This window comes from Denticeps clupeoides, chromosome 14 (assembly GCF_900700375.1).
Source record: "Denticeps clupeoides chromosome 14, fDenClu1.1, whole genome shotgun sequence".
Classification (NCBI taxonomy): domain Eukaryota; kingdom Metazoa; phylum Chordata; class Actinopteri; order Clupeiformes; family Denticipitidae; genus Denticeps; species Denticeps clupeoides.
In genome coordinates this window covers 8,429,554-8,481,059 of record NC_041720.1, presented here as the reverse complement: position 1 = coordinate 8,481,059, position 51,506 = coordinate 8,429,554, and the positions used below count along the sequence as shown (strand labels likewise).

General features: G+C 44.4%; 2 protein-coding genes across 2 annotated transcripts; one reads left to right on the top strand and one right to left on the bottom strand.

The window, feature by feature from the left end:
* Window positions 1-4,904: 4,904 nt before the first annotated feature.
* mei4 (meiosis-specific, MEI4 homolog (S. cerevisiae)) lies at window positions 4,905-45,821 on the bottom strand. Its single transcript, XM_028953430.1, has 5 exons — window positions 45,788-45,821; window positions 44,895-45,122; window positions 43,792-44,327; window positions 31,900-32,031; window positions 4,905-5,227 (listed from the first exon to the last, which is right to left on the bottom strand). Exons 1-5 carry the CDS (start codon window positions 45,819-45,821, stop codon window positions 4,991-4,993), a joined length of 1,167 nt encoding a protein of 388 aa, XP_028809263.1. The 3' UTR covers window positions 4,905-4,990.
* A 2,050-nt stretch (window positions 45,822-47,871) lies between these two features.
* LOC114803346 (5-hydroxytryptamine receptor 1B-like) lies at window positions 47,872-50,875 on the top strand. The gene has a single exon (XM_029002859.1). It carries the CDS (start codon window positions 48,313-48,315, stop codon window positions 49,432-49,434), a length of 1,122 nt encoding a protein of 373 aa, XP_028858692.1. The 5' UTR covers window positions 47,872-48,312; the 3' UTR covers window positions 49,435-50,875.
* The last annotated feature ends 631 nt before the right edge of the window (window positions 50,876-51,506 follow it).

Here is a 51,506-nt window from a genome sequence, read left to right as displayed (position 1 = left end):
CCCCGGACTCCCGTACCTGCACACAATAATCAGGGGCCGATCCATCTGGGTACATGTGGGCCCTGTCTCCACATGTCCCCTCTGACACGTCTTGTGTCACCCCCTGCACCGCGCAGGGAGATTGTCCCAGAGCCTCCGGCGACTGTTCCAGGCACCCCAGGCTGGTGCCTTCTGGGACTATGCAGCCCCTCTCGCTGCACGGCCCTGGTGCCAAGGGGGGGGCATTGCCAGACCATCCGGCTAGCCCCTTCTGCGTCCGTTGGGACAAGCAGGCCCTCTTCCTGTCTGTCCCAGCTGGGTCCTCATGCCTACCCGGGGGCTCTATGGCGCTCCACCCCTCTGGAGGCAGACGCAGGCTCATGCCTGGCCCGCCCTCCTCACTGGCTACCGGAGGACCCAGCTCCATCGCTTCCCCACCTCCCCTCCCCTCAGGAGGAGTCCCCAACCCGAACTGCACCCCCCCAAAAAATTCTTTGGGGGAGCACCCCCCCCGGCTGGACTTAGGGGTACCTTGGGGCTCGTCCACCTCGCCTTGGACCGGTGCAGTCAGGTTGGGAACTCCCTCCCTGGGGTTCGGCTCTGCTGCTGGGTCACCATCTGGTGGACACAAAGAGGGGAAGTGGGGGCGACATACGGACACATATGCCACGCACACACACACAGACAGAGACAGACAGAAGAGAGGGTCGTCTAGTTCCCTCTCTGAGCACTCCGGGACCTCCTCAGGGGGCACAGCCAGGATCTCGGGAGGCGCGACCTTCTCGTCGCCCGCCAGTGCTTGGTCTTCTTGCCCCGGATCCTGACTGGCGCTGGATGTGGTGGAGGGGCAGAGTTCGATCCCTGGCTCAGGCTCTGGCCGATCAAACTCCGCCCTCAGTCTCTGCTGGAAGTCCCGAAAACTCCTGTCGGTCTCTCCCTGCTGCCAGGCAGCGTCGCTGGAGATGGTGGTGGGCGTGTGGCGTGGGGGGTGGTGGACGTCTTCTCCAGCATGCGGGGGCGCTGGTGATGCGCTGCCGTTCAGCTGGGGAACGTCCGAGCAGAGGGAAGGCGGGTCGGCGACTGGAACTGGGAGGGCATCTTCCCTGTGAGGCAGTTCCGACAGTGCAGTTGCTGGTTGGCGACCTCCTGTCGCCCTGTTCCACCAGCTTACGCCCGCATCGCTGTCCTCCTCCTCACTGTTGTCGCACCTCTGGGACTGACGTGGGTTTCCACGGACCTCGCAACGGACGGGCACGATGGGCGGAGCCATCCCGGCACCGACTGCCCAATCGGCGTCATCCTCGTGTTGGTCCGTGTCGACTTCATACCCTCGGAAGTCACGTGGATCTTCACGGATGTCGCGACAATCTCGGACGCGCGCGCTGGGTGGAGCCATCCCGGCCCCGACTGCCCAACGAAAATCCACGTCATTGTCGCTTTCGTCATCCGTGTCCTCCCACCTGTGACTCCGAGGGTCGTCCACCCTGCGGACATCCTGGACCCAGGGTGCGATCAACTCCCAGGGACAGTACTCTGGCCATTCGGGCTGGAGGCTGCCCATCCCCTCGCTGGAGGGACGCCGCCGTTGTTGTCGCTTCTCACCCCCCTGGAAGTGACGTGGGTCCCCACGGACCTTGCGACGATCGCAGACTGGTGCGATGGGCGGAGCCCAACTCTCGTCTCCCGTGCTCTCGTCGTCGTCCGTGTCGTCCCAGTCCACGGGGAGCCTTGCCAGCAGAGCGCAGAGTTCTTGGCTCGACATGGCGAAGATCGTGGGGGTCGCATCTTCTGCGCTCGCTGCCCACGTCACTTCCTCGCTGCTGCCGACGCCAACGTCCTCGCTCCGCCCACTCACCCGCCGACGTTGTCGCTTCCGGGTTTCGCGGAGTTTCCCGGGGATGACGTCATCACGCGGCGCCGCGTACCACGGCTTCTCGGGGAGAAAACGCTCCACCAGAACGGGCGGCGCGTCTCTCCCCTGGTGTCCGCGTTCGCCGCGCCGCGCTGCGTCCTTCGCGGCGTTTCTTCTCCTCTGTTTTTTACCTCTGTGCTTTTGGGGAGGTCGCTGGCATTCTGTCACGTCTACGGACTTACGAGGGAAGGAAGCGCAGAGGTCTGACATTCTGGGAAGGGTTTTTATTATTAAATAAACAATAAACACAAATAAAGATGGGCGCGGTGGCCGAAAACAGTTTAACATAAATCACGAACTGAAACAAACCCGTAGGCGTGTGGCGATTGCCAGAACTCAAAACACATAAAACAAAACTAGGTCAAGTTCGTGCAGCGAGTTCACGAAAATGCCAGCGACCCCGAACGGGCGGAAACTTCCGGCATTTATGGGGCGTCAGGATTGGGTTCCGGTGTGGAGCCCAGCTGCAGGCAATCCTGACAGTATATATATGTTTAAAGCTGTTAAGAGTCTGTTCTCTGTCGGGTCTTTGGTGTTTTGTGATGTTCTACCCCGTCTTGTGGTTTTTGTATTAAATCCCATCTCGTGTCCTGTTCTCCTCGCCTTGTCCTGCTACCCTGTCAGTTATATTATGATTAAATGTCATGACAGCAACTTCTAAATAAGGAACCAATGAATGCTTCAAACTAGAGTGACATTTCACAAGGCCTGGAAGTGTTTTGTGACTCTCCAGGGAATGGCTTCAGATCCAAATTTTTTCTAAGCAACAAAGCGAGGATGGGTGTGACTTTTCCCTGAGTCATATCGATCTCTTAAACTCGCTAGCTACTTCGGTCAGTGTACATCATTCCACTAGCTAGCTTTCCACTTAGCAGTTAAAAAGTAGAAATGAGAAGTAGTTTGATGTTAATGGGGTAGGCTAGAAACAAAAGTGAGAGCTCTGGTCAAGCTCTGCACCATACTTTATGTCTAATGAGTGAAGCTAATTTGTACTGAGAGAAAAATCCCAAGAAATCTGACTGACAGATCCAGGTTGACTGGCGGCAGTACAGCAACAGAAAAACGATTTCATTCAGTTTCCCCAAAACCTTACATCGTGCAGTTTAAATGTGACCTTATAAAGTGCAATGCCGGTGTTCAACAGAACTGAACCATACTGATTGGTGATTCAAAGGCAGTGTTCTAAAGCATCAATTAAAGTAACTTTGCTAATTAGGGCAAACTCTGCAGGTGGCCTGGAGGGAATATGACATTGACTTGTGCCGTAGGATGAATGGGGACTCATTTCTTTGTTCTTCAGCCAAGCAGTAGTCTAGTTGCCTAGTAAGGGTGTCTGGTAAATTCAATAAATATCTGATAAATGCAAAAGTAACAATGGGTAACTAAAGAAAAAAAAGTAACAAAGGTCCAATGGGCTGCAAAAAAAACTGACAAGAGGCATCATGGATGAATTTGTTTCACAATAAAATCAGGCCTACCTAACTTATTTTAATGACTATCTATTTTGAGTAATTTAGTGCAGCAAAATGTCTGCTGACTAAAAAAAAAAAAAAAAAGTAAACTGCTACTGATGTAAACTGATAATAGTTCAGTTTAAACTTTTGCTTACAAATGAATTTGATTTCATTTCTAAAGATTTGGTTCAAATGTAATTAATGCAGGTAACGAAAATCTTATTTGTAAGCTTATCCCAAACGAAAGAAATTAACCTAAAACACATATTTGCAAGGCCGAACGGCACAACGGTTAGTCACATGCATCCCAGCTAGGTGGATTGGTGACTTAAATAGTCTGTAGCTGTGGGTGAATGGGGTGTGTATAAGCAGTTACGAAAAGTGAGTGTGATTTAGGACCAACACAACAAGCGCACACATGATACAGGAAATACATGGAATTTATTCATAAATCATGCAAAACTATATTTCTTTTGAGCAAAAAATAAACAGACCATCGATGTGCATTTCGCACATCGATGTGCATTTCATGGGGTTCCCCCATTCAGTGCTTCACATAGGCAGGATTTATAGCCCAACAAAATCAGATTTTTTTCTGAATTTAAACCTGTAGCGTGAATAGAATTTCCATCGCCTTTATTACCAGCACCTTCCATATATACAGTAGCATGAGGAACCCTAGCAACAGCATGCATGCTGGTCTGTTCCTGCCCCTCTGTTTCCACGCAAGATGAGATCTGCAGCACATTACACTTCTGAGCACGTCAACACTGTCACCCTCTTTTTTTCATTTAGATTTTTTTGTCCTTCACTGGCTTCTCCCTAGCCCTACCAACAACAGGATATGAAAGATGAAAAGATGGAGAAGCAGCGTGGTCGCAGTCCAGAAACAATGCGAGTGATGGCTATCGGCCCCCGCCACCGGGTGGGTGCTGCTGGCCGTGCCGGAGAGGGTGCTATGAGTTGAGGAAGAGGGGGTGGAATGCGTACGTGCTACACGGGGCTCTCTGAGCTGTTTATAGAGCATGACAGTGGCATGATAGCACCAGGCTGCGAAGTATCACTACGCCGTGGCGAACACGTCACTATGCCGTCATTCGTCACTCACTCCTCCATTTACCAGGAAACCCCGGTGGTTCTAACGATATTGTGCAGAAGATATGTGGCCAAAAAAAATTGTGTTTGTGTGTTTAGAAGTAAGTGAGTGTGAAGAAAGAAGCAAAAGTAATAAGCATTCACCTTACTTTTAATATTGCTTTTTTTCAGCTGGCTAGGTAGAGAGTATTTGTACATTTAAAGGAAAGCGGCGCCTGACAACAGTTAAAATGGTGACATCTTAGATCTGCTTCTTCATGTGAAACTCAACAAAAACAACTTTTCCCTTCCCAAACAATGTAAAATTTGCTACATTGCATAAAAAAAATAAATCAGTTTATCCAGGTTATTACTGATGTTAAATGAAGAAAATAATACCTGCATTTCAGAAGTGATAGATATGAAGATAAGTGTGTGTTTGCTTTACAACGTGACTATTTTAAACTATTTGATGTCCACACACTATTGTTGTCTTGTGAAACCTGAACCACCTGGTTCTGTGCTATAGAAAGCATGACTGTGAATGCATGAGTCTGATCAGGTCGTGATGTCAGGTCGCTGGGTCCAACGTCTCTGTAAGCACTGTAGGGTTCAGGAGGCCTCCTATCCTCCACATGTAAAGTGCAAATAGTGGAAACTCATCTGACAAACGAATAACCTGTCTCTCCAGTTGACCCTGTGCCTCCCTGTGTTCGTAGCGGGGCCCGTCCTTCAGTAGCTGCTCCAGGACCCAGTAAACGTAGAAGGAGTTCTCGTAGCGCTCCACCTCAAACGTTCCTGTTCCCTCCTAAAAACAGAAACAGCAGAGTCACACATACGGGGGAACAAGGCTGCAGTAATGACACGCTTAAGGACACCTTTGCATTTTGCTCATCAATATTTCATCACGCTACCTGCACCGAAGGGTAAGAGTGAAACCGAGGCACCTTAATGTGGCACTGATCCATTAAATGAGCATCTTCTGAGGTAACGGATGAGCCGGTGAGGGACATGTTTATGACCATATACTTTTTCTTAATGGCCTGCACATATCAGCAGCTTAAGCCTTCGTACATCATTCGGTAATAATGCACGGCGTGTAAAGCACTGCCCTCACGTCGAACCTTTAGCCATCATGGTGACAGAGACTGTGTGTAAGTGACTGTTCTTGGAGTGGCCGTTTTTTTTTTTTTGCCGTATGTCTCATCAACCTGGCCTGTTTAACGCTGAGGAAGAACTTACCAGACTCCAGAGTGAGATTTTTAAAAGAAGCACAGCAACAAACCACAACAGCCACACTCACTGCAGTACCATAAAGACACACCCGGGCCATGTACGTAGGTTGGACAACAATCATTCTGGCACAGGGTCCTCCAGGAGCAGGTTTGGGAAATGCTAGCACAAAAAAAGAGATCATGGTTGAGTTCACCAGTCCGGTACGGAGAGGAAACCCCAAGCTACATCCCGAAAGGTATGTAGCTTGATCCCGAAAGGTACTGAAGTTGCAAGTTTTGCCTTTTGCCACAGGCTATGTTCATGAGGTCCATGTGAACAAGGAAATTGTGGCTTTCTGCTAATTCCAGTAAAGAGATACCAAAAGATACAATAGATGTTATTTTTTACCTTTTTTGTTGTACTTGTGTGAGTGTACTTGTGATTAAAAACCAAGGTGCTCTATTAATGGCAAAATAAAAAAAGTGGCTTTTATAACAACACTATAACGACCCATCATCTGCAGCCTTGCACAGTTGACTGAGAAAAAAGGTCAAGACTGCAGTTTCACAATAAGATTTGAAGCTTTGTCTGCTGCACTGAACATAAAAATTAGATTTCGTTTTTTTATCATAAATACGCCTTTGAGTCAGTAAGAAAAATATAGAAACAGCTTTCCCTGCACTGTTCTGTGATGTTGGTTTCAAATCAGAGTAATTTTTGCAGATTATAGATTTAGTAAGAGGTACAACAAGGTCATCACGTCTCTTGCGCCAGGCTATAATGACGGTGATCATTGAGGGTCAATCAAATAGTTGCAAAACTAAGTTCTGCCACCCACCGGTGGAGCATGACCTCGTTTCTTTTTTGTCTGCCGAATGTAATTTTAAGCCATGTTTGTTGTGTACTCCCTGTATACAGATCATCAAACTAACACTGAAGGCACAAATACAGTTTATTATTTATGCAACAAATTGGCAGAAATATTACAGAATAAGGCAGCATACTGGTACAACATGATTGTGAATCGTGTTCCGCAGAGCTTCCTTCCAGGGGCTCCAAACACAGAAAAGGTTATGCGACCTGGTGATAAATTGGTCTTGGCGTGTGAGATGGAGTAGTTGGACTCCTGGAATACACTCCAGGAGTCCACCCTTTCCTGACCTGGATAAGTGACACACACTTGGGCAAAGTAAATATCAATACTTTCTTGGTTGCAGTGGCACATTTCAAGAGGTGGCATGTGACCAGTCAGTTCTCGAAGCTGGAAAATTGACAAGTGTAAGGAAATAAAGGATGTTTGGAGCAAGTGGGAGCAAGTTTGATGCGTTTTGTACTTGGTGGTCTATGGGAATGGTTGTACTACCACAACAAGCAAATGATCGTTATGAACTGAATGAGACTCTAATGAACCCTGCCCTGATTTATGGGGAAGTCAATGTTGACATTTTTTCCTATATGAGTTTTGGTTCTGATGTGTCTTTTATTCTCTCTCGCTCTCAAAAAAAGCTTGGCTATGTGACAGGTCTAGCAGTTCCCAGAATTAATAAATCCACCGCAGGAAATAAAGCATCTCTTCAAAGCTCCCCAGCTACGTGTGCAATTCAGACACTCTCTGAATGTTCAAATGGAGGATAAAATCTTTTTATATTCATTCTGGCCAACCGATGAGCGTGTAATGTCTCTGTCTCCACTGTCATCTTTCCCATTATTAATTTCGCTCCCTATCTATCCACCCACTCTGGCGATTTGAGGCCCAGGTGTTGAATGTTAATGTTTTCGCTCTGGTTTGGTTCCAACCCGAGCCGGACAGGTAGCTGTTTCGATTTCTATCTTCCTGGGGCTTTTTAGGGGTCTCAGACCCAAGAGAAACAATTCTCACCTGATAGGACCATTACTTTTCCCATCTGTGGCTGATTTTATTACAATAGTTTAATATTATTTTTAATAATAGTTTAATACAATAATATTTTTTACAATAGTTCCTACAATTTGAGGCAATAAGAAAGTTGAGTCTCTTAATAACTGAAACGGATAAGGGAAATTTTCATTGGCAGGGATGTCTGTAAAAGGATCGAACTGAGGTAGAATTTGAGATCAAATGACATTTTTACAATTTTTGTCAAGACAGACAGTAGTGTAGACTCACAGCAGCGCTTAATGTCTTGCAAAAGCAGCTCTTTTGTCTCCAGTTAAACCAGGGGAAAGAAGAGCAAGCCTAAATCACCCACTCCTCAATCCAGGCACTGGCCACTGCCATCATAAAGCACCGATAATGAAGTGGACCCTGAATGAAATGTAATCGCTGGTTAGATTAGGCCTGGGGCTTCCTATTGTCAGGAGATTTCAGGGACGGGGGGACAAGAAAGGGGGAGCATCATGAATGTAAATCTGTCCATTACAATATCAATGTGCTCCTCAGGGGATGAGAATTGAATTTTTTTTTAAAAATTAGAAATTCTAAGTTGCAGCTGCTTGAATCACTCAGGTGCATGGACCTGTGCCCCTCATCTGATGCATATTTTTTGCATATTTTGAGCAGCAAATGTAGTCAGACCCTGAACTACAATGGGAAGATTGAGTGAGCATGATTCAAGCTCATGTACCCAGGTTATTAAAGGACATTATGGATTCCTCAATGCCCCAATGTCAAAAAGTAATAATGCCCAGAGTCTGCAAACAGCTTCTGCGGTTATTGATCAGTCTCTCACAGTCACTAACAGGGGTGTACAGCACTCTGCAACAAAGAATATATATATATAAAAAAAAAAATACTGAGTCTACACCTGGAGTGCAGACTGTACACGCTTTTGAGACTTGTCAATCTACAGCACCAGTGTTCCTGCGGGTAGCTCGGTGTTTGTAGTAAGGAAGGACGCAAGGGGGGGCAGGCCATTACCATGCTTATCAACCGGTTCGGTCATAAGTGCCCCAACTTTATGAATCCTGCTAAAATCCCGGGTCAAGACCAGAGAGCTGCCTAAGGACACCAGGGACAAAATTGTACAACTGCACAAGACTGGGATGAGCTGACGTAGTTGAAAACATAATGTAAAGTGATGTAGAAAAGTACATGGGATGGGATGCTTCGTGATGCTTCGATAATCAAGGCATTGATAATCATAATCGAATTGAATTGTGTAACACACATGTTCTTCTGAAATGGTGGTATGGATGGACACCTACATGCTGACAGCTTTTCCATTCCAAAAATATTCATCTACAAGTTGTGAGGTGACAATACACTTGTAGCATGACGGTGTTATTAAAGCATGAACACTGGCCACACTCCATCACTCCAGAGTTCCATTGATTTATAAAATAATGTGTAATGTGACAATGAGTAGGACACTCATGGACAAATGACAACTGACCACGAAAGCCTTCTTGCCAATTCTTGTCAGAGTAGCTCCTTTGCTTCTGGTGCACTTAGTCACTAGGCTGAACGGTCAGTGACCGAGCCCAACCTCATGGGCGAGTTCCAACAGCGATCAATGCCACTCAACATGCTGAATCAGCACGAAGGAGCACAACACTCCCTCAACACAATGGTGTGATACACCAGGACGACAGGTCGCCCAATACATCCAAGCAGTCCTGACATCTTCCACTGCTGGCTGGGTTTACTGTGTAATGGGTTTAAGACTCAGAACTGGTGATTGGCATTCTGCTGAATGGACAAAGCCATTTGTTTAAAATTACAGTACAGTTAAAATAAGAGGATGTTCCACATCTTCTCTCCTTGACCTTCAGTCAATAATTCCATTGACTGATGGCAAGTACCATTTAATTAGTAGCACTAATGAAGCAGCTTTGACATTAAGTACAGATAATTAGGGAGGTGTTGTCGAAAAAAACAAAACACACTTGTTGTGGAGCATGAATGTCCAGCCTACATTCGATCGTGTTTCATCATAGTATCCTCTGGTAGAGCTAATCCTGCCATACAACAACCCATATGTCCCAATTTATGGATGGGACATGTGGATATGTGATCATGACTGATCACCCCATGTAACCCAATACATTTGTATAAACCTGAGACCTGCTGATGTATTATTACCACACTGCAGCGATCATGCGCAGCACAGATCCGGCAAAGTCTCTGCAATCTCTACAGTCCCAGCACTAATCCAGATTCAGGGTCAGTCTTCCTGACTCGCCGACACACAGGAGAATGATGACTAACCCCCGGGAAGCACCCACTGTTTGCCCAGGAGCTGCTCAATGAATGTTACTGTGCGTTGGAAACAGTACAAAACACATTATTATGCACTGAGGCCCGCAACTGTTGTGTACCATATCTGTGATGTTGCAGAGATTCATTTCTCCAGCTACAATGTCTGCTCAGAACAGAGATGGATACGGAATATCTAATGTTAGCTCTACATGTCTAGACAGTTTTAGCCAATAAAATGAAGTTGCTAGGTTATCATGTAGTAATATTAAATCGTTGCTTCCTGTGAAAAACACTTTATCATCAAAGTGTTTACACCTTAGTCAGATAGGAAATGTTCTGAGGAGGAACCATTGCAGCGTCTGTACACATTTTGCCACATTAAAAGTAAACACCGTTGTTTCAGAAAAAACCCAAGTGGTTGCATCAGGCTGTCAGGTGCTGATGCTGAATTCCACTCAGGGTGGGTTTTGTTCAAATGCAACAGCATTAAAAAGGCAACATCTTGGATGGAGGTGTCTCTCTGGAAATATGCTGCATTTATGCAGACAAAGCCATGCATTAATAATAAAAAAAGTCCTTCTGTCTTTCAGATGTAAAATAGTGGAGAGTGAAGGGAGCTCATCTGATGAAACATCCCTGAATATCCAATGCTGTATTAATTGGTAATAACTACATATCATCACTGCCTCATCTTTCCAAACAGGCTCAAAGTCCGGGGGAAAAAAAGATAGATGAACAATCCTATCCATGTTGCCCAGACAAAGTAGTAATATATTGAAACAAAACTCTAGGTCAACACGTTCCTGTTTCACAGAATGTATGATAATTAGAAGAGGGAATCACAGAATGCCCCACAAGACTTCATATTCACAATTTCCAACACTCTATTCATGCTGTTCAATGGGCATCCTCTGCAGACCTGTGCAGCCTTGTTCACATTGTGTTCGCATTCACGCTGGTGGAAGTTTCTGTCTAATTGTATTACTTCATGTTTGCTGATCAGTGAGGTCTGATACAGTTTCATTTCATAAGTAAAATCATACTTACAATAGCAGCAGTGCATTCTTTGACGAATGTGACCCCACTTTTTCTTTGCAGGATGTCAGAATTGCCTCCCAGAGCTGCTGCTTGGATGTGAACCCCCTACCACCCTCATAAATCTTTTGCTTGAGGATGCTCCAATGGTCCTCAATAGGATTGAGGTCAGGGGAGGATAGCGGTCACACCATGAGCTTCTCTCCTTTTATGCCCGTTGCAGCCAAGGATGCAAAGGTATTCCTTGCAACATGAGATGGTGAATTGTCATGCATAAAGATGAATTTGTTAGGGAAAGAATGGTTCTTTGTATACCATGGAAGAAAGAAACCAGCTCTCTCCCCAACTCTGGCCCAAAACATGCCTCTGAGATCGTGAAGGGCAGAGCCCGCCTCTGATTGGCCGTGGTCCAGATGTTCCTGTACCTTTGCTGGTGTGTGTGCTGCAGTCAGAGAGACTCGCGTTACAAGGCTTTTATAATATTTTAAGTAATTTTTTCATGGTCAACGTTTTTTCCACACACCTCAAACTTTGCCAGAACCTACTGTCTGTTTCACCGCCTCAGCTTCCATTCCAATGCTAATCGCAATGAATAACATGACGCGCAAGTAAAATGACAAAAAACACATGACATGCAGTGATAAATGTACTGTTCCAGTGTCCCCTGTGCATGCTTCCTTTCAGCAACAGGCAGCATTCATTTCAACAAACAGATCATCAGGCCGAGATGATAATCAAGTTCAAGCCCTTAAATCTGAAGTCAAACTCTTGCAAGTGAAACTGAAGAAAAACTCTCGCACTTTTAGAATTTTTTTAATTGTATTTATCTACCAACACATTTTCACTAAGTTACTTTTCTTGTAGATGTGACGCCCATTGGGCGATCACAGCGGGTGCTCCTGCACCTGATTCTGGATTCTGTGCCTTGTTTATTTGTGCTTATAATAAATCCTTGTCATTTGAAATTGCACGCATCTGCACCCACAGATGTGACAGAATGTGGCAGCCCACAGATGGAGAGGAGAAACCAGAGGAGAAAGATGGTGAAGATCCCCCCAGGTCGCGGTGAGTACAGGCGCTGACGAGGAGCGTGATGAGCCAGGGCGAGGGCACGACCCCCGCAACCAGTAGAAGGGGTGCTATCCTTGAGCAGGTTTGCGCCCTGGATTCTGACCGGTCCCGTGCCGATCCTTGACACCTGGAAGTAGGAACTACTATGGACGAGCGGTTGGGAGGACGTGCAGGAGGACGAGAACAGCAGCGAGGAGGCTTTGTGAGAGCATGGCGAGGAATATGCGCCCCACTCTGTGCACGTGCTTAGCCGTGAACACTGCGCCATCATCTCCAATGCCCGAGTTGACTTGAGAGACCCAGGACACGTCAGTGAAGACGAGGCTGACTGGTGGGTGGCCCTGCGTCTTCCCTCATCATTCCCTTGTGTGTGTGTATTTGTATCTGTTGTGTGTCCGAGTGTCACATCTGATTCCCCCCTTCTCTTCCAACAGATGGGGCTGCCACAGTAGAAATTTTTGTGGGGTTTGGGGCGCAGTGTGGGTTGGGGGTGTGGTAGCAGTTGCACATTCCCAGACAGCACCACCCTTTGGTATGGGGCCGCTTCCCAGCCACCCTTTGGTATGGGAGCCTGCATGTGTGCAGGTTGCCAGAGGGGCCGGAGCCACCATGTTGTATAACGTCTGGGGTCAAACCACAGAGTATGGATCCTCCTTTACAGGAGAGGACACCCAGTGACAGCAGGGCCGGAGCCCTGTGGTTGCCACTGCCATGGTTTCTGCCTGGGCTCCGCAGAATGAGCTTTTGGAGGTCAATCTGTAACGGTATATAGTCAGCCTGACAATAGAGCCCTAATCACGGAGAGCTGACACTGCTTAAGCATCCATGATAAGAGCCCTGTAAAACGAAGGAGAAGGCAGGAGGACAGGGCTGCTGCATTAATGTGGACTACTGTTAATGCCTTGTTTTATGTTTGTGGTTATCAGTTTCCTGTCGAAATTGGACCCATGCCTTCAGGTTTGGTTTCGATCATTTCAGTTCTTTTTGGCCCTAGTGCCAGTTTCATTTTGTGTTAATAAAATCCTTTACCTTTACCATGATAGTAGAATTGTGCTTCAAATAAAGAACTTTATGTTAACCAGATTTAATCATTTACAAGTCAATATTGCCTATATAGACACCAATTTAAAAAGAATATAAAAAAAGTGAACCTGTAAAACTGTGGCGTTAAACGCGATGGTGTCAAACATTTTTGCACCAGTGCAAAAAGTTTGTCTAGAGCCCTGCAAAAGGCACGATACCATCCATGAGTTTAATTGTAAAATGCAAAATCCTTCATCTTTGACAGTTTGCACAATAATTTTGTAATGTGTTGTAAACCTGTTCACCATGCTGTGTGCCTGTGCTCCTTTCCTGGCATGACAATAACTTCATTAATCTAAGGTTTTGAAATTATACAAAATGTGCTTTATAATTCTTTTTAATGTTTGCTGCTATCTGGAAAAAAATAGCCCTCCTGGGTGTAAACCATATAAAAACATTATTTGAACTAGAACATCCAATACCGGATACCATTACATCAATAGTGTAATCAATGCAAGCATCACAATATACTGCTATATTGATTTTGTCCCAACCGCTAATCAGCACTCCTGCCCCAAACCTTTAAATATAACCTTGATTTTCTGACATTGCTATACTCCTTACATTACCAAGTAAAAAAGTAAACTTCTTTAGTGGGGAATTGCTATACAGATATTTGTACCATTGTGCTAAACCCAATAGTAGTTTTCAGTCAACAAAAAAGGTGATATGTCCACAGGAAGTGGAATTACTGTTGTGTTTTGATAATATCCAACCGATCCAATAATGATTAAGAGAAAGAGCCAATAGTTACGTAAGAATCAATACCTATCTCTGCACGTAAAAAAAGCACAGAGAAGGACATAAGAACATAATAAATGTATGACAAACAGGTACAGGATATAATACTATTTTCTAATGTATTCTGCAAAACTCTCTACACAAAACTGGTTTTCACATGATGCTTCCGTCTATGCTTTTCAGGGCTCGAGGTTATGAAAGATCCCAGGCAGATGCTGCCACCCCCAAGTTATCAAGGAATGCATCAGACAGACAGCATTAGATTATATCACTTGGAATAAAAAAAAACAAAAAAACATCACAACACAGGCAGACAGCCCCAATTTCACAGGCCCGGATTAACCCCTAACTCCCGGCCTAAAAATTCCATCAGTCACGAGACCAGATGTTCATTTCCATATGCCCAGTATGACATTTGATAGCAATGCCACCTGATTGAATTCCTTAATCTGTGTCTGGACGGTTCAAGTGGTTTCTCAGGGAGAACAGTGTGCACTGCCTGTGGCTGGAGATGTCTACTGTAGGCGAGGCTTTGCGGTGCTGGGCTGATAATGAAATGATTTAAGCCGATAAGAATCAGATGACCGGCCGCGAGTTTCTATATTTCCAAAAGCCGCTATGCAATCAAGATGACAGAAGTAAAAAAAAGGAATTGATTTTTGTTCCAGAGAGGGAGCGAAAGGCACTTGTTCCGACAAGTTTTTATTTATTTATTTATATTTCTAACGTATTTCTCAAGGTGATATGCAGACAAAGCGGAGACAGAAAAAGACAGAAAATCGATTTAGGTTCTTCCAAGACCACATTTTCTGGGATTTATCTTGGCTGTCTAACGACGTCTTTATTTACCCGCTTACGCCTGTGGAGAACATTCCTCTGGCAGATTTCATGATGGCTGCCTTCTGCAAAGATGCACACTCACACACACAAACGTCCACCGAACACTGCGCGAACCGCAGACGAGCACACATACACACCCAGCAAACAAAGCTGATGGAATGCACCGCCGTCTTGTTGGAAAACTAACACCTGGTAGACAGAAAGAGTGTGGCGCTTTTGAAATGGAAATAAGATGGTGCTGCTGTGTGTCATTATATTGCTTAGGTCCTTAGCCCTAAAAAAAAAAAAAAAACAGAAGAAATGAGAACTTGTGCTTTTGCCCAAAACATCACAGCCCCTGCCATGACTCTCACTTGTTCGAGTGAGTGAAGCTAATAAATGCGAGGAGATCACAATCTAACGCGCCGCACTGGGGAATGCAGATGTGTGAGAAAAGGCCAGCACTGTTTGTGCGTTATTGATGTCGCAGATGCGGAATCCGCCCCCCCCAAAAAAAGGCAAGAACATCCACTAACATTTACCCAAAGCCCAGGGGGAAATGTGGAGTGCTAACACCACTGTTCGTTCCCATTATTGCTGAGTCTCTTTGGAGTGTGGGAGACAAGAGAATAAAGTATGCCTTTATAGTCTTTTTTTTTTTTTTTTTATATCTCGAATTCATGATGACACTCTGGAAGTCTAAATTAAGTTTCCAATTCGCTTTGAGGATACTTCTGAGAGTCATAGTCTCTCTAGGAGTATGTCAAGGGTGTTCAACGTTAAATGTAAAGCAAAGTAGGCCATGGATAGCTCTCTCCCCTTACAATCAGTGTAGGTGCTGCTGCAAATCTGTCAGGAACATGGCGAAGAAGCACAATGCATGAAACACAGTTAAAATGACGAATGACTGGACGAGGATACCTTTATACTGATAATCACAGATTATCAATTGAAACAATCTAGGTAATCAAGTAGTACAAGACAAGGCAAACATGAAACTCTGGTTAAGAGCACACAGGACCGGAATGCCGGGAAATGTCAGGGTCCTGACAAAATCACGTGTTGTATTCTCAAGCAATGAAATTATTAAATTCTCCCTGTACCGCCACAAAAAAACGTAGCTTAGGCCTATTTACTTCGTTTACACAGGAGGCAATTTTATATCTAATATGAATAAAACCTGTCAATACTGCACTCAGCACACGGCAAGAGAGGATATTAACTGCTCTGCGTCGAGGAAATGAAGAATATTAACTACGCTGCAAACACACAGCACCTGCGACAATCTCAGAGTACCGCCGTTTCAGAGCCACGCATTAGTATTATATTACAGACTGAAAAGCATTTTCTGTCAGCTCCTCCATATGCATGTGGGCTGGGGTTTGAAAGACATTTACAAGGGCAAAGAAAATTAAATAAACGCTAAATAAAAGCTACTGCCTGAAAACAACGTTGCTTAGATTGAAGATGAAAGACACACTCTCTGTAACGTCATTACTAAATATGAAAACTAATCTTTAAGATTGGAATATAGGTTGTATCTGGTTGTATAATTTTAGTAAATGACAGATTAATTACAAATTACCACATTACAGCACCCCAGTGTTCCACAAACCACAAAGCCATGGTCTGTTGTGATCTGTTCAATAAAAAAAAACACCACCACCTCACCGCATGTAGGTCCATCATAAATTTAAATGAAATATGAGTGAGATTATTGAGAGAACTATTATTAAGTCTAGCCATACAGGTATGAAGATCAGATTTCAACTACGTGGCACTGATATAGCACGTTGCTTTGGACTGTGAGGCTGAGGCGAAAGGCGTTAAGAGTTTTAATCGGGTCCAAATCACTCTCAGCAGCTTCAGAGCTGGAAGCAGAGTGATTGGGGCTCTTTAAGAGCAGGGGAGTACCCACAATCCCGTCAAGCTTCATTCTAGATGTCTACCTAGATGTTATTCTGCTTGTTTTCCTTTGCTGTATGTTCTGCTCAGGCCATCCAGTGATATTTGATTTTTCTTACTAAAAGCCCCATACTAGTTAAATTTATATCGTGCGCCTGTGTCTACCCCCTCACTGAGATGGCATAACAGAATGCTTGACCAGACGACACTACGGAGACTTCTGCTACCTCGCTCACCTGCCAGCTCCTACATGCACTTGCCCGGAGTGGTCAGACTCCGACCTGACAGACAGAGTTGTCGTGGGACGGCGAAGAGGAGGGTGCTGACCTCCCCACACCGCTCTCGATCACCTCCTCATTCTGCTCCGTCTACACCCGTGGGGTGAGCACAGGAAGAAGAAAAGGAGGACTGGTAGAGCCGGGAAAACGAGCAGGGCCTTGGCTACCTCCCAACCACTCTGACAGCGTTAAGGCTGGAGGCTCAACACCGGCACCTGTGTCGAGCTCATAGCCGACGACTTACCCTCCTTCTTCCTCAGCGTAAAAACCCACAGCTCCGCCCCCTGCAAGACCCTCGCCGCTCCCGACGCAGTGTCTGGAGTCCCGGCCGTGCCAGCTGCAGCTCTCCAGCCTCGGTCCACAGCGCGCCGCCCCCCCCCCCCCGGCAGAATATAGCGGACTTCGTGGAGGTCGAGATCAAGAGCAAGCAAACCTGGAGCGTGGCCTGGTGCCCTCCAGGTGCACCAGTTGGTCCTGGCACACATGCCGGAGACACCGCCGCCTGCCAGCGAGTCAGCCGAGGTCTCAAAATGCTGACGAAGCCCAGCGTCATCCTGGAGAGCCCTGATGCAGAGCGGGAGGGCCAACTGTTTTTGTCGCCCCCACCCAGACCCCTCGTCTTATCCAGCAGGTGGCGCTCTTATGGTCGCTGCGGACCCAGGTCAGCAGACCCCTGACCTCGCTGCGCCTCACTGTATCTTCTTTTCAGGCCATCGAGCCATATTTGAGTTTCCTTACTAAAACCCCCTCGGGTTAAATTCATGCCGTGCGCCTGTGTCATTGATGTCCACATGGGTTTCTTTTTTGGGGCAGTGGGGGCCTAGCGGTTAAGGAAGCGGCCCCGTAATCAGAAGGTTGCTGGTTCGAATCCCAAGCCGGCAAGGTGCCACTGAGGTGCCACTGAGAAAGAGCACCGTCCCCACACACTGCTCCCCGGGCGCCTGTCACAGCTGCCCACCGCTCACTAAGGGTGATGGTTAAAAGCAAAGGGCACATTTCGTTGTGTCACCGTGTGCTGTGCTGCAGTGTTTCACAATGACAATCACTTCACTTTACGTTCATTTCATCTCACACATTGGTTACATGGACCTTTGTCTGCCTGGGGCCTAGAAAATAAAGCTTCAAATATGTTTCATGAAATATGTGAAGATTATGGATAAAAGATGCATGGAGAAGTGAAAGTGTGCCAAGTGAATTGACCATAATGGAAACGTGCCTGACATAAATTGGCCCTTGGAACCATTGCGTATTCCTATGGCATATTACTATCAACACTCCAGTCATCTGTTAATTACTACTGCTCCATTGTAATTAAGTGAAGGTTCTTAATCTGTCTGTCAGTGGGTAGCTGGGTACTCCAAAACCCTGTCAACGCTGTTGTACCACGTGCAAGGAATCTGCCGAGTGGCGAAGTTATGCCACTCTCCACTCCACTTCACCCCCCTTTAACATGACACTGATCAAATGGCTTCATTTCCGCCTCCGCGTTAGATCACTAATGAGATCAAGTCACGCTTTGAGGGAGAGGGGGATGACTTTGATCTCTGCCATTTAACGGTCGACTGACTCCTCCGCCGCTACACCTAATCGCTTTCTGGGTATCCATCAAGGCCGAAAGAGAAACTGAGAGGAGTCTGAAATGTGGCACATTATGCTTCATTAATCGTTAACCCACTAGATTAACATAAAACCTCCAATTAAGGTAAATTAAAGTAACACTCAGGGGACACTTTAATAGAAATATTTACAGTGCTAATTATCCGGTGCTGCTTTGTGCTGTTTGTGTTTCATCGGTGTCCAAACTGATGCTGGTTGGCTAGTGGACCGCTCTCTGAGTACAAATTCCACCAAAATCCCATTACCACATCAGTCGGTAACCACATCCGGACAATGTGCTACAAATGGTCCGGCTCCTAAATCAGGCCAGCGGTGGTCCTTCAGACAGAAATGGGGTAGTGGGTGGCAGATGAACTGTTTCTAGCTGTACATTGGCTACCAGCTGTAACTGGACACCTTTAAAAAAGAAAAAAAAGTCTATGCAACTCATAAAACAGAAGTGCTGCTACCAGGCAGGCAAAACAATTCTGTGTTAAATAATAAATAAATATAAAAGTTAATTGCAATTAAATAGTATTACTAAAGTGTACAGGCCAAAAGTTTGGACACACCTTCTCATTAAGTGTGTTTTCTTTATTTTCATGACAAATTACATTAGTAGATTCTCACTGAAGGCATCAAAACTATGAATGAACACATGTGGAGTTATGTACTTAACAAAAAGTGGAGACCTGACCTCCACAGTCACCGGACCTGAACCCAGTCAAGATGGTTTGGGGTGAGCTGGACCGCAGAGTGAAGGCAAAGGGGACAACAAGTGCTAAACACCTCTGGGAACTCCTTCAAGACTGTTGGAAAAGCATTTCAGGTGACGACCTCTTGAAGCTCATCTAGAGAATACCAAGAGTGCAAAGCAGTAATCAGAGCAAAGAAACTAGAATATAAAACATGTTTTCAGTTATTTCACCTTTTATTGTACATAACTGAATAGTGGTGGTAGTAGCCTAGTGGATAACACACTCGCCTATGAACCAGAAGACCCAGGTTCAAATCCTGCTTACTACCATTGTGTCCCTGGGCAAGACACTTAACCCTAAGTTGTTCCAGGGGGACTGTCCCCTGAAACTACTGATTGTAAGTCGCTCTGGATAAGGGAGTCTTATAAATGCCGTAAATGTAAATGTAAATATGAATAACAAGCATTATTTTTGTCAACTCTAAAAATGAATAAAGAACAATGTTTAATTTTAGTTTACTTTCTTTATATCTCATTTTATTATTATATGAATAATTATAATGAGCATATATCTGTGTGTGTGTGTGTGTGTGTGTGTGTGTATAGTATGTAAATGTGTAGTAAAGTGGCACTTTGCACACAAAAGCATATCTGAATATCCAGAATAAAGAAGGCACTCATGGCACAGATCTGCCACAGATCTGCCAATTTTACAACCTTCATTCTGGAACCACACAATAATATGATACTGTTTCAATTTTCCAATACGTTCCGTTTCCAGTCCCTATGAAGAGGTTGGCGAGGGTACAGTTTTACTGGATCAGTGTGTTTTCGAGCACAGCCAAGATTTCATTTCTCTTCCTTCCTCCTCAGAAGAACTCTACATCTGCTGGAGATAATTAAAGTGGATAATCAAACCAGAGACAATGTTGACTCCACTTCTCCACCCCGCAGCCCGGTGGGGCGTTTTGCGGAGCGCAGCCAGTAATGAGCTTCTTCAGACAGCGCTCAGGGCCATTACTCCACCCCCACACTCCTCTGCTCTCCGGCCAGGGCGCCGTTCTACAGGGACCCGGGGCTCAAACGCACGAGCCCCGGGGCAGCTGGCCGAGCGGAAAATGCCAAAGTGGGACACCTTTAATGCGGCTGCCACATGCGTACATGCCTGCCGCCACAATGCGCAGAGCGGCCGAGCGCCCGGAAAGGCATTAGCCTCATGCCGTTCCCGGAGAGCCGCGGAATTCTCCCTCTCATCGCCGACCCACGGGCCGCCGGGAATACTGTATCCACAGCATCAGTCACGGCTTGTCATAATTCCTTCTCTCTCTCCTTCCTCCTACTATTCATCAGAAAATGTAGCCACTCTCAGTTTTTTTTTTTTTTTTACAGAGAGAGGATTGAAGCCTCCGGACTCCAAAAAACGCAGACTGGTCTGCTCCACCTGGACCCTCTCCTGCTTCTCAGATGCCTCGCAAAAATTTGCTGGCCATTTCTGGCGTGCAGGAGTTGCCCCTCTTTTACACGGTACAAATGCTCAGCACTTGACTGAGGCTCCTTGAGGAGTGAAACGTGAGCAAAGACAGGTAACACCAGTCACATGGTGACACGAAATGAACTAAATGATGACATTTTCTGCAGGAAAATGGCAGGGGTTGTTTATACTCAATTGCAAGGAAAAAATATAGCTGCAGAAATCATGGGCGAGCTACATGTGACAGCTCTGAGGGGAATCCTTGATGTGTTGTAGTGTGAGAGAGAGAGAGAGAGAGAGAGAGAGAGAGAGAGAGAAACACAGATGAGCTTGGCCTGACTGGTCTCCTAAGAGACACTATATAAATATCCCTGTGTGCTGTGGGTCTGCACTGGAACAACTCTTACAAGGAGAGAGAGAAGCAGAGTATGTCAGATGTATGTCACACACATGCACTCACACACACACAATAAAAAAATTATATCACACAACTTAGGTTTTTAAATTAATAACATTATTTTGAAACCCTTAGTTTTGTAAAATTAAATTTTACCTAAATAAAACATCAGATTACATTAATGCTTAGGTGATATTACAATATCCTTCCTTGTAATTTCTAAAATGATATATTTTTGTGTACAAAATAAAAAGTCGGAATTCAATTCAATTGTCTTAAAATGACTCAAATACAAGTTTATCAGATCAAGGACCAAACTCTCCTCAATTTACAAAAATGTAGAAAGACACACACACACACACACACACACACACACACAGCCTTATACTGCCACTCGTCTGGGAATTCAATGCAACATCCTGCTGCCAGCCCTGACCCTAGATCCAAGCCTAACCCATATATTGTCTATTCATAATTCCCAATGCGCACATATGAATATACTGTAGCTAACCCCCAACTCGAGCAGCCAAAAACTCCTGCCAGTTCTTTTTTACTCGTTACAAGAACCTGTAGAAGGTCCCTACAAGGGAGGTGCTGTCTGTCATGTCAAACCTTTAGGGGATTCTGTGTCCCTTTGCAGAAGAAAAAATGCAAACACACACACACACACACACACACATCTGGCATTCAAACATACATGAAACCTGACCTAGATATATGATGTTTTCTGCTTGTGGGTATACAGCACATCACAAGCAAGTCACCCTCATTCACTCACACCTACTACTATCAACATTACAGGACAGAGCACACAAACCAAAAGTTGACCTTAATTTTGCACCTCCTGTTTCAATAAAGATTATTACTCCCATATGACGACTCCATCATCTTGAAAATATTGGTAAAGCTGGTCTCTGAAGACAGCTCTCCGCGGAGGCAGCAGCTTTTGTAAGAGACTTTTGCAGACCGCTAACCCATTTTACCCAAATTTGAAGGCAGATTCAATTGTACGCTTCTGGGCAACAGCCCCTATAATAAAGTTTAGTCTTCAGAAAAAGTGTCTGGTGAGGATACTCAGGACATGGATAAGATTTCTTCTAAATATGGAGAGGATTACACTGAATATGATGACCAAGCGTAAAGAGTCTCAAGTTGGCAGAGCTGTAATTTTATTTTTTTTGCTGAAAAGTTATGAAGAGTAAATATGAAAAACACAGTCTGCCACTTTGAATCAGCATTCTATTCTCCGTAATTTCCCAGACCACAGCCTTATAAGCTACTGCTGGAGAGGGATCTGTCCTATTATGTCAACGAGGGTACCATAATGTTGCATAGACTAATAAATAGAAACCATCACAATTATGTGGACAGGTCACATAATATAAAAAATTACTTATTTTCAAACTGTCGCAAAGCACAATGGTAGATGCTTAATGCGGGGATTGTTCGTTAATGTCCGGTAAAACCGCTTGGTCGTTATCTGTACTATATGCACAAAACTTACTCATTCTGGATGACTTAAGTCCACGTCTGTCAATATAATCCCTTAATATTAACATCTTCAAATGCGTAAAATATATGAAGCTTTTGTGAAGCACAATACACAAAAAGTGAACAAACATCGCAAAACACTGGCTAATTATCATTATTGCCAGGAAACCAGTTAGGACCAGTTAAGATTCATAGCCTATGTGGCAATTCTAGGTGCAATCTGCAACTTTGAGACATTTGACATGAAGCCATTTCTTCTCTAGTCCAGTCAAGGTAATGCACTGGTAATGCAACAGTAAGGAAACCACTAATTATGTCCCATCCGTTGGCTTTAACAGCTCCTTTAATTACATAATTGCCAGACCGAAAATTACAGGTCTTTGTTTACTCGTCTCTGAAAGCAGAGCATCAAATCTGATTTCTATGAAGGACTCGTGAAGGGCTGAAGAAAAGATCTTCCTTATATTTTAATGCATAGGTATCAATTAGAAACTTTGAAGTTCTCATGAACAGGTGCTTCTTTTAATGTTGCTAAATGAGACATTTTAAGAGGCAATTTCCTTAATTACTGAGATTGTACAAGCTACTTAAAATGATGCAGTTGTCCAGTGGGTGGACGTGAAGTCTGGGAGTTCATAATAGAAGACTGGGATAAAAACCACACCTGACACTCCTATACACATATAATAACACCTTTCCACCACTGGGCCTGTGATTTTTCATGCACTATTCACCTTCATCTCCTTGCTCTCCAGGGCTGCTTTTCCCAGTAGTTCCCAGAAAAATATAAAAAACAATGGTCTTATCAATCATGTTACTGGCATGCCATGCGCCAGTATACTGTAAATTATTATTAAGAGAACACATTACATGAGCTGCATCAGTGCTCCTTGTCTCCTCTAGGGATGGACAGTATTCTTCCAAAGAAGTTCCATCATTTCGTCATTTCATGGAAGTCCAGAAATTCCCATATATGTGGAGTTTGGTTGAGATCTGCTGACTGAAGGTCACATTATATGATTTGCATGACTTTCATGGTCATCAGCCCTTCAATGAGAATCAGTGATGCCCTGTGGACCGGGGATCATCATTCTGGAAGACAACACTACCATTAGGATAAAGGTGATCACTCACAATCACTTTGTATTGATTTCCCCTTAATTGGACCCAAACCGTTGCAGAAAAAAGGTCCACAAATGAGTTTCTCTACAGATTTATTCAAATGTTTACCTTAATTTGTCACCAGAAATGTCTGAAAGGACAAGAGGCTACTTTTCAGAATAATGTCTGTAGATGTTCATCTTTTGGGAGGATTTTTTTCCTAAACTGTTATTCACGTATTCCAAGTATTCACACTACACAAGCAATCACGAAGACCTACCTACTGATGGAATGAGTTCAGGAAAGCGGTCTTCCAGGACCAGGGTTGAAGACCAAGACCAATACAATGAAAAATATGTCAAAATGTGGAAGTTGTTTAAGGAGACTCCTCTACATTCATGACTGACATTGGTAGCGCAGGCACACTCCAGTCTCCATAATTATTTTTTTATAAAAAAAAAAAAAAAAAAAAAAAAAAAGTATTTTAAAATTGTTTTGTATTAATTGTATTACAATTAATGAAAATAATTAAAAAGTATATAAATTAATCCTTTTTTAAACCTCTAGTATTACATTTATTATGCAATGAGGCAAAGTAGGAGTCATGTCTTTCCCTGTAATTACCCAACATTCCCCAGCTATTAATGTGTTAAGTTGCGAGCGTTCACCGGACTGCCTGGGCGTAAGCCGTGGATGAATAAAACATACGCGCCGCGGAAAGCCGGAGATTATTTCTGGTGGCTGGCCGTCTCGTCTGTGGACTGGGTTCACTTGGCAGCCTGCCGGTACATCAGGGCCGGGCAGAAGAAGTGCGTTTATGAGGAGTGTGTGACAGGACCCCCCCTCCCCGACCCCGCTACCTAATCTGAAGCCGCAGGTGATTTCTGTTAACATGTGCAAGCGCGGCGGGCTCTTCAATGCTGACTTGACCTTATTATGAAACGATTAGAGCGCTTCTCAGCACCTCGATGCAGGAAGAATAATAAGTGATGCATTTCTGCTAGCGTAAAAAGAATCTGACTGGAGAAGTCCCAGATGCCACGTTTTTCCTCAAGAAAAAAAAAAAAAAAAAAGAACACAATAAATAAGACCTGCAAAGGGCTTCTTCATGGTGGCGTCCCTCTGGCTGTGCTGTGAATTATAGGATTCCGATATTCATTTGCTTTCCTCCACAATCGGTCTGCCTACAGGTAATTCCTCAACTTGGAGTGCGCAGTAAAAAGAAGAAAGAAACCCCACGCGCTAATAAACTAACGAGGCCAAAAAGCGCTCATTTATGATTCTGACACCGCCGTTCGATGTAATACAAATATTGCAAGAAACAGCAGATTCACCGCACGGACAGCAGAGAATTCTTTGTCGCACTTGAGTCATAAGTTTAAAGTTTAAAGTGAAGTGATTGTCACATGTGATACACAGCAGCACAGCACACGGTGCACACAGTGAAATTTTCCTCTGCGTTTATCCCATCACTCTGAGTGAGCAGTGGGCAGCCATGACAGGCGCAGAGACAGGGAGCAGTGTGTGGGGACGGTGCTTTGCTCAGTTTTACTTAGTATATGTAAATGGTTTGTAAATAAACCATTTTTATTTTTAAAGGCCCTTGTACAGCTTTAGCAATGCCCTATTAATGGTTAATGTAAACTTTTTTTTTTTTTTTTTTTTACAGTTTCATATTTGAGGGTGCTGGTTAGAAAAAAAGTGAAATGATTGTCACTGTGAAACAATGCAGCACAGCACACGGTGACACAACGAAATGTGTCCTCTGCATTTAACCAGCCATTGCAGCCATGAAAGGGGTACAGTACCATGCTGATGGGGACACCAGTGGTATTTAAACCCGCAACCTTCCAATTATGGGTCCTCTTCCTTACCCGCTAGGACACCACTGCCCCTGGTTACAAAACATATTTAACATATACTTGTTCCCAAATGTCACTTTTCTACAAAATACAATTACAGAATATAAATAGCATAATAAAACAAAAATATAAAAAAATAATGAGACATCATATATACGCAATCTGGTACATGTACTACAATGGAATGGAATCTGTGATTCTCTATCTCTGTTGCCTCTGCCGTGGTGAATGTTCATTCTTCTCTTACTCTCCAGTTTTGTCACATCGAGTGTTGGGTCAATATCTGCCATCTGGCAGTTGGGCCACGATATGTCTACATATCAGAAATCCAGTCTGGAGCTTCACTAGATAATTATGTGCACATGACCTGGCTCAAAGATGACAGGATCAGATCTTACCTCGCTCACTATAAAATCTTTACATCAGTCACATATGTGACATACTAAGAACAGAAATGCAGAGGCGTGTAATAGGTTAATTCAAAACTACATAATGCTGTGTCACTACCATTGCGCTATATTTTCATATCAGCAGTCTGTCACTTGTTGGAAAATGCCCTTCAGTTTTAGTTTGCACTAAAAGGGCTGTTGCAATCAATTATATCTTCCACAATCCTCCTTATGCCCTTGAAATATAATTGCTTAATTGAGGCGCTATATAAGGATCTTTTAGCTCTTCATCAAAGGTGAATGGCTTCGAACCCCTGAACTGCAATCAGGGATGAATTGTACACAGAAATGAGTCGCAAGAAGCATGACTGCGTCAGCTAACCGTGAGCAGCATGCCCACTGTACGACGGTTTACACTAGAACTGCAATCATTTGTGCAGCTCCCGCAAGGAAGATGCTTTTTCGGGCTCACAATGGTTCAAAAAAATTGATGAGTGAACCTCAGCGGAACTTCAGTTCACTGTTGGCATAAAAAAATAATGGGATTAGTGACAGTAGGAAGATGGATCACAGCGTCCGCACTGGCCAAATTTTCATGCGACCATATGGCTAAAGAATCCCCTTTCTGTGAGAAGTTAACATGCGCTAAATGCACACATAAATCACCGGCAGGCAGATGCTAAAAATAACAAGCAGCCTGACAGGCCTACCCCACCACTGTCATAGCGATATGGAGAAAAGCGGCGGGCGGAATGGACGGAGAGAGGAGGCGGGAAACAAAATGGCCGAGAAACGCGGGAATAATAAAACCGCGGCAGTGAGCTGAACTGAGCGGTAACCATGACGAAAGAATCTCGGCCTTTTTAAAAAGCACATTTCCGTCCCCGATGCAAATTCCAGGTGTTTCACACAAGTTGGCCAGGTGACGTTTCTCCGTCAACTTCAACGGAGTGGAACAAATCGAGATCCCGCCATTCACCACGGATATCAGCATGACCAAAGGGTGCCATTAAGCATAAGTTGGAATCCTCAAACGATTCCAACGGGAACGCGCTTGTGCAAAGCCCAGCTGCCCGTTGACTGTGGGTTACTAAGCAACAGTGGCTTGTTTTTTCCCCCCCGTTATTTACTAAAATAAAACGTGTGAAAAGAACCTCCTTCAGTCACATATTGAAAAAAAAAAGAAAAAAAAGGGAGATAACAGTTCACAGCTACGTACGGCTATTTCAGGCCTCAGCTTCGAGTTGTGGTGAATGTGCCGGGCAAATGGAGATCGGGGAGTAAACATTCGCTTGGAGAACCTTCACGCTTCTCCAAGGTTCTCTCTTCATTGTCTTTGGCCTTGGCACCACTCGCCCAGGAGGACAATACAGCAGTTCATAGGAGTAAGCAATCGGGATGAACTTGCTCCAAAAAAAAAAAAAAAAAAGCATTTCTGAATTAAATTCACCAATTTCTTTATTTTGGTCCAAATCAATAAAGAAAAAAAAAAAATTCATAAATGACGAGCCGACTCTGGGGTAACAGAGGCCACCCCTGGTACTAGATAAGCCATGTATAAAAGCGCCGCCACAGATCCAATTTCCTGCGAAAATTAATCAATGAAGGGAACAAGGGGAGTCAAAACAAACCCTTTTTGCCCGGCTCTGTCGCCCACTTAGGCCACATTGATCCTTTTCAGGTGCTGTGAGTGCTGTGTACACCGAGTCAAGGTTCCACTGGTGATTAGATGGTGTGAGTGAGCGAACAACAAATCGATGCATCAATTAATGCATTTTCTTGAAGAAACATAACGTCTTGCTCCACTGCGGCCATTCGTTCCAAAAGCCAGGTTTGTCTTTCGTTTAAGCTCCATTTTTTGTTTGGTGTAGACAGTTTTTTCAGTTTCTGTGCTAGATTCCCTGGCTGGCTGTGAGTTGCAGGGATGGGACCTTGGGTCAGTCAACCATGCTTCTTCGCATGGGGGATTTTGGACAACACCAGACTTGTACGTCACTTGTGCAACCTAACACTACCACATGGGAGATCTGAAACACTGCTGGGCATGATAATGAGTTTTAAAAAGTACTCTGATTCTCTGGAAAAAGACAACTTTTACTAAAGGGCTATAAATTCTCTGTATCATTTATGTGTGCAGTTCAAAATGCAATTTCAGTCAATTTTATTACGTGTGCGCTGTTTACATGTATCACCTTTTAATGACTTTTAATTATTTGTATATGACATTTGTATTAATCCATGTTATAGAAACACCCCCAAAGTGTAAGTGTGTGAATATCAGTTAACAACGCCATTCAACACTGTGAATAAATCATATATATGCTGAGATATGCTATTCAAACATGTGAACAATATGTCTAATCCTGAATATATATTACACTTTCCTTGCAGTGTGAACTGAACTACACTGGGCTAACAAGTAATACTTGCTAAGAAAGGCATGTGCTGATATTTATGTTTAATATAAACAGAAAGTGTGAAAAAGGCACCGCTAAAACACACAACCACAGGGTTGGGTGATAGATAGTGATATTTCTCTCAGTAAAAAAAAATATTTATTCCGTAAAAATATAATTCCATCCATTCATACCAATTCAAGTATAATGGACACATGAAGAGAGCAATACACATTTTCCTTCATGTTACCTAAAGACATCTGGCAAAAAAAAAAAAAAATTAAATTCCCTGCAAAATTATCACATGGCTCTTTGGTGTCTACAACATCACAGTTGTTATTTCTTTGTCACACTGAAACAAAACCACTTTGGAAAAGGCCATTTTGGCACACACCTTGAGCCCAGAAGCATTTTCTCAGCATAAAGTGTGATATGTCTGGCTTCAAAATGGCTGCACTTGTTGCTCAGGGCCACAAAACCATAACCTTACTCCCTGCCCTAGCTGGAAGAAACACACAGTGTGCTGAAACTTTTTTTTTTTTCCCCTCTTTTGATGGCAGATTACGCTCTGTGAGCCAGAATGATGTGAAGCAGCAACCCTCTAATTCTGCAGGCCCTCAGGACGCTTGGTGGAGTTTTGTCTGCGGCGTACAGTATCTCAGCTGGAGCTTAATAACATGCACACCACGGCGTGACTAGCATTCAACACTGGAATCTGGAATCATATCCTGGAATCATATCCTCTCCCTTTTTCACACTTCTCAACATTCAAACAGACTTTCCCTTTCCCTTTCCGCTGTGTCGAAAGACAGTGTGTCCAAACCATGTAATGGTTCTCTGAAAAACTTCAAATGATTGGCAATGATTTCACCAGAAACTGCCATAGTCAAGAGGGCAGCTTGGTCAGGGCAAAGTGTTGCTGATTTTGTTGGCTTTGTTCACCTTGGAATAAGTCATTTCTGTTACTCTAAATACCTGGGAGACCTGAAAACAAGTCCTGGATTTGAATTTGAGGTCCATATTCAACAGTTATGGCCAAATGTTTTGGGAATGACACAAATACTGTTTTTTCTGCTTTCTTTTTTATTACAGCAAATTTTATTTGCATATACTTAAGAATGATATGACGATTGATCAGATGAATTGCAAAGTCCCTCTTTGCCACAAAAATAAACATAGGGTAGTAGCCTAGTGGGTAACACACTCGCCTATGAACCAAAAGACCCAGGTTCAAATCCCACTTACTACCATTGTGTCCCTGGGCAAGACACTTAACACAAAGTAGCTCCGGGGGGGGACTGTCCCTGTAACTACTGATTGTAAGTTGCTCTGGATAAGGGCGTAAATATAAATGTAAACTTTATCCCCAAAAGAACCCTGCCACAAAAGTGTTGAGATTGGGAGTGTTGACCAGTACAAGGCTGGAGATCATTCTGTCATGCTGATTGAATTAGAATATCAACAATAGGAGGGTGATGCTTGAAATCCCTCTGTTAACCACGGTTACCTGTAAGGAAATACAGGCAATCATTGCATTGCATAAAAAGGGCATTAAACGCAAGGATATTGCTGCTATTAAGATTGCACCTTAATCAACCATTTATCGGATCTTCAAAAACTTCAAGGTCAGGTGTTGTGAAGAAGGCTTCAACGTGCCCAAGAAAGCACAGCAAGCACCAGGACTGTCTCCTAAAAAGGAGCTGCGGGATCGGGTGCCACCAGTGCACAGCTTGCTCAGGAATGGCAGCAGGCAGGTGTTACTTGAGTGCCATGAATATAGAATGGTCCCAAAACAGCATTCGACAGAAAATTCTCCAGACCATCCAAGAACAGTTTGGTGAAGATCAATGCCTTTTCCAGCATGATGGAGCACCGTGCCATAAGGCCAAAGTGATAACTAAGTAGCTTGAGGAACAAAACATTGAACTAAACATGGCTAGGGAGCTCCCTGGACCTTAATCCAATTGAGAACTCAATCCTCAAGAGGCGAGTGGACAAACAAAAACCCACAAACTCCGAGCACTGATTATGAAGGAATGGGTTGCCATCAGTCAGGTTGATTGACAGCATGCCAGGGCGGATTACAGAGGTCTTGAAAAAAAAGGCCAACACCGCAAATATCAACTTTTGCATAAACTTGATGGAATTGTCAATATAAGCCTTTGGAACTTATCAAATGCTTGTAATCAAACTTCAGTACGCCACAGAAAGATCTAAAAACACTGAAGCAGCAAACTCTGTGAAAAGCAGTATTTGAATAATTCTCAAAACTTTTGCCTGTACTATATATATTTTAAGCAAAAGCATTAGACTTCATAACATAACATTACATATCCATTACAAATAATTTTCTATTTAACCTCCATGTGACCAACTTTTACACTGTACTCCATGAGGGTTAAACGTTTCACCGTGAATAATCAAAAGATTTCCAGATTTCCAGTTCACCTCAATACTTTGTAATGTAACCTTGGTTGCAGGTCTTCCCCACGTTTGCACAAACTGTAAGTTAGTATTTTGGCCCTTTATTTTATGCTGATCTTCTCAAGAGCTGTGATGTTTTGTGCCTGCTGTTGGGCACAGATTCTCTGAGGTCTGAAAACTGGCTAGGCCACTCCAGAACCTTGTAATGCTTTTTATGTAGCCACACTTTTGTTGCCTGGATGGTGTGCTTTGGATCATAGTCACTGATGGAAGGAGGTTTTTGCCCAAAATCTCACGATACATGGCACATTTATCTTTTTCTTAATACGGATCAGTCGATCTGTCCCTTTGCAGAAAAGCAGCCCCAAAGCATAATGAATCACAGTGGGTATTGTGTTCTTCGGATACAAGTGAACATTTTTCCTTTTCAAACACAAGATCTGTTTAGGTCTCATCTGACCACAATCCTCCTCTGGATCGGCCAGATGGTCTCTGGCAAACTTCATGGATGCCCACTGCTCACTAAGGTGATGTTATGTTTTTTGTTTTGTCACCATGTGCTGTGCTGTGTTTCACAATGACAATCACTTCACTTTCACTCTTCACGTGAGTTGACCTTTCAAGCGCTGCAGATTTTGAATCTAATGGAAGTAAACAGACAAAATTTTGCATCTCATTGCTTATTAGCATCTCTTGGTTTCCTAAACTCCCAGTAAGATGATAATGTCTTGTTGTAGTTCTCTGGACACTCAAAGACTGATAAGAGCAGCTTTTCCTCCATTCCGCCAGTCACTGGTGTCCTAGTGGTTAAAGAAGCGGCCCCATTATCAGAAGGTTACCGGTTCGAATCCCGAGCTCACTTAGGGTGATGGTTAAAACAGAGGACACATTTCGTTGTGTGCAGTGTATGCTGCGCTGCAGTATTTCACAATTACAATCCCTTGACTTTCAATACCGGCACTACTTTTTAATGAGGATTTTTATGCCACTGCCAAATCACCAAGCAATATCATTATAATAACTGATTACTGGGTGGTAGTAGCCTAGTGGTTAACCCACTCGCCTATGAACCAGAAGACCCAGGTTCAAAACACTTAACTAAGTCGCTCCAGGGGGGGACTGTCGCTGTAACTACTGATTGTAAGTCGCTCTGGATAAGGGAGTCTGATAAATGCTGTAAATATAAATGTAAATGATTATGTTTTGCACTGCATCGATGCAGAATTAGATTAATTTCAACATCCCTACTCTCCATGAAAGAGGGAGTGCCTATCTGAGGCGAACAGATGCACTGCCCAAGGCTCCAACCCCCCCGGGATGCCGGCCTCTTACCTGGCACGCATTCCACAGGTGGTCAGCCAGGAGGTTGATCTGAGAGAGGAGGAGATCGAGGAGGGGACGCCTCAACATCCTGCTGCGGCCCAGGAGGATCAGGCAGTCGGCCAGGCCTTCCTGTGATGTGAACTGAGAAAGGAAGTACAGAGTCTTCAGAGGTCCCATAGTCACACACCCTGAAATGCATTTGGATTAGGAAAATGTCATATAGCGATTACTGAGATCAATATTGCGACATGCGATTGCAAAATGATAAATGCCAATTTTCCCAATACTGCAGCTTAATAAATAATAAATAATAAATAAATCGAGAATTTTCCGCAAAAATATGTACATTTTAAGAAAACTATACTACATAAGAAAGGATATAGGAACCTTTGTATATAAATGGAATATTTTAGGTTGTAGGTGCCGATACAAATGTCATGTTGCCTCGTGTTTTTTTTTTTGCCATTTTTAAGTTTTAAAAAGTTTACCGATCCCAACTGGGATGTCCTTGTTACATTATACATACGGCTTGTAAAATGTGCAGGGTGCTTTAAGAGAGCAGCGCTGTTGTATGAACATAGGTGTGGTGCTTGGACACAATTTTCGTTTGGCTCACCGCCTGCCACGGAAAAGCAGGAGTTAGCCCCAGAGTTTTATACGTTATATATGCCGTGTTCCGGCCCTGGAGCAGCTGTAATTGGGACCAAGACCCACCCGACCTGATGAGTACAGCTTTTTAATAGCCCGGCATTCTTTGCGTGCACTATTTTTGCTTCTCTCTTGCGATAATTAAAACACATCTCCTGACGATGGTGGCCAAGATTTACAGCTCTATCCTGTGGTCCCCAACCCCAGCCTGGTACACAGCAGGAACAGCTAAGTGAGTAATTTATTTATCGTGGTCACATATTTATCATGGTCAAATATGACATTGAGATGTGAAACAATCAGCCACCAACAATAGTAACACTTCTGGTAAAAAAAGATTGAAAATTTCCACTAAATTTGCACTGCATCGATCCCTGACACACAGTTATAGTTTTAACGGGATTCTGCTACTGGTCACTAAAGCCACTGTTGATTCAAATGCAAAATTTCACGTCGTTCCCTGCACCCTAAACCACGCAGCCCGAACAGACAGAGACACGCTGAAATGGGATCCGAGAGGGTCGGGCAAATGCCCAGAAGCAATGAGCAGATCAGCGCGAGTTGAAAAAGAAGGCTTGCGTTATAATTACTGTGACAAGGACAAGCTGCTCATGATGTATGGCTTGTGTGATCAATTTTGACAGCAACCGAAGCTCACAGGATCCTCTCTGAAAGTGCATAAAAAAATAAATTCACCCTAAACACGGCTTGCAAACCTAAGTGGGATTTATTTATAAAAAAAAAATTCTACCATTGCATTTGCAACACACACACACACACACTCCACAAAAAGAACTCTCAACATAAACACACGTTGCTTTTTTTCCGTGTTATGCAACCAGGCTGATGGAGCCTCCCGAATTATCCCGGCGCGGGGCTCAGAGCCTTCACCCTCTCTCGCTCCGCCGTGCTCCGAGGGCTGCACGCCTCTCGCGCATCAGCCGCATTCATTTTCCCATGCATTTTAAAACAAGCAAATGTATTACCAGCCCCATCGTCACAAGCTACTTCTGCAACGTGCGCGCTAAAGGGAATTAAAGGGAGACAGTGAACCAATACCCAAGGGTTCATGATTTGTCAGGGCCGAGGGGGGGACAGACTGGTTGACGGTACAATCGACTCACCTGCCACTTTCATGTTTGATTCAGTCGCTCGATTCAGGACACCTGCTTAAGTATTTTAACAAAACCGCTCTAGCACCCCGACATTGCACTTAAATAATATCTGGTCAGCAGAAAGGACAACCAGTGAACCTGTGACTGGGTTATAGATGCATGTGGGGGGTAAAGGCCAGCCAGGAGAGCTTCTGCAGCACCAATAGCAGAAAACGAAAGGCATCAGAAAAGAGGCGTATAGTCTACCAAACCAAAGGAGAAGGGGAAGAAGGGTGCGCGATGGCAGAATACAGCAATGAGCATAAAAGGCACTTTTAGAACAATTTACATTGGAGCACAATTTGCAAGTGTATACACTGTTAAACCAACCTTACATATAGTTCACTACAGCATCTGCAAGGTAAAGTAAAAGTTGGTGCTAGATGACTTAAGATTGCTAACTAATTTAGATCTCTTGTCATCCACTCCTCATCTCTCGTTCATGGACACAGTGACAGGGTGGCAGAGAAATGCACCCATCCCTGGCAAAGCTCGCTAAGTCTTTTCTGGGCATTCCGGCCACCTCAACGCCCTCGAGCATTTGTTCTCTGCTGCTAAGAGTATTGCCTCAAAGCGTAGAACAAGCCTTAGTTCTGCAGTACACTGCGATATTTTTTACACTGTAACCCTAACTTGCATATGCATCGCACGCCAATGCACAAAGGCAAACTCTCTCTTTCACACACAGACACACACGATGTACCTACATCGCCTGATTTACATTTACATTTAAGGCATTTGGCAGACACCCTTATCCAGAGCGACTTACAACGTGCTTCCATGTTACCATCAATGAAGTGATCAGTTCCGGTTCACTAGGACCCCCGACTATGAATACAATCTTTTTATTCACTCTGCTGTAGTTTCTCTACATAAGTCAGGCTATATGAATGTTACAAGTTCATCTAAATATTCTCTAAAGAGGAAGGTCTTGAGCTGCCCTTTGAAAATACTCGGTGACTGAGCTGTTCGGACCCTCGAGGGGCCAAGACAGAGAAGAGTCTAGATGAGAGTCTTCCTCGTACCTTCAGAGATGGAGGGACCAGGCGAGCAGTACTGGAGGCTCGGAGTATACGAGGTGCAGTGCGAGGTGTAATAAGGGCTGTGAGGTAGGATGGTGCTACTCCATGTTTGGCTTTGTAGGCCAGCTTCAGTATTTTGAATCTGATGCATGTTTTTGAGCAAGGTAATGCGTCATGCCATAATGGTTTGACTTGACCTTCAAAGAACTTCATCCAAAAAAGGATGTGCAAGTCAAAGTCAAGAACATCAGACCTCACAACTTCTGCTTTTCTTCTGCAAACACCACAGTTTGTCCTGTTTTGTGCCATGTGCAGGATTGTCCGGCTGCTGTCGATGGCCTGACCTCCTGACCTCTGTCTCTCTCTTTCTTGCAAGCGCCACACTACGGTGGCATCATTTCCCCTGAATAAGCTCTTAACTGGCCTATTACTGCTGTGTAACCAAGCTGCTCTTTCGACTGGCCATGAAGGGAAAACACGGGTCACGTCTGGCTGTTGGTGTTCACACCAGCCATACGTCTAACGAGAGTCGTCCTCAAAACTCTCAGGAATTCAAGGATATCTCGATGATTTTGAAGTAGCCTGCAGCTTACTTATTATCTTAAAAAAAGAAAATGAGGCTTTTCCAATACCTTAGATGATCTGATCACTAATGTTCCCAGCCTACCTACATATTCGCCTTACACTTGGTACAGACTTGTTTCCTCTGCAGGGAAAAACTTTGTGATGGGTTTGCCTACTTTCAGTCGCCATGCATATTTTGCTCTCAACAAGCAAAGGAAAAAAGCTCAAATCTTTGCCTGAATCTAATTTAATCGAAATTATTACATTTAATCAAATACAGCTACATTAAACGATATTCGAGCGCTGTCTAGAAAAGACTGAAATCATACACTGAATACTTATATTGCAATCTAAATATTAATACTGCCTAAGGTCCCTCTTGTGCTGCTAAAACTCCGGACAATCAAGGAATAGTGCCATTTGAAGACATTATTTTTGCTAAACGACCCTTGTTAAATGCTTTGGTAAAGCAACTCTCACCTAAATAGATATTGATGATCCAGAACACAAACTGCTCAAAATCACACATATCTATATACTCGTTAATTTTTCCTGCACCTACAACACAGTCAGTGGCTGACTGTGATATTAAGCTATGGCTCAAAAGAAAATATTCTAATCAATCATGAATAAAGCACATCATGGACATACATAGAGGACTACACTAGACTGAAAATACCATTAAAAACAAGTCTGACGGAAAGTTCAAAAATCAAACAGACGTAAAACGACTTTGTGCTATTCACTAGGTCAAAAATGGGATAAAAGCAAATAACACTCTTAAAGTATTCTGTTCCTGGAGCACAATGGACTGAGATGCCAGGCAGGACCCCATTTCACATTATTCAAAATATGGCATGAGTATGATAAGTGAAATGTTCATTTGAAAACATGGATCCATGCAATAACTCGGCCCAGTGGTTTCTGCAACGCCTGACCAATCCTCCGTACTCTTTGTTTTATCTCAGACTGGCAGTCCGGCTCGTTTGGAAAATGAGCAATGGCACGTTCTCATGTTTCGTAAGGTCTCAGTAAATGATTTTCAAAGCCTTTAATCCGCTGCGTCCATCTCCCAACGCCAAGATGCATTGGGCACAGCGATGATTCACCCATAAATGCGCTGTATCTGGACCCTGGTGTCCATGCGGCCGCGGCGGCAATTCGCGGGGCGTGTGATGAATGTGCATTACAGGGGCGAGCAGCGCTCCAGTTAGCAGGAAAATGCAATGTCATGTTAAAAAGAGTTACGGTGTTATCGGGACATGTGATATCCTCCAGTCAACAAGGTCCTCAGTGGCGGCACGTGTGATACTTCACAGCCATAACCTCCCCTCCTATCTCACCTCGGGCGAAAAAGACGAGCCGCCGCACTCTCCTGACGGTGCTGGGGAAATAAAGAGACACGCGTGAAATGGCTTTTCGCTAGTGACTTACTATTTACCCGTTCAATTTCTGAATTAATGACACATTGTCTCGTACTGAGCCTCACCAGATTTCAATTGAACCTTAACTACACTGAGCTCCATAATCGGTTTAATAGACTTCTCACGTTAGTCACATCGCTGCATCGTTATAGGCAGGGACATTTTATAGGAAGGGCGTGTACAGCATCAACACTGCTATCCTGCCTGTTTTGTTGTGCGAGCGTTAACATCCGTGGGGGTTTCAGCGTAAGCAAATCAAATGGTGGAGTTGCACCGAACACTTTTTGCGTCGACTCGCAATTTGGTTGCACGTTTCTTCCGACATTCGTTCGTTCATCTCGTCACCTCGCTGCCGCGTGACACTGCCAATACCAAAAATACCAGTGACACGGAATGGGCTCTAGCAGCCGCGGTTATGGAAAGTGTGTGTGTGCGAGTGTGTGTGTGTGTGATATACAAAATACGATTAATGATCAGGAGATGATTTTCGTCAATGAATATTCATGAGGAAAGTGCTCCTTAATTGGTCGTCTGATTGCTCTCTAACAGCATAATAGCTAGCCTCATGGGAACAGTTACATTTACAGCATTTATCAGACACCCTAATCCAGTAGTTACATGGAGACATTCAGGGTTAAGAGTCTCTGGTTCATAGGCGAGTGTTTTACCCACTAGACTACTAGCGGCCGCTTGGCATTATCATTCTCAAGGATCTTCAGGCTCAACCAAACATTCATTTAACTATGCGGTTTTACAGGTTCACTTTTTCTTCTTTTTAAATTGCTGTCCACATTGTCAATATTGACATGTAAATTTTACAAGTTATCTGGTTACAAAAAAGCTAACTTACTGAAAATGTGCTTAAAGTGCTTCCCTGAGTTAAAATGAAATTAAAATAAAAGAAAATATAAATTAAAAGTGCAACTTGATTATCATCTCAGCCTGATCTGTTTGCTGATGCCTGTTGCTGAAAGGGAGAGGGGACACTGGAACAGTGCAATTATCGCTGCATGTCATGGGTTTTATAGATGTGTTTTTTTCAGCATTTAATTTCAATCATTTTACTCAGGCTCGTGGCATAAATGGAAGCTGAGGGGGTGAAACAGAGGCTAGTATCAGGTGTGGAAAATAAAAACGTTGACCATGAAAAATTATGTTAAAAATGACTTGTAACACGCCCGGAGCCAAAATGTTGGGTTCGGGCTTTAAAACTACTGTACTTGTCAGGCTTGGGTCTAACTGATGGGTCCAGGGTATCACTCTTTGATCATTTTTTGTCGCACCATTGAGATTTTGCATGTGTAACCAAATTGGTTCGCATTCTACAGCCCTGTGTACTGGCACCAATTGCACGATCATCCTACCTACATGAAATACCTGCCCATTCCGGTGACAGGACCAGCGCAGAGGAATTAAAGAGTCAAAGTGAAAGTCATCTTGCCTGTCTGCTAAGCACAGCGCAACACTTTCCCTACATGAGCGAGCAAGTGACTCAAGCTGATCTCTTTTGATGAAGCTGACATTTGGGAAAATGTGATCTGATGTCACTCTGACTACCAGTGTGAATGAAATTACCACACATTATGGTATCTATCTATATGTATGTATGTATGTATGTGTGTGTGTGTGTGTGTGTGTGTATATATATATATATATATATATAGAGAGAGAGAGAGAGAGAGAGAGAGACACACACACAAGAATGTTTACATGGTGTTGAATTAAAAACACAAAAAACATTATTGTGTGTAGACTGTGCTTTACTATTCTTGTAACTTATGACAAATTTGTGCAAAGCTGTTCCATATTATTCAAAATATTCTTGCAACTGCATTTACAGTTTTGGTTTACTCCTGGATTACCATTTTGTGTTATATAAATAGAACACAATGCCAAATGTTAAAGTTATGTTGGACGTAGCATTCCAGCGGATCAGTTGCTTCCATTTCCCCCTATCTTCTGTATCTTGTAACCAGTAACCAATCGCCTGCATATCCTCTCTCACCACATTACTCTCCATCTTTTCATCTCCAGGTCGAGAGTAGCCCATTTTCCACTAGCACCCTGTTGGCAAATAGTACTGGTGGCGGCTCTTGTCAACCCCGGCCTCAACTGATTCAGTGTGTGAAATTCACAGGCTGTCCTCAACCTGACGCATTCATTATTTGGCCTATTTAATGACTGAGTCTGAGGTAGTCTCGGTATGAGAACATTCGGTACTGGGTACCTCTAGGAACAGCAATATGAACCACTTTTCTGATCCATATTCTCTCTAAATATCCACAGGTTTGCAAATTCATACAGTGCATCCAGAAAGTGTTCATGGCACATCACATTTTCCACATTTTGTTTTGTTACAGCCTCTTCCTCAGAATTCTACATACAACACCCCATTCAAGATTTTTTTTACTTTAGTTTTTAGCAAATTTATTCAAAACAGAGAAAGCACATGAACATAAATATTCACAGCCTTTGCAGTGAAGCTCAAAATTGAGCTCATGTGCCTCCTGTTTCCCCTGATCATCCTTGAGATGTTTCTGCAGCCTAATTGTGCACCTGTGGAAAAAACTCTGACTGTAGACCTCCGAGGTAAAGATTGTCTCGAGGCCCAAATTTGGGAAAGGTTACAAAAAAATTCTGCAGCTTTGAAGGTTCCATTGAGCACAGTGGCCTCAATCATCCATAAGTGGAAGAAGTTGAAAACCACCACTCTTCCTAGAGCTGGCCAGCCACGTAAACCGAGCGGTCGGGGGAGAAGGGCCTTAGTTAGAGAGGTAACCAAAAACCCTGATGGTCACTCTGTCAGAGCTATAGAGGTCATCTGTGGACAGAGGAGAACCTTCTAGAAGGACAACCATCTCTGCAGCAATCAAGCAATCAGGCCTGTATGGTAAGAGTGGCCAGACGGAAGCCACTCCTTAGTAAGTGGTAGCCTGCTGGGTGTTTGCCAAAAGGCAGCTGAAGGACTCTCAGACTATGAGAAAAAAAATTCTCTGGTCTGATGAGAAATCACATTCGGAGGAAACCAGGCACCGTTCATCACCAGGCCAATATCATCCCTACTGTGAAGCATGGTGGCAGCAGCATCATGCTGTGGTGAAGTTTCTCAGCTGCAGGAACTGGGAGACTAGTCGGAATAGAGGGACAGACGACTGCAGAAATGTACAGAGACATCCTGGATGAAAACCTGCTCCAGAGTGCTCTTGAACTAAGACTGGGGCGACGGTTCATCTTTCAGCAGCGACCCTGAGCACACAGCCAAGATATGAGAGGAGTGTTTTCAGGACAACTCTGTGAATGTCCTTGAGTGGCACAGCCAAGGCCCAGACTTGAATCCAGTTCTCTGGAGAAATTTACATTTACGGAATTTATAAGACGCCCTTATCCAGAGCGACTAACAATCAGTAGTTACAGGGACAGTCCCCCTGGACCAACTTAGGGTTAAGTGTCTTGCTCAGGGAAACAATGGTAGTAAGTGGGATTTGGTTCATAGGCAAATGTGTTACCCACTAGGCTACTACTACCCATCTTAAAATGTGTGGGTATTGACACTTCCCATCCAAACTGATGGAGCTTGAGAGGTGCTGCAAAAAGGAATGGATGAAACTGGCCAAGGATAGGTGTGTCAAGCTTGTGGAATCTTATTTAAAAAGACTTTAGGCTGTAATTGCTGCCAAAGTTGCATCGACAAAGTATTGAGCAAAGGCTGTGAATGTGCATGTTATTTTTTTAATTGTTAATAAATTTGCCAAAACATCGAGTAAACTTAACATTGTTATTATGGGGCATTGTATGTAGAATTCTGAGGGAAAATTGAATATAATTTTTTTAAATTGAATTCTGGAATAAGACTGTAAAATAACAAAATGTGGAAAAAGTGGTGTGCTTTCCGGATGCACTGTATATGCTGTGTACTGAAACAGGAACGGGGGTTGGGGACGGGGTTACATACATCATCAAACTAAAAAAAGACAGAATCTAAAAGTGCACAGAGTAGGATGGAGACCAATGAAGATGAAGCAATGCCAGAGGTCTGCTGCATTCTGCAGTCCCGACGGGCTTTGTTCACACTCTCAGCTAAATAAGGCTGCCGTTCCCTCCTTCATTCCTGGGTGCGTGCTCAATCCACCCACTTTTTGTTAAAAACAAATAAGTAAAATAGTAAGCTTCAGCAGCGACCAACGTAATTAGCTCTGCTTCATGGAAGCGAGAGGTGAAAATGCGTAAGTGTTAGAAACATCGCGAATGTAAGCGAATGTGTGAACAAGCGTGAGTAGACTGCTGGAGAAAGTGTGAGACGGATTTAAAAAACTTTGGAAAGACGCAGTTATTCTACGATAATGTTTCAAAATATGTCTGATGTTGCAATAACTTTACACCTTGGCTGGCTACGAGGTACTGTATCTCACACTTTTTTTTCCGGCAGGGAATGCGATGGATTGTTTAGACATACACACAAAACGTTCAGATGCGTGTTGCTATGGGGAGGATGTGAGCTATACCGTGCTTGGTATCAGTCCAGAGAATCACTACAGTTTCATACGACACGCAACAGGGCCGAGCAGGCGACTGATGTGATCCATTCTGACTGTCCTTTGTGCTGAGCATGAATGAATAAATCTCTGGTGGTCATTCTGAATTGCCTTCTGTGGCACAATGGCATCCATTCAGACCCTCATGCCTGGATTGTTGCCCATAATATTCGATGACTGAGATAAAGAATGCTGATGGACCATGACATTGTGCTACAATGTTATTACTCAACGAATACAGGGAAACATTAAGCCTTAGTAAGACTTAAGTGTTTGAAATAAAAACAAGTGGTCTAAATTTTAATTGAAATCCATGCATCTTTTTTTAAAGATCTTTGAAGAGTTATTATTTCATTCTCTACCTATTTATATTATTGGTAAATGCTTTGTATTGTGTGGAAATTATTTTGGCCAAAGCACATATGGCCAAAACTAAGTAATGCCATGTCTGCGGGGAGAAAACGTGTCATAGACAGGCCTAAGTCTTTAAAAATTAAACATTAACATGATAATCGCTGCAATTAATTTAAAATATCTGATGCATTGTTTTCTGTAAGATCACATATCTTATGTGATGGATCAAAGCTTGAGGGTGGGTGTGGGTTTGTGTGTTCTGTGACGTGCTGTGGCTGTCCAATCGATTGCTGTTTCTTCCTTTACCTGAAACAAGCCCAAATGACTGGCCAAATTTTTGATTTACAGGAACATTGAATCAATGGGTTTGTATAACCAACATTTAAACTGCGAGGGAGTAGAATGTGAGCGCGTGTGGGAAGAAACGAGAAACCCCGGTGCGATGGGACACATGGAGGCAGGTTTCCTCCGGTTTACTATACGAACGAGAGCCGGCGTGAGCCGCAACACCACACAGATGTTGTCGTTCAGGTTTTAGGTTGAATCGGGGACAAGGGGCAGGATGAGAGGGAAGAGTAGAGAGGTGAGGAGAGGTGAACAGGATAGGTCTTACTGGTTTCAGATGAAGTAGGAGCCGAGTCGAGTTGACCGATGCCAATCAATGACTGAGCGGCGGGCAGTGGCCATCTTGCCAATTTATAGGAGTCACGTTACCTCAGCTCCGTTACTCCCGGTCACATGGATGGAATCATGTGACAAAAACAAAGTGAAGGACCCGGAATTCGGTGGCACATGACCTAAAAGGACTGCAGACCAAATAAATAAAAAATAACAAGCCTTCGATCTGTCAGTAATTTGTTGGTCAATGTGCATTTCTGGGTTTACTAAATGCAGCGTGCTTATCGGTGCCTGATCTGATCCAATAAAACCGATCGGAAAAGTGGTATCGAAATGGAAATGACCAGGGTCGCCCTGTGCAAAAAAAGTCATTATGATGTTAAAAATCACAAATTAATACCTTGGAATCCTGGAGGGACTGCATGATATAATATGAAGAAGCATAAACTCTACAGCTGAATACAGAAGATCCTAAAAATATAACAAATACCTGGAATTTCCCTGGCCTTATGGGTGACAGAAAGTCCACTTTCAGTAGAATTGCCCAGATATTGTTTTATCTATATGTTATGCTATATGTCTGATGAATCTGTAAAATGATTTTTATTAACTTATTATTAATCTACCGTCTACCACCAATGGTTACATTTATATTGCAATATGAATTTTATGCCATATAGCACAGCCCTATGGTCTTTATGGTTTATCGTGGTTCATTTCACTTACTTTCCTTACTTACTATATAAGCAAACCTGTATTAGCTAGACACTGACTTACTTTGACTTTCCTATCCTAAATTCATTATGAGTTTTGCATCCACTAGCAAAGCAGTGATTGTATTCTATGGAAGAATAAACTAAGCAATCAGAACTGAGAATTAAACTGACAGGAGCCCGCTGCATTTGAACCGACTTTGCATAATTGACCCATCCCCACAAGCAGAGTGATTAAGAAAAGAAGAAAAAAAGAAAGGACGGGGGAAATGGCGTAATGGTTAATGGAGTAATCATTTAGAGGTGGGCTGGGTAATTGAATGAAATGATGGTGGAAAGAATAAGACAGATTGACAGCTCGGCCCCTGAAAGGGTGAGGGCATTATAAACAGAGGTGTGAACGAAACACGTGAAACAGCAAGGAGGGGGACGCTGCGATGAAGATGGCGAAGGGCTGTTCCACGCGTTAATGCCAGTGTGGGCCTGAAACTGGCAGAAAACTACCCCAGAAAAGCTGTAAAATCGTGCCAACAGCTGTGTGTGTAAAATGTGGGTCCAACATGAGAGCAAACTAATTATAAACGCCAAAGTACAAAGATTACTCCACATTTTGAGGGCACACAATCTGCAGGGGGGTAACTTTTTACTCTCGATATTATGGATTGGGCTTTGGCAAAGAGCGGCAGCGACCGAAGCCCGTATATTGTAAAAAATATTATCCCTCATAACGTCCACCCCCTCTGCAAATCGATAGTAGGCGCGGCTCAATCAGCTGTGAGCATATGCTGCCACTGAATGAACCTCAATAAACCTGCTGCAGCGATAAATCTGACAAGTTTGATGCAATCGCAGCGGCGCTGCGCGACTCTTACCCGGTTCAGATGGCTGTTGCTCAGCAGATGCTCGGCCAGTTCCTTCAAGCAGTCCTCGGCGTGCGTAATGAACAGCCTGGAGGGACCGCTGCAGGGCCGACACTGATCCAGGGCCTGCGCTGCCACCTGCGAGGCCTGAAGGAGCAAAGCTTGCTGGGTAGGAGTCCGGCCGTCCTTGTAGGCGGAGACCAGGGAGCGGAGCAGCTGGCCCGCCGAGTCCCACGCCACTGAGCCCTCCTCGGCCAGGGGGTGCCAGCAGGCGTCCAGCTTACGCAAGCCACAGAGGTTCTGCAGGAACTGCATGTGAGCGGCCATGGGGTCCGAAGCCCCGCCTGGGAAGCGGGGCCGAAGGGAGGCGGTGGCAGGTGGGTGCCCGTCGGCCTCGTCCGCGCCTGCGGTTTGCAGCAGAGCCTCCGTGTTGCTTCCGCTTCCGTGGCCTGAATCATTCTCCGGGGTAGCAGGCACCACCTCGGAAAGCTGGGGTACTTTAGGAGAGTCTGAGAATTCCTGAGACAGCAGGGTCGCGGGGTCATTTCCTACAGGATCCGTAAAAGCAGAAAAACAGAGCATCATTCAGACGCGTGCATTCAAGTACATATCCATTTCCTGTCCTTCGCCCATAAATACACACATCAAGGGAAAGGAGCCTCTTTCATACAAGATGGCTCTCTTTCCCCCTTTTATCCCATTCAAGCAATCAAAATAGCTCCGGCGTTAAATAAGACTGAGTCACCTTGACTCCGTTCATTTATAAATGTGCTTAGCACATCAAAGAGACCGGCAAGGTAGCCTCGTTCGGCGGGGAAACAACGGCAAAGTCGCGTAAAGAGACTCGAGGAGGAGGAGGAGGAGGCGGAGGCGGCGTGCGAAACTCGCGGCGCCGTAATCCAATTAGGCCGCGTAGCGGGCGCGCCAAACCGGGAGCATCTCGGTCCAAATGGCTGCCTTTAATGAGCCTGGATCCCTGCTATTCGCCGGCGGAGAGTCGGAGCGGAGCGGGAAGCGCATAAAAACAACAGCAAAGAAAAGAAAAGAGAGAGAAAAGAAAGAACAACCCACAGCGCCCCCGAATAATGACAGATGAGGCCCGGTCGCGTACGTACCGGCGGGCCGGGACCGCGTCCTGCTGAGCAGGAGCTCCTGCCGCAGCCTCAGCACCTCCCGCTGCAGGCCCCGGGCCTTGGCCTCCCACGACTCGTCCCGGCGGCCGAGTCCGGCGGCCAGGTCCTCGGCGTGCTGTCGCCCGCTCCTCCCCGGCGGCCTGCTCTTGATCACGGCGACCGCCACGGCGAGTTTGGCGGACGCCGCGGACCACTGTCCGGCGCGGGCCGCTGCGGACAGAGAAATAGTCGAAAGCGAGCAGAATTAGGAGCAAAGTTGGTGGTTTTAAATATGGGACTAAATAATAAAATATGAGACGAATAGCTCAACAGCCAGATAATACGAGAGGATTCACCTGAAAAATACTCCCGATTCATTATCTTAATCAATGATTCAAATATAAAGTTTATATCCTAATCAGCACTGAGGTCAAATATAAAGTTTATACCCTAATCAGCACTGAGGTCAAATATAAAGTTTATATCCTAATCAGCACTGAGGTCAAATATAAAATTAATATCCTAATCAGCACTGAGGTCAAATATAAAGTTTATATCCTAATCAGCACTGAGGTCAAATATAAAATTAATATCCTAATCAGCACTGAGGTCAAATATAAAGTTTATAACCTAATCAGCACTGAGGTCAAATATAAAATTAATATCCTAATCAGCACTGAGGTCAAATATAAAGTTTATATCCTAATCAGCACTGAGGTCAAATATAAAGTTTATACCCTAATCAGCGTCAACTAGCTACGTAGCAGCCCGTCAATGGCGGGATTCGGATGCTAGCTATGCTACATGCTATGCTCGCAGGCTAGCGAGAAAAAAAACGCGTTTTAACTAAATGAAAAAATATATGTAAAATAATAATAATAATTTCGCGTTTTTACCCTGCGAAGAGTGGCCTCCGGCTCCGGTATCCATGTCGGATAAATGAACTCGTCGGGTGTTGAGAAGAGCCGGACTTGCTGGTGTTAAACTTGGCAGAATGTTACGGAACTTTCGGTGTGTGAGGAAAACGAAATGCTGCAGTCACCTTTAAACGGGCCTATTTACATTTTTTAGATTCTCACTGAAGGCATCAAAACTATGAATGAACACATGTGGAGTTATGTACTTAACAAAAAAATGTGAAATAACTAAAAACCTGTTTTATATTCTAGTTTCTTCAAAATAGCCGCCCTTTGCTCTGATTACTGCTTTGCACACTCTTGGCATTCTCTCGATGAGCTTCAAGAGGTCGTCACCTGAAATGGTTCTCCAACAGTCTTGAAGGAGTTCCCAGAGGTGTTTAGCACTTGTTGGCCCCTTTGCCTTCACTCTGCGGTCCAGCTCACCCCAAACCATCTGGATTGGGTTCAGGTCCGGTGACTGTGGAGGCCAGATCTCCACTTTTTGTTAACTGCATAACTCCACATGTGTTCATTCATAGTTTTGATGCCTTCAGTGATAATCTACTAATTTAAATGGTCGTGAAAATAAAGAAAACACATTGAATGAGAAGGTGTGTCCAAACTTTTGGCCTGTGCTGTATATATGTGTGTGTGTCTGAGGAGGTTCTTTTTTTTAAATAAATGAAATCAGATAATATTTAACAAATATATACATCTTTGCACGAATCACCACTTCACCAGTTAAGAATAATAATCTGTAACTGTCAGGATTGACTGCAGCTGGGCTCAACACCTGTGGCCAATTCTGACAACGCTTAAAAGCCAGAGATTTCCGCCCCTTCGGAAGGGACGGCATTTTAGTGGACTTAATGCACGTATGTGAATGTGTATTTTCAGTTCTGGCAATCGGCACACGCCTGCGGGTTAGTTTTAGTTCTCCCCCGTGTTACAATCCTTTTCGGCCATTGTTTATTTGTATTTATTTATTGTTTGTTATAATAAAACCCTTCCCAGCATGTCAGACCTCTGCGCTTCCTTCCCCCCGTAAGTCCGTAGTCGTGACCATAACATTGATTTCAAACGGATCGAACTGTTGCAGAGGTCGTTGTTTATAATATGAGCTATTTTCTTGCACGATTAATTCTAAGATCTTTTCTTCCTTGTAATTCCTAGAACGTTGATTATCAAATGCTAATACTAAATGCTAGTACCAAGGCGCTATTGTTGTAAAAAAAAAAAATTATGATAACACTAAAAAGGAATCTTTTATTGGCCACGACTCTATATTAATATGTAGAGCATATTTTGTTCCCCAAACCCACCATCGGTTGTCATGGTGTTTCTGTCACTTCATTTTTCCCGCACACGAGCCGTGAGGCCTTAATGGCAGCTGCAGATTTCCGGATTAAATGATCAATTAGCATGCAATTAACGCCTAATTATTCAATGCATTAGCCTGTATAATGCCTTGTATCGCTCATCATTGTGGATTTCAGAGCTTGTTAGTCAATCTGAAAGAATAAAAAATATATTTTTAACTATCGCGCCTTACCGTGTCACCTGTCCTACACACACACACACACACACACACACACAGAAAATAAAATCTGAGAAATGAAGACCGGCTTTGGATGAAGTGCGGCACGTGTAGCTGTCCGCGGTACTGAACCCCGGGACACTCGCGCGTGCAAAAGTGACCGGGTGTCACAAGTTCTCTCACACGTGCAGCACGACGCATGCAAACACGGACGTGGGGGGATTAAAAAAAAAAAAGTCACACGCTGTCATTCGCGCTGGCGACAAAACCGCTGGCAGCGCGCTGTGGTGATGAGGGTTTCAAGAAAGCACGTCCCGAAACCCACAGCCTCCGTGCGCAGTCGTTTCCACCCTCTTTTAATAATAATAATACTTATTATTATTATTATAACGCACTTCATCTAAACGACTCGCGGGATTTTTCTTGTCTCGGACGTAACGCGAGGGCTTTATGACCCAGAGGAGACGAGGCGTCCGCGTTCCCGCGTGGAAAGAGCCTTTATAAAGCGGAGTGGGGCGCATCTCCAGCATCCCCGCCGCACGCAACTTTTCGCCCGGAGCTCGGAGGACGGCCGCTCCGAGTCGAGCGGACGATCGTCTGACGAAATCATTATTGTTACCATCATCAGTATTGTACTTGTCGCGACGATGCCGACGGTTAAAAGTGACTTTAATTTGAATGATGGATTACGTTCCTTTTTTGCGCCCCTGAAATGACGAGTGGCGCCTTTTGCTTGGAATACCTCACCTCGGTTACGTTCTAAAAGAAGAAGGAATAATAAGAAAGTGCCGAAATAAAGTTTCTATGTTCGCTGACGGTTCGGTGAGATGTGGGGAGATCTCGGCAGCGCGCAGTGCGCACGCTCGTCCCGGGCCAGATGACACGGACAGCGAGTTTTCCCCGCGGAAACATGTCCCACAGGAGCCCCGTGGGGCGTGAGTCCTCGGGCTGAGTCCCCGGCACACCCGCCGGGCGCCGGTGGAGGATGGAGCGACCGAGCCACTTCCACGGCGAGACGCTCAACGTCTCCGCCAACCACACGGCCGAGGCGCAGGACAGCGAGGCCAGCCTCGTCCTCCAGACGAGCCTGGCCACCGTCCTGGCGCTGATCACCTTCGCCACCACGCTGTCCAACGCGTTCGTCATCGCCACCATCTACCAGTCGCGCAAGCTGCACACCCCCGCCAACTTCCTGATCGCGTCGCTGGCCGTCACCGACCTGCTCGTCTCCATCCTGGTGATGCCCATCAGCGCGCTGTACACGGTGAGCCAGACGTGGACCCTGGGCCAGGTGATGTGCGACATCTGGCTGTCGTCGGACATCACGTGCTGCACCGCGTCCATCCTGCACCTGTGCGTGATCGCGCTGGACCGGTACTGGGCGATCACGGACGCGGTGGAGTACGCCAAGAGGCGCACGTCGGGGCGCGCCGCGGCCATGATCGCCACCGCCTGGGTGATCGCCATCTCCATCTCGCTGCCCCCCTTCTTCTGGCGCCAGGTGAAGGCGGACGAGGTGACCAGTTGCACGGTCAACACCGACCACATCTTCTACACCATCTACTCGACCTTCGGCGCCTTCTACATCCCCACGCTGCTCCTCATCGTGCTCTATGGCAGGATATACGTGGAGGCGCGCAAGCGGATACTGAAGCAGTCCCCCAAGAAGACGGGCAAGAGGCTGACCTCGGCCCACCTCATCACCAACTCGCCCGGCTCGGTGGCGTCCACGACGTCCCTCAACTACGGCACCCACGAGGCCTCCTCCTGCGAGACCATCGCCTCAGCCAACGCCAACCAGGTGAAGGTCACCGTATCCGATGCCCTCCTGGAGAAGAAGAGGATATCGGCGGCCAGGGAGCGGAAGGCGACCAAGACGTTGGGGATCATCCTGGGCGCCTACATCGTGTGCTGGCTGCCCTTCTTCATTTACACACTGCTGGCGCCCATGTGCACCACGTGCATCCTGAGCCCCGAGCTGTTTGACATTTTTACATGGCTGGGCTACCTGAACTCGCTCATCAACCCCATCATCTACACCATGTCCAATGAGGATTTCAAGAAGGCTTTCCACAAACTGATACGCTTCAAGTGCTGCAGGGCATGAGGCGCCATTCCTGTCACCTCCGGCCAGGGCCACGTTTTCACAGCACTATAAAAGCCGTTTGGGAATGTCAGCTAGACTGCTGGGTCAATCAGAATCCTTGAATAAAAGTGCTGAAAATATAACGAAGTGTCCCTGAAATGACTAGAACAGTCTGTCACAACACAGTAGGAAGGGAGGAGACTGGATCGGGCACTCAGTGTTGCCAGATTGGGTGATGATAATTTAAAATTAATAAGGGGAACATGTATTGAGGTGAACAATTCATATTTAAGAATCACTTTGACTGTTTTGGGAGTTTTGGTGCATTTTTTGGATGACTGGGTTGAAACCGTCACAAATCTGGCAACGCTGTCAGCACTACTTTGGGTTTGTTATTTATTGCCTGGAGTGGGTTTAAATTGTCCAAAATGTGGAATCATCATTAATGGTATCCTCCTATTTCCTTATTAAAAAATAATAATTAAGTTATCCTGGATGGGAAAAGGGCAGGGTGGGTAGTCCATTCTACAAATCCTGACATGGCGTTAGCGGACACTCCTCAGCACTAAAAAACAGGGCTCAGAGTCTCCATCAAAGGCTGTAATTCCATCATTTTCATATTGGAAATAAATATAATATCGCATAAGGAGAGCACAAGCTGACCTTCTTCATATAAATGGATAATTGTGGATAACTGATCAGGACTGTGTTCCCCATTCTGCTCTGGAAAGGGGGTCACCACCTTTAAAGATGTTTCTGAGGGTGTGTGTGAGAGAGAGAGCTGGTATGAGTGGCGGTGGACACGTTGCACCCAGGAACGTGGAAAAGGAAAATGCTTCAGAAAGGCTTGATTACGCACATTCAGGCGTCCGTGCCCCGAAGCGTTCGGCAGAGATTCATCTCGCTGTGTCTCGCTTTGAACCGCAGCTGATAATAATTTTTCATACACCTTTTTCTGGGACGGAAGGCATTCTATTGTAAATACCTTGTACTGATTACTTTTCAGCAGCCATTTACTTTGCCAAGCGATTCCCGGGTTACTGCCTAACAAAGGCAATGTGTGTGTATTTAGGTGTGTGTCTGTGCGAATGTTATCATTTGCATTTCTCCATTTTTCCATGTGATATTTTCATATCTGGGCGAGGGTTGGTTGAAGAAATCTGAAACTCTTAGCATGTTTCAGCCATTGGCATTACAAATGACACCGCATGGGATTCCGATTGAACACAGACTGACCACTCAAGTATGCTCAGCTACGCTTTAACTGTCCGGTACAAAAACGACCCCAGCGTGCCTAATTTCCACATCATCTGTAATGGAACTCGTCTTCATTGGAACTGCTGTACCATAGCTGCTTGTCTCAACATGAAGCAATGTACTGTAAATTGCCTTGGCTGTCCGGGTTCAGTCCCATTCACTGCTGCTATAAGAAAAGTCCAATAAAAGAAAAGTCCAACTGAAATTCCAGAGGTATGGTGATTTACCGTCAGGATATTGAGAAGGAGGCCATGAATCACTCTAATGAGATTGTATGAATGTTTTGTTCAGTAGTGCAACCTGCCAGCACATACAATTTAGGCTTGACCTGCTGTTCTTTAAAATCCCAATTCCATCATTTCAGATTAATAGTATATAATCCAATGTGAGAAAATGCCAATCACAAAGACTGATATATTTCTCGGGAACAGCATTTAGGTTATGGAATTTTTAACAAACAAACAAAAAAAGATATATAGGGAATAACCTATAATGTTTTATGCCATCTTTACTATATACTGGACTATTTAGTGAATACGTGGATTTACCCAGTAGTACATCTCTGGTTAAAAAAAACAAAAAGTAAAACTAGTAAAAGTATTGGTAATGTGCAAATAAATATTCTTACAGTGTAGCTGGTTAATGAACCTACCACAGTGTGTAACGCAAATAATATTTAGAGCATGTATCCTTGAAACCCAAGCATATAATGCCCATTGCTTAAGCGGGTAGTTTGAGCACCATAAAGGTTTATGGTGCTCAAACTACCAACTTAAGCCAAGAGCATAATTTGGTCAGGCTGCAGAGTGAGGAGAACTGGGCCCTCAATGCATCCA

Excerpts from the sequence above, each read along its gene's own strand:
- LOC114803346 (XM_029002859.1), top strand. The coding sequence starts at position 48,313 with ATGGAGCGACCGAGCCACTTCCACGGCGAGACGCTCAACGTCTCCGCC.
- mei4 (XM_028953430.1), bottom strand. The coding sequence starts at position 45,821 with ATGGATACCGGAGCCGGAGGCCACTCTTCGCAGG. Across the intron at positions 45,123-45,787 it reads CGGAGGCCACTCTTCGCAGG|CGGCCCGCGCCGGACAGTGG; the intron begins GTAAAAACGCGA and ends CTCTGTCCGCAG. Across the intron at positions 44,328-44,894 it reads GACGCGGTCCCGGCCCGCCG|GAAATGACCCCGCGACCCTG; the intron begins GTACGTACGCGA and ends CGGATCCTGTAG.